The following is a 72089-nucleotide window of genomic DNA, read 5'->3' as shown; positions in this document are numbered from 1 at the left end:
GTGTTTGATTTATTATAGTAATTAAAATATATTAAGTAATTCACTTAATCATTCACTTTATATGAAGCTGCAGCCCCAAGTTTAAAAGTTTATTTAGTCCCAGAACTCTTAATATATTTTATGTAAAGTTCAAAAACTGTATTATACTCGTATACAGCTGAAGATTTAAGTAGGTTAAGAAATCAGGAATTTACTTGATTATTATTACAGTGAGAGAATGGACAGAAAATCATGAATACTTTCAAGAGGTGTATAACAACCCCTTAGGTTTACAAAAAGATGCAAAACTAACTCTCCATCAAACAATTTGCGTTACTTTCAAAGTGTCAACTCAGATCTACCAATAAGATCTGAAGTTATTGAAGTTATTAACATTACTTAAAACCAACAAGACACCAGACAGTGACAACCTCAATCCCAAACTATTAAAGTGCATCTATATCAATCCTGAATTATCAGCATCTATATGACTCGTTATTCTGCAGAAAATCTGGGGAAACGAAGCGCTACCACTTTCTTGTAATGAAGGTGAGCTCGTTAAGATTTCGAAGAAAAATGATAGCTCCAATTGTAACGACTACCGAGCTACCACGCTGCTTCTCATGCCCAGCATAATATTCACTTCGATTTTAATGTCTCGTATCTCAACGCCCACCGAAGAACTCCTCCGAGAAAATGAATATGGTTTTAGGCGAAATCGATCTTGTGTCGACCTAATCAATACTGCCCACATCGTGTTCGAACAATGTAACGAATTTAGGTCACCTGATTATGCACCATTTATAGACTTAAAAAGCGTTTTACCGTCTGAACAGCCGTTTCATGTGGGCTGCTTTACATCAAAAGGGCATGCCACCAAAAATACTTAACATCATTAAATCTATGTACATTGAGTTTTAATGCAGAATTTCGCACGACGGAGTACTGTCTGACGCGTTTGACGTGAGTACAAGAGTTCGTCAAAGTTGCCTCCTTTCACCGATGCTTTTCATTCTAGTTCTGGATGAAATATTAAGAAAAAGACACCTCTTAGTAGAAAATATTGAATATACGAACGATGTGTGTCTGCTGAATCACAGAATCAGAGATCTCCAACATAACGTAGACAACCTAAATCGTAACGCTCTGGTAGTAGGCTTAGAAATAAACACGTCCAAAAAGGTTGTAATGCCTGTGAATACTGTGCTGTAACAGATCCTTTGATTGCTGTTGAGGCAAATATAAATGTTGTACGCTTCTGCATATATTTGGGCACCGTAATCACTAACGTTAGGGGAGCAGAAGAAGACGTACTGGCTTGTATAAATAAGGCAAAGTCTGCATTTGGTCAATTACAAAACATTTGGAGGTCAATTCAATGAAGCGTCAAAACAGTACTTCGAATATACAAATCAAATGTCGTATCCGTATTTTTGTTTATCTGCGAAATATGGAAGCTTACTAGATCCATCAATTCGCGAATACAAGTTTACGCAAACATATGTCTACGACGCATCTTTAAAATATGGTGGCCAGAATACCATATTGTGAAAAATATGGAATTGTGTAAAAAAGCAAACATTCAAAGCATCGAAAGTGAAATCAAAAATTAAACTGGCAATGGATTGGACGTATGTTACAGAAGCCGAATTCGTACATTGTTAAGCAAGCCCTAAAGTGGAACCCGCAAGGCAGTCGCAGGCCTGGATCTCCTTCAAGAACATGGCAAAGGACGATTGATGCAGAACTAACATCAGTGCGCTACTCATGAAATGTCATCTGCACAGCAGTTCCAAATAGATTACGGTTCAGGGGAACTGTTCAGGCCCTATGCTCCACTGGGAGTTAATGGAACAAAGAAGAAGAACTTTTCGTTAGTTGAACGGTTGGACAAAAATTAAATGATTATAATTTTTGGCAAACGTTATTCGTTTTTATTCCTAATTCCTATTCTATCATAAAATAAATATCTGCTAATGCAATAGACGTTGGGATATATTTAAATGTGGTTGTATATTTTTATGTACCTTATATTAAAAACTTGTACAAATGTAGGTATAAAATATATTTCGTAAGAAAAATATTAGTTATCATTGAATATATGTATTTAGAATTTATTAAGAAAAACATCTGCTTAAGATTTTTTCAAAGAAATATTCTTTTCTTAAATCCTAATAATTATTTAAATTTGAGACATTTTTTTGGCCACAACTATAATATGGTAACTTTGTTGTTGTGAGACTACGAAGCAGAAGAAGACAAGATTAAACACCGTTTTGAAGCAGATCACATCAGTTAAAGACACATTAAAATATCACAGCTTTATTCCAAATTCCAAAAAAGTATTAATGGCAAAAAATTTTCTTCTTCAGACATTACAGATTATGTATCAATAATGAAATGAGTATTAATAAAATCAATGTTAAAACCATTAAAAAATATTTTGTTTCTAGTTCTCTAAAGATTATTTCCTATAATATGTCTTACCTGTGAGGGGTATTTACCCAACTGTAGTAGAATAACACTTCACCAAAGACAGTAGATGAAGTTAATGTGGTACTAATTAATTTTTTAGTTCTTCAATATAAGAAAAAAATTCATAAAATGGTTTAACTATGTCAACATTCGTAATTTTTGATGCGGAACTAATTTAAAATGTTTAAAGTTTATGTAGCATTTAATATACATTTAATTTAGAAATAAAATGTAATCATTTTTGTGCAGTTTTTCTTCGAAAATTGATTTAATGGTATTATGGTGCGTATGAGTAACATGAAGGACACCTGGAAGTGCTTCTAAAAGCTTACCACGCTGGATATATTTATTTTTCAAGCAGAATTTATTGCTTAATCAGAATTAAAACTAAAAGCTAAAAATTTGTGTGCCATATTGCTCTTTTTTTTTTTATTGAAAAATCGTGTGTTGTGATGTGATTTGTTTGTTGTGATGTGAAGGATAAATTAATTTTTTAGAAGTAGTTCCAAGGATAATATCGTCCTGAAATTCTTGGATTATATGTAGAATTTTATGACTAATCGGTATAAAAAATATTATATAAGAATATTGTTAGTATATTCTTTGAAAATTCATTCAATGGAAATGTAGTACGCATGTGCTTGATGTGTTTTCCGGGAAAAAACAAAATATTAAAAAATTTCAAAAAATAATGCCATTCTGAAAATTTTGATTTCTCAATAGAATCTAAAATTGAATCTAAATAAAATATAAAAAAAGAAAATTCTTGGGGTACATTTGGAAAGATTTTTTTTGAAATATTTATTAGTACTTAAATATACACAATCTTAATTGTCAATTTACTGAATGTTCAATCAATTATCTTTAAAACGCAACATATTTCAAGTTTCTATCATTTATTTATCCTGATATAGGATTGCTTGAAAATATATCTACAATGCCAATTCTCAAAACCCCATGCATCCATTTCTCTTAGGAAAAAATTCTTCTCAAGATACGGATATTTTTATTTTATGAAATGAGCCCGTAAATTTGAGGTGATGAGGTCATTTTTTGCCAAAATCCGACCAGTTTGTAAAAGAATGACCCATATATATATCACATTTCGAAAGCCTCTAATTTATTCATTGCGGTTGTTTTAAGAGTCCACGTTTTAGCCAATAGAGTAAGACTGACCATACGTAACATTTCATATATCTCATTCTAAGTAGTAGACTAAATTGTAGATTTTTCAATATATTTTTGTACCGCATGAAGCTACTTCTGGCCATTTTAATTCTACGTTTGATTTCTTGATCTGGGTCCCAAATTTCATTCCAGGAACATCCCAGATACTTTAATGTTGAAACACGCTCAATATTCTGATTATCAATTACAATTCTCACAGGGGGGTCATAGTTTTGCTTCCTCCTGACTACCATAAATTTTGTCTTTTTTGTGTTTATATTTAAGCCATACATTTTGCTTTTTTCACTTAAAGCTGGCCGTGTATCTTAATACCTTTGTCGTTACAGTTTTGAAAGCCTCGTCAAATACTCTTTCTGCATATATATTAAATAGAATTGGTGATAGTATACACCCCTGTCTCACGCATCTTATCTACACCCCTGTGATTTGCTTATCTTTGGTCCAGACATACTCGTTAAATTTCTTATATTATGTATTGGTTCTCTTGTGCTATCACAAAACAGCTGTTCAAAGTATAGGCGCTGTGCTTATTATTCTGTTCTGCTTGTCTATCATGTATGAAGCATGATATTTGCGATATACGCCACTTGGTTCTTTGAGTTTTTTATGAACATTAAAATCGTCATGAGCTCTTTGGAGTTTTTCTATCTCACAACATTTGTTATTCAACCATAATATTTTAGTCTGCCGTATTTTAGTTTTTATAATACTATGTAAGCGATTGTAGTCTTGTCGGTTTTTATTCCTAAACGTTCTTCTTTGATTCATTAGATCAAATGTTTCTTCAATCATCAACGGGTTTTAGGATTTATATTTCTGTAGACCCAATTTTTCTTTGGTAACCTCTTTTATCGTCATGACTGCTTGATTCCAACTAGTGTTTGTGAATTGGACATCAGATTCATTACCTTGTATAATTTGTACACATCTATTAACTTCCGATGACAATTCGTTTCGTATGTGAAAGATGAAAATTTTTAAGATTTTCTAGATTCAATCTATTAAATACGTTATTTCTTCTGATTTTTGCCAGCTTTATTCTTATATGAGCAAGTAGTAAATTATGGTCAGTATTTACACCCGCTCCAGGATATGTACTTATCTTTGTAACGAATGTATTAAAACGCTGATTGATTAATATGTATGTTAATCTATCTGATTTCTAATTATCTGAGCCGAGTTGTCTTGGGGAGACTTCCAAGTATACAATCTTCGTGCAGGTAGACATTACCATGCGTTCATAATTTTACACCTTGTTTCTTGTCAAAATTGAACCAGGCGGTCTCCGCAATCATTTCTAATACCAAGACCATATGACCCTATTATATTTTCTGTTTTCTGATTGTCAACTTTTGATTTCACTAAGTTGGTGACTTGCAGCAATTCATTATAAAAATCTTCCATTTCTTCATCTCATTTATCAGCGGTTGGTGCGTAAACTTGAATTACATTTAAATTGATTGGTTTAATTTTAAATTTAAGTAACATTATTCTGTCAGAGTAAGGTACAAACTCAGTAGCTGAGTTAATCATTCTTTTCAAAATTATTACTCTCACGCCTTTTCTATGCAGTGGGGTGTTATTTCCCGAATAAAAAATCTTATTATATTGGATAGAATCAGGCCACCAAGTTTCGCTTATTCCTAAAATGTCTATTTCCATACGTTTCATTTCGTTAATGGTATTGGCCAGTTAACCTGCTTCGTATAAACTGCGCACATTCCTTGTTCTAATCTTAAGTTTATGGTTTGTTTTACCTCCGGGGACTCTTAGCACCCTCGTATTGCCGGAGACTGAGGGTCGTCGTTCTATGTTGTCTCTCATATTGCTCATATTATTTTTGAAATGCGATATTTCTAGGAATATACACATCGGTGGTTTCCCGTTGCCTTCCGAAGGGTTTACGTTTTCCATTCGTGTTTCAGCCGCCCTTAACATAGGGATCAAACGCTGTTTGTAGTCGCTCATTCTGAGGTCAGATGCGACTAATGATTGATTTGTCAAAGAGGTTTTCCTTCCTATACCCGTGTGGTGCGCGAGAGGTATTTCATTTCCCTCTTACCACCCATTTCTGGGAGGCATTCCGCCACCTGGGAACCTAGGAACTTCAGGCTCCCCCGAGGGAGCAACTGTGACACATATCGTCTGTGGACTTATAGTATAATAGTAGTATTATAAATAGTTGTATATCAGTAAGTATAAGAATAAACTAGTATATACACGTTATAAATAATAGATGAGCTATAAAATATATATTTATTATTATGTTCTGATATTAAATAAGACTGATATGCTATACAATTTTTTACATATTCTGCTACTTTTGCCCATTCTACCTCAGAACCGTTAAAAATATTTATAATATTTTCATAAGATAAAATATCTTTACTGAAGTAAGCTAAACGAAACTCTTGTAGAATAGGACAACGGCCAAGAAAATGTACGATATCTTCAGTCTCATCTAAATTACACATACTATAGAGCGCAGATCTACCCAGCGGCACCATTATGCCAGCGCTGAAAAAGTAAGCGAGGAGGTAATAGCTCTTCGTTTTTATTTTTCTTTGTTTTCGCCATTTGTGTTCGACATAGGCAATTTCGGGGTTGAAATTATAAAAGAATGAAGAAGAAAAGCAAAGGAGTATTAAGAATTTCTTGTTTTGCCTACATTGTATACATTTAGTCTGCTTTTGATTTTAGTGAAGTGCGTGCAGTGAACAATTTTTAATTTTTAAAATCAATGTAAAATCTAAAAATATAAATAATATATAATTTGTGAATTTATCATAAACTCACTGTAAGTATATGCAAAATTAAGTAAATATATTTAAAATGATAATTGAAATTTTTGTTTTGTATTATGTAGATGCTACTGTGTCAAGAACGATTAATTGACCAATGTGCTGCGAATGCAGTCATTCTAAAGCAAGGGGTAAAATGTAGTCAGCTGTTTCAATTGGAACAGTTTTCAATTTAATCTGAGGAGGATTTAATTCAGTTTAACGAAGAAAGCACTGCCGTTGAAGTAGTTGTAAGTTAAATTATATATGTTTCTTACTTTCAATTTCAACTTATTAATATTTTCACATGTAACAATTTTCTAACTCATACATTTCTTTTCATCTATTACGTTATTTATAGGCTGCATCAATAAGACGCGTTATGTTATTGACAAACAACTAATTACCCAAAAAATTGCATGGAATTTTGGAGAAAGTATACTCATAACTAATGGTATGGTATATTGTACATAATTTACTTTAGTGTATACAATAACATACTTTTGTATTTACAGTTGCTTTAAGGACAAATGGTAAGCCGGAACAAGTGATCGAGTCGAGTCTGGAAATCTCTTCAAGGTTCTAATAACAATTTCACAGAAAAATATTCTTTTATATAAATATGTAAATATGTTATATTTTTTATGTAAATATTAATATTTTAATTTTATAAAACATAAATATAAAATATAATTTATCCAAAAAAAATTTATAGTATTTTATTTAAAAATCAATAGCATAGGTAAAATTTAAAAGGTAAGCGAACATGTCAGCGCTGATATGTTGCATTACAAATTTGAAAAAGTAAGCTAACATGTCAGCGCTGATATGTTGTATTACAAATACGAAAAGGTAATCGAACGATTCAGCGCTTGCCCGCAATGACATGCACGTGTTAAAGTAATTAGGAGTTTCCTTTGAATAATCAGCGCTAGGCATTACCATGAGGGAATCGATTCCCTCAGCGCTGAAAGTCCCGCTGGGTATATACATCAAATCTGTTTCCGTTTAGCTGTATTGTGCTACTTCTTGCTTTGAGTATGCAGGTGATATTTGTAATATGTATTATGTCAGCTATATCTATATTCCTTTCCTAGTGATGGTGTTAAGCCTTTATAAATTCGATTTGTTTGTTGAGATTTTCTTATATATTTGTCTCTCAAATCAGTTTTCAGAAATGTCAACAGTAGTTCATTATTTGCCTTCCGAAGACTTCGCGAAGCTGTTTGTTGATTCCAATTTATACCGCAATTATTTTCCAGCTCATTTAGAACCTGCACCTAAGAAAGGTTAAGATTTAACAATTTTTTGGTCAATTGATTGGGTAATCTTTCGGCATCATATATAAACATGCTTCTGAAAATGTAATTGAGGTGTAGTTTTAACGTATATAAATGTCCATCTTCCGCACCAGTCTCCAACATTAAAATATATATTGGCGTAAATTGTGGTATTCTCAATATTTTCTTTAAGAAGTGTAATTGGAGTTTATCCACCTCTTCGAACAGAGTGCAACCCCATACTTGAGCACAATATGTTTGTATTGCTCTACTTATTGCTAGAAATAGATTCCATTTTGCTTTTATAGGTATGTTGATTTTATTAAGAAAGTTGTTCCACGTGAGATTTATACTATTTTAAGCTGCAATAGTTCTCTTCTCTACATGCTTCCTAAAGTTCATTGATGAAGTCATTGTCACGCCTAGATAGCAGTATTCATTCACTACTCTTATTTCTTCTCCACCGAGAAACCATTTTCTTTATTTCCCAATCTACCTCCTTTTCGAAAGACCATAATTGCTGATTTACTTAGATTGACTTCTAAATTCCAACTGTAGCAGTATGCTTCCAACTTATAAATCATTTTTTGCAGCGTCGTTATATCGTCAGCCAGTATGATAATGTCGTCGGCATACATTAAAGTTCGAATGTTTAGTTCTTCTACCCGTATGCATCCTTCCAAAAAATCATGTAAATCATTGAGATAAAGAAGAAACAAGTGTGGTGATAATATACAACCTTGTTTTACTCCGCTAACAGCTGGAAAATCATTAGATAGGTCTCTCTCAGTCCATACTGCGTATTTAGTGTTCGAGTACACATTTTCTATAAAACGGACTATTTTAGTTAGTCTAGTTGCGTGAAGCTTATTTATTGACGCCTTTCGAGTGACCTTATCAAAGGCTGCTTTAAAATCTACAGAAACGGCATACAAGCTGACAAGTTGTAAATATTATCCACAATTCGTTTATTATTCTATTACTTTCGGTCCAATTTGTTAGCCTGTCTGTTACTACACCCATCATGATTTTTGCAATACAATTCATAAACGATACTCCGCGATAGTTACACGGTAATCCTACATCACCTTTCTTATGTATGGGGTATAGTATGCTTTTCACAAACGATTCATCAACTATACCGCTGTTAAATACGTCATTACAAGCTATTGTTATCTCTGATAGGAGGTCATCAGGTGCATATTTAATGAATTCGTATGGTATTCTGTCTTTTCCCGGAGCTTTGTTATTTTTTGTTCGCCCAATAAACTCTTTCACTTCTCTTAGTATTATAGTTTTGTCTAACTCATAAATTTCCATATAACCGTGAGCAAATTGTATATCTAACGATGTCTGTGAAGGGTTTAGTACACTAGTTAAATATAATTTCAGCACTTCTGCCTCAGTTGTAATCGTTGGACTTGTGTTTCCATTTATTTCTCTCTCTCTGTCTCTCTCTCTTACTTCTCTCGTATCTTAGCATCCAATTGTTGATAGAATCTCTGTTTGGCTTCTGCACATATAACTTTATAGTGCTTATTATCTTTTAAGTAAATCTCTTTGTTCTGGCTGCTACTTACTTGTCTAAATTTTTCTAGGCTTTTGAATGTTTCCTGTTTTGCTTTATGACATCTCCAGTTAAACCATTTTTGCTTTTTCTCGAACAAGTGTTCCCTAATTTGTATTTTTTTATGCGCCGATTTGATTACATTATTTATATCCGCCAGAGTTAACAGATCTTTATTCTGCTTTACATTTAATAAGGTTTCACTTATTCGCTGTTTATATGCTTTTACTTGCGGTTTATCCCATATTAATATTGGAAGTAAATTTGTATTGGTTCTTACCCTTTCTATATCGGTCAATCTAAACGTTGAGACTTTAGGAAAATGGTCCGACCAGTGTGTGTTTCCGACTTCAAGTTTATCGATAAATTTAAGTATTTCTAGGGGGACTGCACAGATATCATTTTCTGACATTCCAACTTCACTACAGAATGTAATTTCTCTTTCCTCATCACCTTTTGTCATTCTATTCGCTATTACAAGTCCGTTGTCACAGCATAATTGTATAAATCTATATCCACATGAAATTTTCACTTCGTCTTTAGATTTTCTTTCTTCGAATTCAGCCGTAAAGTTCGATATATATTCCTCTTCCAAGTAGTTTTGCATTTTACCAATTCTGACATTCAGGTCTCCAATCACAATAGGATTTTTAATTTCACTTTCCATGAATATTGTCTCCAATTTACTTAATTCGTCTGACCAGATTGCGCTTCTTATGTATAAGGGTATTATATTTATTTTTTATTGCGTTCGAATTTTATATATATTATGTCGCATTCTTGAACTATTTTAGTATAATAATTAGTTCTTAGGTTTGCCAATTCCTTTTTTGATGTTAGCAGTATACCTCCACTATATCTGCCATATTTATTAATTCTTGTTGCATATTTCCATGTTAGATTGAAACCGCCAAAATATTTACTCAGACTTTCTGCTTTATTTTCATTCACATGGGTTTCTAACAAGAAGAATATATCAAAACGCTTAATGTAGTTTAAAAAAATCTGGAAACATTAATTTATTTTCTAATCCGTTGATACGATACTATACTTAAATTATGCTTATCTATTTCTTTTATTTGTTTACTTATTTTATTTTCTACTTTTTTGATTTTCTAATAAGTTCTTGAAGTCTAAAGTAATTTTCTTAATATTATTACCATACTTATGCTTTAGGATGTCTTCGGCCGTTTGTACCCCACACATTAAGATGAACTCCTTAAATGTGCACCAGTTTTCGCCTATCTTGATTGCATCATTTTTAACATTCACTTTATACTTACGGTCTACGTTCAGGATATCCGCTTTTAATTAAAGTAGCGCTTTCTTCCATTCCAATTTTTTCTTGTCTAAGTCCCTCTCTATTTTCATTTTATGTCCTGCTAAATTTTTGACACTTTTGAAAACTTGTGTTGCCATGTCTTTAGAGCCCATTTCGGCCACTACGTTTATTCTTTCATTAGTTGTGTAAATAATCCGTGCTAACGTGATTTTTACCTCTGATAGTTTTAACAACTGATTGAACCAGTTCAACTGCTTTTTTTTTGGACTGTTAGCTTTTTTTAAGCCTTTATATATTACATTTTTTTCTTTTACTTTGGCTTTTTCTTTTACTTTGTTGTATTTCCTTTTCGAGTTAGCTATTCTCCTTACCTAGGTTTTCAAATTTAAGGTTATATTACCCATCTTTGTTTTTATGTCTTCCAGGTCTACTTTTGTGGCCACATTTTGTAATTATTTATTTTTATTTATATTATTTTATTCTTTTGTAATTAAAATCCAATGTTTCCTTACTTTTCTTTCACTAGTATGATATTTGTGCACATAATTGAACATTTTCTGGAAACCGATTTTTAATGTCAAAAAACCAAAAGAAACAACAAAATTTTTCAGAAAGAGCTCTTATTTTAGCAAACATCGTGGTGAGTATGGTGAGTATGTAGTTAATTGCACGCTTTTGTAAGCATATCACAAAAGAACAACTGCTTATTTTAAAAATAACATATAAAATAACACCACCGCTGGCTTATTTAATCTAGCATTATTGAAACCGCTTAACTAATAAGCAGCTTAAATCTCATGGTTGCCAACACTTAAAATTCATCTATTGTAAACGACTTTTGGAAGTATCTACGAAATTTCAAGGAACCATCAACGAATGATTTAGTTCATTATTCGTTTTTCGTGTCGTCATTGTTCGTAATAAATGCAGTACTTTTTATATTTATTATTTTACAGTTAAAAGGCACGAGAAAGCATATTTTACTCACAATTATGTAAAAAAATATTCGTACCAATAATTGCAAAAACGTATTATTCATTTTCGAAACTTAAACCTCAAATTTTATTGGCTGTTTTGTGTATATAAGCCTTACAAAATTTCCATTTTATCCAGAGCTGCCATTTTTTTCATATTTATTGAATCAGTTAAAAAGTCTAACAATAATTATTTAAATCTTAAATATATACCAAAAATATTCATTCAAAGTTTATGTCACTATCTAAACTAAAAACTAAACTAAACTAAACTAAACTAACTTAAAAGGTAAAGATTCTTAATTTTTGATTTTAAAAAGTTTTAACTTTATGTGGTAATACATTTAATATGCATTAAGGTATGCCGGTAAATCTGATCTTTTGAGACAGGATATATTTCTTGTTCTGGTACGCGCTGGCTTTACCCCAGGGTTGGGTACCGTAAATACATATGGGCTTAATTACAGTTTTACATAACAGGAATTTATGAACAAGCAGTAATTTTGAATTTTTATTTAGTCTCCATATCAATCGTCGGTCTGAATGAATGTCAAGATATGTAATGCTTTGGGATTCTGGTATAATAATGTTATTGAGAGTTACGGGTAGACAAGTCTATTTTCTAAGTGTAAAGGTTATATTTGTACTCTTTTGCTTATTTACTCGAGTCCGCCAGTTGGTTAGCCAGTTGGATGTCCTTGCTCACAACGTAGATGTTGTAATTTTTAGACTAGTCGGCAAATCCCATGTAAATGTAAGGTATAAGATACTTTATGAAAAGGAGTTGGTAAAATTTGGCTAATCTTAAAGATTAGACCATCGTGTCATATTTTGTCAATGGCCAGTGCGATGTCAAGAAATAGGGCTGAGCAGTATTTTCCTTCTTCTAAGGCCTTTCTAATTTCGTTTGCCACTCGGTGAACTTGCTCTTAGCGAACGCTAAACTACGTTGGAAAGAGCATGTGTAAAAAAAAAACAAGAACTTGAGCTAAAGTATAATCAGATAAAATGGTTAATTGGTAGGCAATCAGTGTTACCGACACAAAATAAACTCCTGATTCACAATTACATTTTTAAGCCTGTATGGACTTACGGTATACAGTTATGGATATGCACCAGTAAGAGCAATGTTATGATATTACAGTGTTTCCAAAACAAAGTACTTAGAAATATTGTAAATGCGCTTTGGTACATTCGTAGAGCAAATTTACATCGTGATCTGGCAATCAAACCCGTTGAAGACGTCATAAAAACGTAGGCTGTTGCTCACGCAACGAAAATTACACAACATAAAAATGCAGAAGTTTTAGAATTAGTCAACGCAACTGACTCAGCATGGAGATTAAAACGTATAAAACCCTCTGACCTCACCAAGGAATAAATTCAAATATTTATAATTTAAATATATTTATAATTTAAATATATTTATAAATAAATATTTTTAATTTATTAAAGTAAAAATGCTTGTTAGCCTTAAGGCTTTCGGTCAGATTTGGGATTAATAAACCGTGAGCCCAAGTAAGTGTGTTTAGCGTTATAGTCGCCTGCAGCTATAAATATTTTGCCGTGTTTTGAAAAATTCGATAAATTGCGTGTAAGTTACATTAAACCTGGGTGGGCAGTAAACTGACGATATCACTATATCTTCGTTCCAGTATTTTAAGACAAATGGACGTGGCTTGTAAATAATCCTTAGCGTATTTTTCAATTGCGTAATATTTTAGTTGAGTTTTGATTAAAAATGCTGTACCTTCCCGAGCTTTGTCGTCCGGGTGATTAGTATGATAGAATTTATATTCAGGTATAGAGAAGCGATTTTTATTTGTTAAATGAATCTCGGATAAGAGTAAAACGTCTATTTCATTTGTGTTTGGAAACAATTGAATATCATGCTTTCTTTGGCTTACGCGATTGCAGTTCCATTGACATATTTTCATGGAGTTCATTTTGAAAGGATAGAGTTTAGTAGTTGCTGCTGAGTTTTAAGTAGTTCATGGAACATCCATTGTATTCAAATCATAAGCTTATTCATTTGTGAAACAGAGTTTGCTGATGGAACAATCACCGTCTCTAGAGAAGCGTTTTCTGATTGAGTGATATTGCTTGGTATGTTAGAAGAATTTTTCATAACGCTTGCATAAGTTAATTCATTAGTGTTAGTTGTTATAATAGAAGCGGCTTGATTTATCTGGGGAAATTGTTCATTGGTAGGCGAACGTGGCGAGGTCTTAGGTCTATTGGTAATTTTATTTTTCAAGTGTTTGTAGGCGGGGTATCCTCAATAGTTTGTTGTGTGAGTGCCTTGGTAGTTGTTGCATTTAATAAAAACATTATTTTCATTTTTAGCTGGGCAATTGGACGAAGCATGCAACTCACCACAAATCAAATAGACCGAGCGTAGGGAGCAATAGCTTTTGGTGTGTTCGTATTCAAGGCAGTTATTACATTGAACTATGTGTGCACGTTTGTGAAGACCTTCAATGGTTACTTTTCTGTGCAAAAAATAGTAAAGTTCATATACTAGGTGAATTTTACTTTTTCCACATTTGTTGCTTTCTCGTCCTAGTTCAATTTTAAAGAGAGGCTGTGGTGAATTTTGTTTTTGTTTATTATATTGTAAATGTTTTTGACTGTAAAACCGGCTAAATGTAAAGCTTCTTTGATTTCTTCTGTTCTTACATTAGATTTGACGCCTTTTAAAACAACAACAACCCCTTCACTGCTTTTAAGGTGGTATGTGCAAAAGTGTTTCTTATTCTTTTTGAGTAGAGCTGTTGCGATACGAAAATCATTTTCGGCATACACTTGTATTTTTGTGTCATCTATGTTGGCTTTCTTGAGGGGGACTTCGTGGAAATTTTTATTTTCAATAGCACATACGAGAAGGAAGCAACCGAGTTGCTATTTTTTTCGCGCAGATATATTGAAGGTGTTTTTGGACTTTTTGGCTTCACTGGTTCCGGTATTAGAGGTTTCTTCACCATTATTAAGTAGGGAAAATCGGTTTTGGGTGACGGATATGGTCAAGTTATTAAACTTTTTTGGTTTATTCAACTGTTGAGATTTTGGAGACCCAGCTTTCGCGTTTTATTAACAACTATAATGTATGCCGGTCTATCCCGGTCTATCCCGGTCTTTATGAACGAACCAGCAAACTTTTCTTCGTTTGCTGCCTTTTTTATTCTTTTCGGCACTTAGATCAGTGGGTTCGTAAGTTTGTTGTGATAACGCATTCGTTGTTCTTGTCGTTGTTGATGGCGTAGCAGTGATTGGATTTTGTTTTGCCGATAAGATATTAATTAATGTTGTTAGTATCGTCTGATAGACTACAGTGGTTGGAGTAAACGGTGCAGTCAACAATGTTTGTGAGCCTATTTTTTATTTTTTTTTTTTTATAATTACTTCGTAATTTTTAATTTTTATCATCACTTACTGATTTGCTACGTATACGGGGATGAAATCGGTGTAGACTCATGTACTAATTTATGTACAAGCGTATGTACAATCAACACTAATAATTATTGTTTAGCGTCTCTTTCGCTTATATTATATTTGCTTTGCTTTGAAATAAAACACAGCACAATCGCACGCAATTTACTTGAATGTCCGATCGGTTTGAAAGTTGAACTTCAACTAAACTGAAACAAACAAGCGCCGTCGGATTATTCTCCATCTACATCAAGATAATACTAGTGCTTACACATGTCGTCTAACAGCCGACGAATTTGAATATTCAAAAAATCGAATTGATGAGTCATCCGCCTGAGATGCGTGTAGTTCTGGTTTGACACCCAATGACTTCTTCTTGTTCCTGAACGTCACAAAAAAATTGCGTGGACAACGATTTTTATCGGCGGAAACAACAACCAAGCCGTTGTTACATTTAAAAAGCATGTTTTGGAGGTGTCTGAAGAACATTAGAAGACATGTTTTGACAAATGGTTCGAACACATGCAAAAATGTGTTTATCATAAAGCATTATTAGGTTAAAAATATAAAGCATGTTTTATGTTTTATTCTACAAATCGTAATACCTATTTAAACCAAACCTATTTAGAAACTTTTATTTGTTGTACTGAACTTGTTTCCTTAGTATTAAAAACGATTAAGGATACACATATGTTATATATATTGAAAAGATTAGTAATGAAAATATGTGAATCATACAAATAACAATGAAGGATTTAGAAATAACACTTACAATTAATGAATTTCTGTTTGATAGAAATAGACTTAATTAATAAATAATTAATAAGTCAAAAATAATAAATCAAAAGTCTCCGATCCAATATAATAGCATTGATCCTACCACATTCATACATTTTTCTTAATTTGATTGTACTTTAACACTCCAAATAACAAGTAGAATCGCCATATTTTAAGAGTCGAAGTTACCCAGAATTTTTTTTTCTCTTTATGAAATCAACATATATGTACATATATTATACATAATAATAAATAAGTTCTAAGTGGGTAGGGAGATTTTGGCACAAATTTATAGATGAGAGGTCATAATTAAATTAAACGCTAACAAATGAAAAAACTTATTTTTACTAGCAATGTAAATATTATAGAATTTAAAAAATAAATGAAAATGAAAATGTAAATAAATAAAATATTGAAAACACAATCAATTTAAAACATTTTAAATTTAGAATGGAGACGCCATTGTTCTATCACAATGAAAAGTAGAGAAAGTGTTGTCTATCCAGCCGACACCAAAAAATAATTTTTCGTCTATGTATGCATTTGCCCTAATATTAGAGTTTTCTTCTATATAGTTTGAAAAATAAAAGTGGTGCTGAAGCTAGTCAGCATGAGCCAGATCTTGACAATATAAAGATCAGACATGAAGAAAGAAATCAAAATGAAAGGAATTTCCTGGAAATGCTATCAATACTGAAATTCCGAATTGCAAAAGTAGTCTCTTATGTTATAATAAATCTGATGCGAACAACTGTGCTCAGATCTATAGAAATATTATAAACAAATAACGCAGGATTTTGTTTATGTATTTTATAATTCGTATTCTTTTTTTGTTTTTGTTGTTTTTTGTTGTTATTATTATTATTGTATTTATTATTTTTCTTTGTTGCTTCGTTTTTTGTGATACATACTAAAATTTAGTTATATTAGGTATATTAATATTCTATAGTACCCTGATATTATATTGGCGAAATATCGGTTTAAATAAAATTGTTTAAAAACAAAAACAATTTTTTATAAAGGTGTATTATTTACACCGGGCTAATTAACCAATTAGCCCGGTCATTGAATAATTGAATAATAAGTTTGACTGTTTATGTGTTTGATAGACATGTTTTTCCCATTGAGGGCAGACTTTCAGAGTTCATGATTCTTCAACAGAAACAAAATCCATGTCTTTTTTTTCTACGTTTTTGTCTTTATATTGATTATCACGATATATTGCAGTTTTAAATTGTTGTGTTGTCTCTCTCTCGCTTTAGAACAATTTGAATCAAAAATGGGGAATAAAACTAAGTCAGATGCAAATTTTTCATTTTTCACGTTTTTTAAGAATTTAATTGAAACTAGTTTCTCTTTTGAATCACTTTTTGTATCAAAATAGTATTTTCAAAGACACTGGTAAGTTTTTGCTTCAAAATTGTAAATATGAAAACATATACACTATCTAAAAAATACGGAAGAGTTTAGAGTATGCTAAATTTTAGCTACTGAGGTTATTTTCATTCTTAAAGTGGAAAGGGTACATATTTCAATGAGATATGAGTGCGTTCACCGGTAAATTTGAAATGAAAACCGGGTTATAGGGACATTTCTGGTAACTGTATGGCAGACAAATTGCTCAGACCATCGGTACAGAACTAAAGATAACATGAATTCCAAGAGATGTGGACGTTTCTTTAGTTTCAGTTAAATTGACTGCGTTCACAGAATATTTCAATATAAATATTCAAAGATGGCTTGAGGAGTATAAATTTTAAGTCCCACGTGGGCATAGTGAGGTCCCACTGAAAGGCATGGTGAGGCCCCATAAAAAAATGTCAATTTTTTAAAAAGGGCTTACTTATAATAAGTGCTAATCATATCCGAATATCATTGCGAATCGAACTCCAAAGTCCAACCGAATTACACTTTAGATTGAAATTCCGACATATCAATATATCTGTCAACTTCCTATTAACACAACTCAGCTTCTGGCTCATCTACAGAAATAAACCCTCATCATTTTCGAAAGCAAACAGCACAAAACAAAACCTTAGATCCACTAGTTCCGTGGGATTCGCAAGAAAGTTCCGCTTGAAAAGTTCTGCAATTTACTCTATTTGTTAAAAAAATAACAGAAATATGCAGGAGAATAGAAATGAAGTGTCTCAGTTCTCAGGTCTCAGTACGTTATTAGAAGATGCAGTCCCAGAAGCGGATATGAAAACATGAGAAGTGAAGGCGAAAACATGATGCGGCGCAAATGTAATGCTACGAAAACCCTTGTGATATTATTCCACTAACCATGTGTACTGTCACTTGATGTAGCCCATCAAACAGAACTATAAGGATTAAATTTGTTGCTGTTGGAATCTATTTATTTTATTTTAATACATTTAAATACATGTATACACTGTTTTTAAATCAGTTGTTTCTCAGTTCATACTAGTTATGCATGTGTTATGCATATTATAAAGGCTTTAATATGCTCTAGTGATTGTTATTCGAATATCACCGGATTTGTTTGAAATTTTTTTTACAGCGTTACAAACACCAATATGTGAAACTACAGGACTTGTTTAATGCTGCAAAAGGACAGATTGTGCATCCGTTTTTATCGCACAGCTTTAAATTTATTTTGACCCTTAATAAAATTAACATAAACACATTTTTTCTCTCAAATCTGAAAGCAGCATATATTAAAACATCCTTTCCTCTATAATCCTTTACCTTGCATTGAAATTCACCAGGTGCTGCTGAATGCAAGCGAGGACGAACTTGGGCGCTAAAGGACACGTTAAATCTATCGTTAAAAGTATTTAAATAAAAGAGCTTCATAAAACTAAACTGATTGAAAATAAATTAAATGGAAGTACGTGAAATAAGTCGTATTTCTGCTCAATTTTAAAGGGCTAAGCATCATTTTGCTATAAATATTGCGGCATTGAAAAGGGTTTTTTCTTATTTTAAGAAAAGGAAGAGAAGTCTCATATACAAAATGTTCCAGTTCATAGTGCTAAACCTGAAATAATATTAAGAAAGTTGATCCTTTTCCGCACCAAAAGGATTGAATAAAGCCTTTAGGAATTGTTTTTTGTCCCAAAAAAATTCATTGAATTTATTTTAACTTTAAACAATCTGTATCCAGAGGACGCTTATATTATTTACTCCAACATACAAGTAAATGTATGTAATATATATTGTATATTTATTATTATAAATAGTTATTCAGTTCATGTTCCTGATTTGGCAAAACTACTTCAATGACATATATCAAATAGAACTGCTATCCAAGTTATGTGTTTTGATTTAATTTTGGTATAATAATTTTACAACACGGATCGGTAAAAACCGCTGAAAAAGCTAAAATTGTGAAACCTACTCCATAGGTGTGATTATGTAACAGAGATGAGGCACATTTTGCACTTGACGAATATATTTGCAAACAAAATTGTCACAAAAACACAACCCATCAATTCTGATCACTATAGTCGTATGACTAGAGCCTAAGATGTGGTCTTGGAAGATAAGTAATATTTACAGAACGTCCTCTTTCGATTTTTTTACGCGTGTGAGTTTCTAAACTTATGCATTTTATGACTGCTAAAGTCTAATTCGCAACACTTTTAACATTTTGAAAACGAACATCCCTAAAGATTTGGCCCGAAAATTATTAATAATCACTTCTAAACCATATAGTACTGTACGATGTTCCATGGAGAATATTTGAGAAATGTGTTTCACATCTAACGCCAGGGTTCAAAAAATATATTTATTATTTGAAACTGATCGAAATTCCAATCATGTTTGCTTTCGGAACTGCAAAATGCATGGCCCAATGCATGCAGTTCATATTATACGTATTTGTTATATAAATTTATATATGTTTATCTTCATGATAAGTTTGATATATATTTGGGAACAAATGTAATATTTTGACCTTTTTTAATACCATCCGAACTCCTAACAATAACATTGTAAATGACTTAAAAGATTTTTAGCAGATGTATGAACCTTTGACAACGGTGTAATTACATAATTTGTATTTTTATATCCACTTTCTTCAAAATTGAACATATTTTCGAATTCATTTGTTGACCCAGTTCCCCTTGCAATAACAGCTTTTACTAAGGAGTATTTTTGTATTGCGAAATAAATTCATTTTTTAATTAAGAGTTATTTTTGGATACAATGGTAACAATACGGGGGACTGCACTGTTTTATATTCTAAACAAATCTCGTACTCATCACTGCATACAACCGGGAGCATTTTCTCAAGTAATAAAGGATTGTTTCTGATAACTAAACCTATAATTTAAACTTGCACTATTATATATTTAAAAAAAAATTACATTTCGTTTGGTGCTTTGAATGACATTTGGTAGATTGAATGACACAAAAAGTTATTGGTAGGATTATATATTGGATATGAATTTATATAATTCATATCCAATACACGAAGAAAGCGGCGCATTGATCATATATTTCAAATTTTTATAGCTCCAGTTCTTCAGAAGAATCTGGTCCAAAAAACCATAAAAATGTGTTGACTTTGAGTTAACAATTGAAAACGACTTGAGTGAGTTGAACTTCAACTGAATACAATTTCAGGTTATTGTGAGGAATGGTCAATCACATTATATGTGCGCATACGAAGAACTGAAATGAATTAAATAATTATTTAATACTATTTTCGGTAAGATTTGCACAGTCTGAATATTTTCCAATTCAAATATATGATGGAAAGCAGTTTATATGTATATTTGGAATGTATGCAATACCATAACTTATAGTCAATTGGCAAATCTCTTTGGAGTATCTGGATCAGTGGAATGATCCTCAGTCCGGCGTGTAACTGCGTTCCTAATTTTAGTAAGTCATGAATACATTATGCATTAGATGTAATAAAGAAACTTTGGGAAAAGCAAAATATACCAGGGATAATTGGAGCAATAGATTGCACGCATATCTCAATCAAAGAATCAAAACATCATGCAGAAGATTATTACAATTGCAAGCAATGCCTCAACATAATTCTTCCAGCTGTTGATGAAAACAAAAAGTTCTTAAATATCTGTTGCAGTGAGCCTGGTTCTTTGCATGACTAGCGAGTTCTAAGGCGATCTGATTTGTACACCAGGGTAATGTCAAATGAAGATGAATTATTTCCCAATTCTTCTTTTTTAATTAGAGATTCGGCCTGTCCTATACGAACTGGCTTGTGCCACCTTATAAGGACTACGAAAAATTTGGATAACAATCAAAAAAAATTTAATGAGAAGCATTCGTTTACTCGGATTGATTATAGCAGAGAATGTGTTTGAGAATAGCAAAGTTTACCGAACAAAGCAATTTTGGTGCAATTACAAATGTAATCGTCAGTCTATGCGTTTTGCACAACATTTGTTTAAATATAAAAGATTTGATGAAGAAATATGGTACATATTTTGAAGTACTAACAATACACACTATAGCCCCATTAATCCCATCTAATAATTACAGATACATTTTGACACTTCAATGTGAATTAACCAAATTCGTAGAAGCGATCCCTTTAGAAACCAAAGACGCCGTCAACGTTGCGGAAGCAATTGTAGAGAAATTCATACTGAAGTACGGTTGTTTTAGAAAAATGAAATCTGACAGGGGTGCAGAATTCACAAATGAACTTCTCAAAAACATTTGTTAATTGTTAAAGATAGAAAAAGTAACATCAACACCATTTCACCATGAGACATTAGGGACAGTTGAAAGAAACCACAGAGTTCTGAATGACTACTTAATGACCATGAAAGCAATAAACAATTGGATCAAAATTAATAATAAAATTAAAATTGGTTCAAGAAAAAGCAAAAAGAAAAATTAATAAATGCCAAACATTTAATGAAAGAAAAATAAAAAAACACGAGTAAAGCTGATTTTAGAATAAATGATATTGCATATATACATATATGTCAAAAAAGGCAACAGAAAGAAATTAGATAACCCATATAAAGGCCCATATAAAGTTGTATCACAACAAGGTACAAACAGTACATTATTAACGAATGAAAAACTTGTTGAACTGCACAACAATAATAATTTAATAAAATACAGAAGTAGCAAAAAATAAATTTTGTAATAAAAATATCATATTAACCCATTGCCTGACAATGTTGCGAAAACGCAACAATTTTAACGCTATGTTTGGATATTTGTTAAAATTTATTTAAAAGGTTTTTGTGGATATAGTTATTTTTGTACAATAGGACTATGATTTACCTACAATATATACAATACAATGGAAGATTTTGCAGAGCCGTCTTTGTGTTATTTTAAATTTATTCGACTTTTGCTTATTTTTATGCCTGTGTTGTATAAATGGAGAAAATTTGTTTTAATTTTTTACCTAAATCTTAACTACAATAGTGTATTCTAGCGAATCTATATAAATTGTAAGCTATTTGGTGATATATGTACTAGTGCTGTTCATATTCGAATTTACGAAGTATTCGAAGACTTCGAATATTCGAATAGTAAACGAAGTCTTCGAAGTTGGAAAAAACTTCGAAGTTTTTGTGAATTTTTGTTCTCGATAAACCCGACAAACGTTGTTTTGCCTTATAAATTATTTCTAGTTTCTAGATAAATTCTAGTGTAGACAAAAAGTAACTTACTTATTATAAGTGTGTAAGTATGTGGTATATGCATGAAATAGGCATGGAGCGCTATGAACGAAAAGAAAAATAAAAATAACAAACGCCTAACAATATTATTTTTAAGTTATTATAGTTTATTTAAAGAGGTTTTCGAACAGAAGTGAAACAACAACAAAAATTTATTTTTTAAATTATTTTAATTAATTGAATTTTTGGCTGACCATACAGCTGTTTCGAGTATTGCCAAATACTCACCATCAGTGGTCTTGGAAATAATTCTTGTATTTAATTATTCGTAAATAATTATTTTTGAGACTGCAAGTACCAGGAATCGAACTCGGGTCCTGCCAAATGTGAAGCTCAGAATCAGCGCACCTTAACCAACTGATCCAAAGCCGTACTTGACTTTTTTTGTTCGCATATTTTTCTGGAGTTTTGTTACTATTACTATGAAAGTTTTTATTAACAATTTTACTTGCTGTGTTTATATTAGAACGAAATCATAAACCAGCTGTAGAATAATTGAATTAATTAATTAATTATATTTTTTATTTTTAATTGTTAAATTTCAATACTATTCTTTTCGTAGAGGCATTATTTGTTGCATGATTTGTTCTTTCTTATGTATAGAACCTAATCTAGGAACGTAATGCTGAGAAAGTCATGCTAATGTTACTCCACTAGTCGCACGGGCGAGACCAATATTTTGTGAATATAAGTTGTAATTTAACGTCAAATTTTCCAGACGAAAGTGACTATTATATTTTAATAGAAACTTATTATATTTCATAAAGAGGTTTTTCGAACAGTAGTGGAATACAACAACAAAAATTTTATTTTTTATATTATTTTAATTAATTGAATTTATGGCTCACCATACAGCTGTTTCGAGTATTGCCAAATACCCATCTTCATTGGTCTTGGAAATAATTCTATTTACTTATTCGTAAATAATTATTTTTGAAACTGCAAGTACCAGGAATCGAACTCGGTCCTGCCAAATGTGAAGCTCAGAATCAGCGCCACCTTAACCACCTTATGTGTTAGCTCACCTTAGTTTATTTATTAAATTATTAATTTAAAATCAATAGATTTGTATGATACCAAGTTCCCTGGCAACAACTGTTGTATCTTCAAATTTAAATTGTCTTGGATTGACTGTAAATAATAATAATGATAATGGGCCAGTAACATTAACCAACAACAGTCGAAGATAAAAGCACTCAGTGTGTCTTGGATTAACTGTAAATAAGCGTTCGATTTAAATAAATTGAGACATGCTACAACTGGTGAAACTTGCTTGCGGGGCATCCATTTTTTTGTTTGAGCCCATGTGAAATAGCGTGGTACTTGTGAATAGAGTAATGTTCTTGCAAAGGCACCAAAATCATCCGTACTATTACACAATTCAAAAAATGCAGTGAGTGTAGATTTAGGTGGATTTGTACCACGATTAATCACTGTCTCGTTCGTGAAAAATACACACTGACCGTTTTCAAGATGGATGGCTAACTGAACAGCTGCTGGATCCCGTTCATGAATTAGAAAACCGAAGATACGCCAAGCAGCTTCATTGGAGCTGATATACCGACCAGTTTGGTAGAGCGTAATTTCCCCGTTTTTGTTCATTGGAGGAGCATTTACATTAGTATTTTCTACTCTAAACACAGCCATATCACTGCCTTTCTGGACATACTTATATATTTGATGCTCTTCACAGAACTGCAAAGCTCAACATTTATATGAGCATTGTATGTCTTGCTTAGCAGAGGCGAATACGGCACCACCCGCCATTGTCCCCAAGTAACGGGATTTCTTCGACGATATATTAGATATCCGTCGGTATTTGTTATATTTGTTGTATTTGTTAGTGAAATCTTTAGAAAAATTTTTAGTACATTTTCCATCTGCCATGCAAGGCGAAGACGAAGAAACGAAGTGGATGTAAATGCTCGATGTACTTGTTGGCGTAGTTACATAAAATATTAAGAAAAAAATTTTTCTTTTTCAAAAATTTAAACAAAATTTATGTGGTGGGTTCAAATTCCGAAGTAAAATAATCGGTGATTCAGTCGTAAAATGTGTGGTGGCATGCCTGGCAAATCCAGTGAGTTTAAAAACTCTGCTGGATAGTTTACAACTTCGTTGGTATCACAAACTGTATCGATCGATTTGTATGATATTAAGTCGCCTGGCAATGTCTGTTTTATCTTGAAGTTTAATTCATCAACGTCCACGTTTTTTTGCTGCTAATTTCTCTTTCTGCCAGCCACCCATGATTTATGTATTGTATGTGTACATCTGGAAATACGCGGTCAATGAGAGCATTTTGGGAATCAACGATAGTGCGGAAATTAGGGGGCAGTTTTATGAATTCGGTATTTTCATAGACATTCATAGATTTTCATAGACTTTTCATATCATAGCAAGTTTTCTTATTCAAAAATGTAAAAAAATGTATGTCAAAAAAATAAAAAAATTTTTGTTAAAGCAATAAAGATATTTTTGCTGGATAGGGACACCCTAATCACTTTAGCGGTATGAAAAATAGATAGTAGCCGATTCCAGACCTCTGAATACGGATTAAATTTGGTAAAAATTGGTAAAGCCGTTTCGGAGGAGTACGGTATAACATTTTGACGACGTTAATTTTATATATTATAATACATATTTAATAATAAAATAAATTTTATGTAATAAAATAAAACAAAAAAAACATGTTTTTAAATTTCTGCATAGAATACCAAAAAAAAAAAACATAAAACCGTACAAACGAAGCAAATGCTTTCATCCCTCAAATAATTTGTGTGATGCACGTTTGTTTGCATTTTGCGCTCTCACTTCACCTTTTGCTTACGAAGTCTTCGAAGTTTTTCACTACATTTAAACTTCGAAGACTTCGAGAACAAAAATTCACAAAAACTTCGAAGTTTTTTCCAACTTCGAAGACTTCGTTGAAATGCGAATATTCGAATAATCGAAGAACTTCGAATTTTTAAAAACTTCGAATAATGTGAACAGCACTAATATGTACGTTACACAAACTCTCAAAGTCAGGTGTTGCGAAAACGCAACAATGTCAAGAAACGAGTACTAAAGTTTTTTCCCGGTAAGAAAACTATTGCTTGCAACAGGTAGTCTCAATTGATTTTTTAGCGTAATAGCAATTAAATAATAAGCTTGCTCCAACTTATCACAAAAAATATTCCCATGTTTGAAAATATTTAATGTTATCTTATGAATTTTTATGGTATTTCAGTATAATTTTATAATTTTTCTTAGAAACTATACAATGTTGGTGTATAAATATAAATTATTGAATAAATACACTAAGACTTCTAATACAATCATAAGATTCAAATTAACATTTCTAGTGTCAATTTAATATGTGTGATATTAAAGATATTTTAATGGGACCTAATGATATTGATTCCCCTGATAGTACACGCATTACTATCTTGCCTCCGCCCAATGTCGATAACCAGAGTGATGCGAAGGAATTAGATGACATGTTGATGGAGGATGGAGAACAACTACCAAATGAAGTAACAGGTGAATTAAAAATGGTTTTCAATTATACAGCCGATTAAGTTGAAACTAAGATATCAAAAAAAAAAACAAAGAAGAAAAACTAACGTGGTCCAAAATTTGTAAATATAAATGTAAATATAAAGGACATATCTAAGCAGCTACGAGGAACAAGTGATGATCGATGGAATGACAATTCTGTAGTTACAGTAGCATCAAACCACATCGCAACTCTTCCTATGCAAACTACCAGACACTTTATTAGAAAAGAGAAGAAATTGGCTAATATCAGCATGCCAAACATTATAAACCATTATAATAAAACAACGGGTGGCGTTGATCTCCTTGACAATGCTATAAACAATTATCGAATACGGATTTGAGGGAAAAATGGTACTGGCCTCTTATAACTAATGGACTTGATGCAGCGATGGTTAAAGCATGGAAACTCCATTGCATTTTTCAAAAAAATGTTAAAAAAGGCAATTATATCACGTGTAGAAGTAACAGAGTATTTGCTACTAACTGAGGATCAAACACCCAAAAATTCCAACATCATCAAGATACGACAATGTTGATCATACAGTATCCCAAACACCTGACAGACAGAGGTGTAAATTCTGTCGCAGGCAAATCATATATATCTGTACCAAATAAAATGTGGCTTTGCATCCTAAGTGTTTTAAAAATTATCATAACAAATAAATTAAATGTTCAAAAAATACAAAAAAATAAAAAATTAATAAAATTAAAAACACAAAAACTTTTTGGTAAGTGAACCTTTATTCTGACAATATTGCGAAAACTCAACAGTGGGTGCAGCCTAAACTGAGCGGGTTAGCCAAAAAAAAAATTTTTTTTCTTGATTAGGAGTACATAAGTGCACAAGTAAAACGGGTTCAAGAAATGCCGCCTCCTTCTAGTAGCGTCAGATAATGGGTTAAGTAAGAATTATACAAATACTACATATTCAAAATATTAAATATTAATATCATATTTTACTAGATAAGAATACAAAAATTAAATAATAATTACATTCATAGCAAAACTGTATTAGTGTGAAAAATAAGTTCAAGTAATATAAAAAAAAATATATATATATATAAAATGATTAATTTTAGGACTACAAAATATGAAAAATTAAACCAATACTATAAATCACTTGTAATTACATAAAATCTTTGTAGTGCAAATTACTTACATATTTATTTCAACTAATTTACACTTCTCTTGAGGGATAGGGTGTAGTACCTATGACCTACGTCAATGCCAAATGTGACAAGCCACTGTTCATTCAGACAAAATAAATGTGTCATAAATTATAAGATGCACTTTTGTCGGTTTGACACTTTGACTTTGATGCATTTGTAACATAAGACATGATAAGCATGTGTGGTCATTGCACTATTCCAACCCAAATTCCAAAAAGTACATTTAACTTTTAGAAAATAGTACATGACGTATAATTGTAATAAGTTAGAAGAGTATCCATTTATGAAATATATGTAATTGTGAAATTAATATAATTTATGGGAGTAACCAATGCATTGATTGATTACTCAACTTAAATAGAAGTAAATAATAATTGTTTAGTAAATACGTTAGAATAAGTATAAAAACTCAAGATTATTAACAATTAAAGCAGATTCATTCAAAAATCGATTCAAAAATCGTCTTTTAATTGTGAATCGTTTTCTATGCGGCATTTCGATGCTAAAAAGGAAAAATCGGCTGAAGAGCTCAGAAATACTTATAATCTCAAAGTTACGTCGATTTCTCGATTTGGTTGGATAGGCTATCTTCATATCCTTTTTAGAAACAAAACTCATAGCAAGTCAATCTTACTACAAACACAACATGGCGATCCTACCACCCTAACATAACAAAATTCACGAAGTAAACAATAGTACAAAAGAACATGAAGAGGAATCGGATCATTTGACAGATTACGAAATAAATCAATTAATAGATAGACGACAAAATGTTTTTAATTATTTAATGAGGGTAAGTATTATATAATTTGTTAATGATGAAATTGGTGGTGGTGAAGATAGTTGTTGCGGTATAGATGGTGACGACTCAGCAACAGTCATAGGCGGTAGTAAGGAAGATGAAGATATAGAAATTGGTTTAGAAATTGCATCCACTTGTATAAGTGCTTGAAGTCGAGTACCATGTTTACTCTTTCAAATCCAACATTTAGGATGTGAGCGTTTCTCATTTTTGGGGAGTCTCCAAAAATCTCATCCTCCATGTATGGTGGAAAACATGGGCTAGTGCCAGTTCTTTTATTGTTGTCAATATATACTTTTGGAAAAGTCCGCATTTTGCCCTCTAGGCATAGACGCGTTCATTCTTGATCCTAAAAAAGGAAAAACATAAGTTTTGTTTCGTGATTATATATTGCATATTTAACTTGCAGTAATATTTAGAGAGAGCATGTCTTCTAAAACATTGCCGTATAGAGCGCATTCGATATATGTATGTGGTGAATGATGCGTATTATTAGTTCACATAGATTTCTAAATGATCAGTAGCGAAAATTCCGTTTATGGGGATGAGTGCATGCGCATTTGTTGTGTAGAAATTTTATATAAATAATTTTATAATAAGTCTTATTTTAAATTAAAAATTTTCCCTGCATAAATAACATTTTTTTTTGAAAAGGAGTTTTCCGGAAAAGTGCCGTGTGGTTAACCACACGCTGGGACCCATAGCACATTTTTCTCTCTTCGATTGTACAAACATTTTTATGTGTTTTGTTCTCAAATATGGTATTTAGTTACTTTTATGGTGAAGTAAGTATAATTGCAAGTTGTATAAAGTAAAAGTTAGTATAAAAATCAATGTTTCATTATTTTCAAATATTCATTAATCAAAAAATATATTTGAATTAATACATATGTATTCTATTATGTGAAAAGAAATAAGCTTACTTGCGTCATTGCCTACGATCAATGTAATATTGTATATTTTCATGAAAAATTTTGGTGTACAACCAAACTTTTTTTTCTCTGCTATAACGTTGCACATTTACTATGGGTTCAACGGAATGATACAGTATGTTGCAATGGATATTCACAATGGACTTGATGCAGCGATGGTTAACGCTTGGAAACTCCATTGCATTTTTCGAAAAAATATTGAAAAAAAGGCAATTATATTACAAGCTGACTTCCGTGTAGAAGTAACAGAGTATTTGCTACTAACTGAGGATCGGAAGCATTTTCGACACCCAAACATGCCAACAACTTTTGTTACTTTTTTGATCTATAAAAGTAACAAATATAGGTAATTAAAAATTTAATTAATTTTAAGTTTATTTACTTTCTATCTGATTATGTATGTTGTTTAATCAGATCTTTTAAGAATTTGTGATTTTCGTTTATTTTCCTCTCCATCTCTCTTAACCGATGATCGGTAGATGATACTGCAAGCTTGTCTTTAATAAAAAAAAAAAAATTAATTTATGCGCTATTGTTATATTAACTGAATTTGTTACTTACATGAAGTTTGGAAACCTTCATTTGGTTCCATCGCAGCGCGTTTTAAATTCTTTTCCATTTCCATATTTACTCTGTTCTATTATTTATTAAATTAATTCTATATTATTATAGAATTAATTGCAACAATGTAGCAGGGATGTTTCATCGAAAGTAAAGCAAACATATTTAAAATTAATATCTGCTAACATTAATTGATATTCTTCTGTCTCAGGTTCATAGTCCACCAAGCATATTCCTAATGTGGTTGACTCGATCGGTTCCTCATACATGTTTCTGATATTGGAAGACTTCCTACATAGAACAAAGTTCTCACCAGTTTGATTCCATGTTCTTTCGATTCATCAAAATATATATCCTCCCTTATTCAATTACTAATTTGCTGCAGAATTTGAGTTGGTTTTGTTACATATTTTTTTAATTTCTGCAAATAGTTTTCAAATGCGTACGATGAGTTGTTCGATGGAACACCCAACACTTCTACACTTTCTTGAATATGAAGTAAGTTATGTACATTGTATGAGACACTATTTTCACCAAATAAAATTGGAAAATTTTCAGCGAATAATTTCATCATGTTCTGCGCATTCCCCAAATTTTTGAGTACTGCTATGAGTAGCACGAAAACCTGTATGCGCAATGGAGCAGCAAAAATTCGTAGAATAAGTCGTCATGAATCTTATTTTTTAAAACGCAAATGCCAGTATATAACAGAAACTCTCTGAACTCAGTTGCTTTCCAATTTGTAATTTCATCAAGGGATCTTGGCTTACGAACAAAGTCTTTTGGGATACACTTGCTTAGAGAAATTAATTTCTCTGACATTACGATCAAGAAACTTTCGCATTACTCCTAAATAATGCATTTAATAAATGCATACAATCTAAAGGTTGATGTGATATCATTTTAATATCAAGTTTTTCAAGTGGGGACTCTTTGTTCAAATAACTTTCGACGTGATGTTCTGGAAATTTTCTAAAGAAAAAGTCTCCATCAGATATCATATTTCCACATTTAGTGCTATAACTTAAAATTTTATCAATTTTTTTGCCAATTTAAGTACATTTAGAGCAGCCGTACCGTGATGTATGACCGGGAGTATTTGCAATTTCAACACCAGTTTTTAAAATTGTACTCATCTCGAATACAAAATTATCCAAACAACATTCAATATTTGATGGTTTTTATTGCCCTAAATAAATCCTAACTGGAAGCACTGGCATGCATTTCCTATTGACAACTCGAATCAATATTGGCCATAGTTGTGTTTTCGAACTTTGAAACAGAAGAAGACCATCAATATTTACGTCTATTAGCAATTTATTTTCAAATTTTATCGCTTTATACAGTTCTTTAAGTTGTTTTTCTACTCCGAAAATTTTCAAATCAAAAAGATTTTCACAAATTATGCGGAACATTTAACTTTTCATCACGCAAAATACTGAATAAGTCAGAAACGCATGCATGGCCTATGCTTAAAGTACCATTTTTTAATTTTTCTGATAATGGCATTGGAGCAACATCATCAAAATTTGGACATGGGCATTCTATTTCTTCATCAACTACCACCGGTGTCTCAATTTCCGTATCAACAACACTTTCACTGCAACCCGTTCTTTCAGAATGCGAAATTTTATTTAAATAAATCTGGTGAAGCATTACCAGGGGTCAGAATATGCACTAGTTCCAAAAAAAATTACTCTAATATGTGATTGAATTTCTTTGTTTCTCATTTGTTTTGGTTTTCTCTTGTTCAAAAATAATAGAATGCAATATCAAATTTTGTGCAAAAAAGATATTGAGAAATTTATATGTTTTAAGTGGCGATTTAACTCATCCCCACGTTCCAGTCATTTCACTAGTTCTATTGGACTACTTCGTGTACTAGTGCCTAGCGACAATTGTCTCCTAAGGAACTGCTGGGCTCTTACAAAAAGAAATGTCCATGAAACGAAAATTCAAGCTGACACCGAAGCAAACTATCGTCACGTTGTCAGAGATTTACAAGCTAATAATAGAGACTTCTACACATATCAACTTAAAAGCAGTGAGGGAGTTTCCGTGGTAATAAAAGAAATCAATTCCAACATAAATACTGATGAGGTAAAAGAAGCTCATGAAGAGCTAAGACTTGGGTCATGAAGAGCCAAGTCAGTTATTAATACAATTAACATGGACAAAGCCCCACAGCCAATGTATAAGGTAGAACTGCTGCCAAATCCCACAAAATTAACACTGGAAGGTCATCGTTATTTTTATAACACAAAGATCACCCTTCGTCGATTCGACGACGAAATTATTTAAGATCATGTTGAAATAACCCTATGTATCAAAACTCACAAAAGTTTTTACTTTTATATTATTTTATTTATATATTATCAAAATAAATCAATATCAAGGCGTTCTTTTACAGTCTATTAAATATAATAAGGTTTCACAGTTCCCTTTTGTTTGACTTTTTTGTACAAAATACTAATAGAAAAATATAAAAAATAAATAAATAAGACACATATTTTTCATTGAATGTCTTGTTTTCTTAAAAGTAATACTACAAACTAAAAATGAACATGTTTTCAGGAACTTCAGTCTTCATTTTGAGCAAGAGGCACAAAGCTCTATTTTATGCTCCCCACAGAGATTTTTCTGGCATTTTGCGCAGCATGATTTTGTCATTCGTCGCTTAGCAGGTGGACAAATTGCGTTTTTTAATATTTTTTTCACAAATTTTATCGTTCTTCTCAATAGCAATTAAATTTTCAATATTTGATCGCAGCGTCGATCTGTTAAATGAGTATCGACAAGGGTAGAATACAATTTTTTCATGAAAATTGAGCGACTGAGAGGTTTTTGATTTATGTGAAACATATTAAGGGAGTAGGTAACATAGCTGTTTATAAATGCCATATTTATCATCCCAAAAAAATAACACATTGATCATTTTGTTTGTTTTTCGTGAACAGCTCATGACACTACACATTTGGTCAAAAGTGTCAACGCCACCTTTGGTTTTGTTATAGAATTCGATCATATAAGGTTTGTTGAATTTACGATTGACAGCGCCTTCTTCATTACAAGTTGATAATAAATATATTTCTTTGCTTGGCTTCGGTTTATAACAGAGAAGTGTCAGTTCATTGTCATAGCAAAACACTGATGTATTACATTTGCGACCCTTTATGTTTCTCATTTTATTTGGAATTTCTTTCTTATTGGAACGAAGGGTTCCAACAATTGTCAGTTTATACGGTTCACATAACAGTGGTTTAGCCAGAGGAACCGATGTAAACGAGTTGTCCATGGTCAAACTTCTATTTAAGCCATGTACAGTTTTTGTAATTTCTTTGACATAGTACTCACCAAGAGGAAGGTTTGTTCTGTTTGTGCCTTTTCCCAAATGCGGCAAAGGGTCAACTATGTATTTTGTGCCACTATCGCACATCATAACCATTTTGAGCCCATATTTTGCTGGCTTGTTGGGAATGTACATTCGAAAACTGTACATTTGTCTCTGAACGCCATTACTTGTTCGTCAATTGTAAGGGATTCCCCAGGTGTATAATTCTTGCGGCATTTTTGAATAAACATCTGCCAAATTTTTCTAATGGGAGCAAACTTATCTCCAACTGATTGAATGCGTATTGATTTATCGTCGAATCGAATACAAGACATAAGGAACTTGAACCTTGCTTTCGGCACAATTGAAATATATAGCATTCCACCGTATGATTTGTCAAACATTTCGTCTGTAGAAATATGCTGGTCCTTTTTAACTCCTGTCAATACTAAAATTCCAATTAGTTCTGTTATTTCCTTCGAAGAAGTTTTTTTTCTTTGGGCTTCATCTGTAGCTTGAAGAAAAGGTGACTGACGATTAGCAATTTCAACGTTTGTCCATTGAACAATTTCCTCTCCGATCTTTAGCGTAATAAACATTTGGAAACATGCCAGTGGATCCGTTATATTATTGCATTGGTGCGTTGTTCCTCGTACTTCATGTACAATATGTACAACTAGATGTCGCATCAACCGGACATCCTATATATTGGCCATCACTGCAACAAAATCCCAGATTTTATTGGTTTCGCTGTAACAAAAGGGTATTTCGGTATTTCGTGACTTTATTTCGGTCTACACAAGTTATGGCGTTCTAGGTATTTATTTTGAAAAACTTTTAAGTAGAACGAATAACATAATTCGTTTCAGCTACGCAAAACCACTTATTCAAATCAACAAAATAGACAAAAAAATCGAAGGAGTTGAACCAACAGAGGTTTTAGAGCGTTGCAAACAAAATAAAGTGCCTGGTAAAGATAGAATTCTAGCAGAATTTTTAAAATTTGCATCAGGTAAAGATATCACAAGGATTACAAAAATTTTTGATAATACGATAACTCAGAAGTATCGAAATGTCTTAAAAATTCAATAGTGTTGCCACTATTTAAAGGAGATGATCTGCATGACGTGAAAAATTAGAGAGGAATACCCATTTTAAATTCGATAGCAAAAGTATTTACAGGCACTAAGTGAACACCAAAAAGGTTTCAAGCGAGGATATTCAACAGTGGACAATGTTTTCATTCTGACAATTATTGCAAAATTATACGTGAAAAATGGCAAAAAATTGTACATGTTTTTTGTAGACTTTAAAGCTGCAGAAGAATTTCTAATATTAAATACATCTTGCAATTTACAAACTATTATTACTTTTTACATTATTGTTTAATTTCACATTATGACTTTATTTTAATTCAATACGGTTTTTGTACTTGGAGTTGACAGGTAAGGTGGCGGGTTGGCTCTCGTTGGTGTTCAGGCTACATTATACACAGGTAGTTCGGTCAACTGGTTGTTTGTTTTTTGAAATGTATTTAAAAAGCCATGATGATATGTTGCGGAATAATAGACCTGCCATCCTGCTTTACTAAAGATCATCCTGTTCGATTCAACTTAGGCGCCGTTATATCTGGTAAATTAGCCCGGCTACTTATTCAGAGGCTCCTTAAAACAATTTACAAATGATTATATAATTTATTATTGTATGTTTTTACAAAATAGTTTGTAATGTAATGTTGTCAGTATTTAAGATTCTAAAACTTATTGTTAGGCTTTAATTAAAAACGATTAAGTAAAGACATATTGTTGAATAAAAAAAATAGTAAAAGTATTTACTACATGTGGAAATTCTTTGATTATTAATTATTTTTTTAGATGAATAGAAAAATGTTCCTATATAAAAAATGGTTAAATCCAAAATATATTCACTTATATCGATCCATTGTTATCATACAAAATATCCATTACACATATCCATTACACATCCCTAAATAGATCCAACAATATGTAACATGTATAGTAAACCATGTATGGTAATAGGTTGGATCTTTATCAAAATTCCAAGTCAAAGCTAAAGAGTATAATCTCTTAATCTTGAAGAAAATGTCACATAAAAAACTCATTCAGCTGTTGTTTCTAAATACACAATATTATTAGAAAGTGAGGTGTTCAACATTGCTACAATAAGGCAGTAAGACTATATGTAAGCTTTATGTAATGTATATGTTATGTAACAAGTTACATGCTTACTACTACTTATGCATAATTTATTTATACTGTTCGATTAATAACGAAAGCTAATTTAAATTTTGTCTGATAATAAAGTTTTGTATAAAATCGTTTTTATAGTAAGCATTAAAACTCTACATCTAATCTTTGCAGTGCTTGATTGCCAGGTCAGTGATTGGAGCCCTTGGAGTGAATGTGACAAAAGTTGCGGCACCGGCATTATGTCCCGCATACGAAAAGTCATACTGCCAGCACAGAATGGTGGAAAGCACTGTCCATCGCTGGTACAAAAAAGAGGCTGTCAAGTCTTCAATTGCTATGGACATCACGATAAAAAAACACTGCACGGTAAATGAGTTACTTTTTTATTTTTCATTTCTGTTTTTATTATCTCAACTTTTTTATGTTTATGTTAACAAATTGCTTACAGAGCAGCATTTTTCCAATCATTTTAATCATTGAAGTTACTGTAAAGATATCTTTATCTTTAAAGTAAAGAATTGTAAATAAATTTCCAATAGCTACACTTAAATGAAAATTAGAACAAATGCATGCTATATGCAAAGAAGTTAGTAAGGGCCATGTTATGTAGAGCATCTCGGGCACGGCAAAATTAGCTTTTTCGGGCTATGCTGAAAATGCATGTTTGGTTGTGCCCAAATTTTAAATCAAATATATTCATGCTTACTTGTTTGGTTTTAACTTACAATTACTTATAAGCAATTTTAAAAATGAGTGCAACTAAGAAAATTGAATATGAAAAAATGAATTAAAAAATTATTTAAGGGTTTAACGAATGGACCGCATAGCCTTTTGGAAGGAAGACGATACCCTTCTACAATGCCTACATTTCGTTAAAATGTTGCAGCAGAAACAGCCCCGGAAAAGGTTGTGCGCGGAATGATAGGAGAATTCGCGATTCGTATGCATTTATGTCTAATGAACTGCGCCTGTTAGACACAAATACATACAACAACTTCTACAGGATGTCCGGGAATGCTTTTAAATTGTTATAACAGATTGTAGAAATAGATCTACAAAAGTTGAATACAAACGTCCGAAATGCTATTTCTCCAGAAGAACAATTGTCTGTAACACTACGATTTTTGGCAACTGGAAAAAGTTATAAAAGTTTAGGATATCAAACAAGACTATCCTACTCTTGTTCGGTATATTGTATACCGAACGTATGTCGCACAATTTGGAAAAATATTTTATTTTGTATATAATAAACTAAAACTTACCAAAACCCTAATTAAAGCTTACCACATCTCGTACTCGCCAATGCTTACTAAACGTAGATCTCAACCACCTTGGTGGAATAAGGAATTAGAATCAAAAAGACGTTACGTTCGCAAAATCTTCAACCTGGCTCAGCTGGCAGAATGTGAAGTTATTTGGGAGGAGTATAGGGATATTCATAAGCAATACAAGAAAGTTATTCATAACGCGAAGAAAAACTCCTGAAAGGATTTCTGCGTAGAAAGCTACTGTCCAAATACCCAACTATACCTACCCTTGTCAAGAAGAAAAACGACGAATGAACTAAAACCAAGACCGAGACGCTTGTAGACTTCACTAACTTTCACTTTTCTAACTGAGCAACAAGCAGTCAAAAATACAGTTGGTATGGGCAATCAATTTATTCGCCTCACATAAATCTCATGGGCTCGATGGTATTTATCCAGTTATGATGAAAAAGATCTCGGATCTAATTAAACCATAACTAATAAATAGAGGATGCTTGAGATATAATTAAGTACCTGTGAACCGGATAGTGGCAAGGGTCACCTCTACTGTAAAGATTATAGACCAATTAGTCTTACTTTTTCCATTCTCAAAATAATCGAAAAAATACTGGCAACACATATAGAGGATCAATCAGATTCCGAAGTCTTGTCAAAAGCACAACACGCTTACATAAAATGCATATCCACAGAGACTGCTCTCCACACACTTGTCTCTAATATTGGAAAAACCTTAGAATACAAAAAACACGCTCTAAGAGTTTTTCTGGATATTGCAGGTGCTTTGAATAATGTATCAAGGCAAGCTATTTTAAATAGCTTAGGTGATGTTGGTATTGACTCTGCCATATGTTCAATGGATTGCAAGTCTTTTAAGCTGCAGACAGATAAGGGCAGAATAGAATGACACAATTTTATCTAGGGAAACATGTAGAGGAAATTCTTATAAAATTCTTATAATATTCAATAAAATTCTTATTTAATTTGATGGTAAAGCTCCGAAAATAATTGCATATGCAGACGACATTGCTGTAGTTATGACGGGGAGATGCCTATCAATTTTAAGTGCGCTAATGAGTGACGCTTTCAAATCAATTAACAACTGGGCGACACCCGCTGGCTTGAGCGTAAATGCAGAAAAACGGACACAATACTTTTCACAAGAAATTACAATTTTGCAGCATGGACGTCAGCTAACTTAAACAGCCCTCTTCTGCCACTGAAAACTCAAACGAAATACCTTGGATCAAACTGACCTGTAAACCCAATGTAGAGGAATGGGTAAAGTAGGCAACAAATGTTTTATACGCATGTGAAAGGATGTTTAGAAGTACATGGGGCCTCTCACTCGCTCTTATGTATTGTTGCTACACGGCTATAGTAGTAGACCTATACTTATATACGGTATATTGGTTTGGTGGACAGTTGTTAAGAAGAAAATGTATATAAAACCTCTGAAAGAGGTCCAAACACATGCGGCGATTTGTATCGCCACAACACCATAAATGTTTTCACAGACGATTTAAATATGGAAGCGGGAGTAGGAGCCAAGGAGAGCAAAGGAAAAGTGGCGATACTTAACCACCTGTAGAATTGCTAGGATCATGTGTAGACACATATGCGAGGAAAAGTGCACCAAAGATGATATGTCGTCTAGCCGAAGGAACTGCAGAACATTAATTGGTGTATTGACAGGTCACTATCTGGTCGCATCACATGCGCACAAACTAAACTTAATTTACAGTAATGCTTGTAGGAAATGCAACGAACCGGATGCAAAGGAAACTCTAGCTCTCTCAAGAACTCGACAAAAATACTTGTATGCTGTCAGTTTCAGTTTCTGTTGCAATTCCAATAAAATGAAACGCACATCCTAATGAAACGCGCATCCTAAGTGATGCACACATTGACAAAAGAAGACTCTGATCTGGTATCGCAATGGACCTAAATGGTCTTCGCGTGGCCGTTTTGGTCTACCAGCATAATCTAACAACCTAATAAACTAGTGAAATATATACAGTATATACAATTGTTTAATCTAAATTACTGATATGTACAATATTTTTAATTGTTTAGACTTAACTACTAATATATACAATATTTACTTAAAATTTGAAATTATATATTTATAATATGTTATATGTTTTATATTAGGCGTTTTCTTTTGTAAGCATATCACAAAAGAACTAAGAAAATAAGCACTGCTTTCTATGGCAACTCTCGACAAAATTGAGATTTTGATCAGTTTATATGTGCAAAACATGCAATATTACTTAATGTTGTAATTAAATAATAATGAATAATAATTACTTGGAACTAATGATGGGAATTTTTTTTTACATGATTGCAAATAAAACATGGATTTTCATGCCTTTTAACAGTAAAATAATATACAGAAAAAATAACGTATTTGTTACGAACAAAGACGACACGAAATACGAATAATTTACGAAATCATTCGTTGACAGTTAACCGGAAATTTCATAAATACTTTCAAAAGTCGTTCACAATAGATAAATTTTTAGTGTTGGCAATCATGAGATTTGAACTGCTTATTAGTTAAGCGGTTTCAAAAAGATTGGACTAAATAAGCCAACAGTGTTGTTGTTTGATATATTATTTTTAAAACAAGCAATTGTTCTTTTGTGACATGCCTACAAAAGAAAACGCCTATTACTACTTATTGATTTTTTTTGTTAAAATTCATAACAATTCATAACGTAATCTTTTGCATAATTATTCAGTAATTTCTAAGATCTGAAATATATATGTTACAAAACATAGAGTGGGAAAAACAAATTATAGCGAACCTTTAACATTTGGCTATTAGTAGAAAAATGGAAAAACTTGGATAAATTTTTTGGGTATCGCAGACAGAAGTGACAAAGGCCAGAAAAATAAGGGGAATTTCTGCAAATTTTCACTTCTAAAATTTTACCGTTAATACAAATTAAACATGTTTTTCGATACAAATAATAACAATATACCAAGCTTTAAAATATATAAAAAAGTTAAAAAATGATCAAGTTTTATAATTCGCAAGCTTCTCTAATTCATAAAATTGCAAAAAAATTACAATAACTTACAAAATAGTGCAAAGAAGAAATTTGGGTTTCAAAAAAAATTCTGAAATGAATGAAATCAAATGCATTGAAAACCAGCCAAAAACCATTTGGCAGACATTCACTGTTTTGATATCTTTATGAGTTGCTCTTCCTGATTTCACTCTTGTTAAACACATCCTTGTACATAAAATACCAACAACTGTAGTTCAGAGAGCACAAAATGACGCTAAAACAATAAAAATTTCTTTGCACTCGTGAATAATGAAATGGTTTAACCATTGGGTAAAAATATTATAGAGTCACAATGACTCAATTATTAAATTTTCAGGCACAGGCAACAGGCACGAGAGGGCGGAATGAAGATATTCTTTCTTTCTGCGCTGCTGCTAGATCGGCAGCACTTATGTTTGTTTTTTCTAAAAAATTTTCTGTTAATGAATGGAAAACAAGCAGGCCGTACAAGAAAAGAATCAAATTAGTTTTTGGTGTAATTATTTGTTTTTGCAATCAATGCTTGGTAGCAGCTGGTAAAAGCTGCATGCATTTAAATGCACTTCATAATGCAAATAAAAGAAACGTCCCTACTTCTTTAGAAGTTTACTCACCTACATAAATAACTTAACATATTTACATACAAAAGATAGAACTTAACATATTTGTATATAAGAGGTAGAGTCCACTTAATATGGATTCCAGGGCACAGCGGATTTGAGGGAAACGAAAAAGCGGATGAACTAGCGAGAAAAGGGGCGGCCTCATATTGTATTGGGCCACAACCATTCTGCGGTCCTTCGTGGAGCTTTTTCAAACTTAAAAATAATGAGTGGCTGGAAAGAGCAGCTCAAACTGATTAAGATAATACAATTGCCTGCAGACAAGCCAAAGAATCCATGCCGTTTCGAACAAAAGCCAGAACTAGGGAGCTATTTATGCTAAACAGAAGTGGTATCCGACTTTTCACAGGATTCCTCACTGGGCACTGCGGAGTTAAAAAGCATCTATCGAATTTAGGTATTACTAGAGACGATAGTTGCAGACTTTGTTGCGAAGAAGAGGAAACAGCAGAACACATTTTGTGTCACTGTAATAGTCTTGCCAGACTCAGACTTCGCTACTTATCCACTGCCTATCCGGAAATAACAGAATTAGGCAACGTCTCTCCAAAGGACATATTGGCATTCTTAAGTGCTACTCGTCTATGGAACTGAAGTGTGTATGTCACAATAATCCTCAAAGGATGCAGTGCCGCGGAGACAAGTTCCCAACCCATTTTAAAAATCAAATCGTATAAGAGGTACATAAACCTTGCCTACAAAAAAGAATAGTTGAAAGCATTAAATAAATAAAGGAAATGGTTGTAAACAAAAACAATCAAAATAACAATATAAACATAAACAGCATATTATCTAACACCATGGTCCGGAAATTCCACAAACGTCAACTCATCATGTGACACTTAGGGTCAGAAATATTTGAGAGAACCAACGGCAAGCAATAACTACCAAAATACGAGTAGTATTTTAATTGCAAATATAATATTATGAATTTTCAATCCAAAGCAGAGTCTGTAGTTAACCACCTACCCATTCCCAAAATAAATACAACTTCGGCTGATAAAAAATTTAAAAAAGGTTTGGTGAATTGAAAACAAATGCTTTATTTGACACAGGGAGCAAATTCAACCTAGTAACGGACAAAATTTTTAAGTGTTTAAAAAACTGTCAACTTCGGATTCGATCGGATTCGGTAATAATAAAGAAGTAAATAAAATAAAATCGATCGGTCGTGTTGTATTAAGCTTTGATATCGATAATAAGAATTTGATGTGCCATTTGAAGTCGTTCCATTTTACTGTTTAGATATTCTAGTCGTTATTGGCTCTGAAATTTGTTCACAAGCTGAAATAAAAATAAATCCAACGGTAGTAACTATTAAAAAACTGACCAGTAGCGAAGATAAAGAATGCAAAAGATTATGAAGATAAATGTGGAAAAACAATTTGAGATGCAATTTGATATTAACACTTCGATAACCGTAAACACAAAAGAAAAAATTATAGACATAGTTAAGAATTATATGAAATGAATATTGTTCTAAAAGATGACGAACGAATTTCATCGAGACCACGAAGATTGCCGATTACAGAAAGGGGTGTGATTGAAAAACAAATAGAAGATTGGTTGAAAGATGATGTAATTGAAGAAGAATCCATAAGGTTATTTTAAGAGATCGGTTCCCTTTACCCTTGATTGAAGATCAATTGGACAGGTTGCAGAATGCAAAAATATTTAGCACCATCGATCTTAAATATGGTTTCTTTCACGTCAATCTAGCTGAAGATAGTAGAAAATACACGTCTTTTGTAACACACAACGATGAGTATCAGTTCAGGAAGGTTCCATTTGGTCTATCCAACTCACCTGGTGTATTTCAGAAGTATGTGAATTCAATTTTTCGTGAACTGACACGAAGAGGTGTAGTTTTGCCGTATATTGATGACGTAATTATACCAGCTGATAATGAGGACGAAGCACTCAAACACTTAAAAGAAGTATTATCTTTATGCAGAGATTATAGCCTGGAAATAAATTTCAGAATGTGCCAATTTCTGAAAAAATGTGTCGAGTTTTTAGCGCATATAATAGAGTTTTTCAGCAATCGCTAAGCCGCTAACTGATTTAAGAAAGAAAGACCGAAAATTTGATATGCAGACTGAGCAATTAGCTGCTTTTAACACAATCAAAGACGTTCTGTGTAACGAACCGACATTGAGAATATTTAATCAACAGTTAGAGACAGAAGTACATACAGACGCCTCGATGCATGGTTATGGAGCGGTGCTGTTACAGCGAGCACCAGACGACGTTCACTTGTTTCCGGTTTCCTATATGAGTAAGAAGACGATAGACGCTGAAAAGAAGTATTCAAGCTATGAACTAGAGATTTTAGCTATCGTAGAGGCCTTAAAGAAGTTTCGAGTATATCTTCTTAGTCTACATATTAAAATTATAACAGACTGTAATGTGTTAACAAAAATTTTAGAGAAGAAAGACCTATGCACACGAGTAGCACGCTGGGTTCTGCTACTTAAGGAGTATGATTATGAGGTGCAACATCGTTCAGGCTCACAGATGAGACATGTCGATGCGTTAAGCCGATTATAATGATAGAAGAATCAGGTACTCTCACACAAATTCGGAATGCTAAAATCAAAGACGACGGTTTAAATGCCATTATAGAAATTGTGCGCGATAAACAATTACGACGGATATTTTTTGAAGGGCGGTGTTCTTTATAAACTGAAAGGTGAACGCGAACTTATTGTGCTTCCCGAGAACATGCAAACGAATATAATTCGACAAACTCATGAAAGAAGTCATTTGGCAACAAAGAAAACTAAAGAAATCATAAGAGATTATTATATTCCGAAGTTAGACGCGAAAATTCAGATGACTATTGATTGCTGTATTCATTGCATTTTATTTAATCGTAAAGACGACAAAATGGAAGATGAGCTGCATCCTATCAACAAAGGCGAAGTTCCGTTACAAACTTTCCATGTTGATTTCCTTAGATCACTTCAATCGGCGAACAAATTCTACGACCATATTCTTGCAGTTATCGACGCTTTTACGAAGTTTATTTGGTTGTACCCCACGAAGAAGACGTCAGCGAAAGATATGATCCAAAAGTTTCAACAACAAAGCCGAATATTTGGTAATCCTATCAATATAATATCAGATCGTGGTTCGGCATTTAGGAGTGAAAACTTTGCGCAGTACTGCAAAGACTAAGATATTAATAATTTTCTGATAACGACGGGTCTATCGCGAGTCAATGGTCAGGTCGAAAGAGTGAACACAGTGATAACCAACGTTTTAGCAAAACTCAGTACAGATGAGCCAACAAACTGGTACAAGCACGTCGATGCCGTGAAGCAGCTTATGAATTCAACGTATACCAGAAGTACGCACACGACGCCTTTCGACCTAATGGTGGGTATCAAGATGCGGACAAAAGAAGATCTTATATCAAAGAGTTGATCGAGAATGAAATTGTCAAACAATTCAACAACCAACGTGATGAAATACGGCAGTAAAATGAAGAAAAATACACTTCAAATACAAGCCGAAAACAAAAAATTTTACGATCGAAGACGTAAACCAGCGTGTATGTACATAGTTGGCAACTAAGTAGCCATAAAGGCGACCCAATTAGGTGGAGGCTTAAAACTGAAACCTAAATATCTGGGGCCCTACGAGTTGACTTGAGTAAAGTTAAACAATGCTTATAGCGTCATTAAGGTGGGCACAGGCAAAGGTCTAATGAGAACTTCCAGTTGTGTAGAATACATGAAGTCATGACTAAGGAGTACCGATGAGCCATTTCAATCGAACAGCCCGCAGAATGGCCGAGTTGTGGGAGCGAAAGAGCGCACGACAAAACAATATTATCGAACTCATCGACGCACCACTGAGAGTTGCACCAAAAGCAACACAACAAAGTGAGTCAGTTCGTTTGCGTTCAACCAACAAATTTTCATGTATTTTTGTGTAAATTTTATTTGTGTTTTACTTGAATTTTATTACGAGCAGCTCGTTGAACAGACCTATAATTATATACTAAAAATTATTGCACATCGACCTAAAAACTAAACAAATTGAAACTTACTACTACGTGTTTAATCCTGTACTTTAATAACGTATTTATAATAAATTTTTGCAAAATAATTAAATTAAATAAATACAATTAAAAACAACAAGCATTTCAAGACGGAAAATGGAAAATGCAATTAAAAAGCTCTACTGGAGCGAACAATGTTACAAAAATTAATGGGTAGGTACAATGACTTGAAAATAGTAGCATAGAATGCAAACGGTATTAGTAGACATGTCAATAAATTGAAAACATTTCTCTGTTCAAATTCGATCGGTATATTAATAACATTTTAACCTTCAAAGCTACGTTAAAATAGACAATTATACAATTTTTTCAAACCAACCATTCCGATGGAAAAGCACACGGTCGAACTGCCAGCTTGATAAAAAACTATTCAGTCAGTTCAGAATTAGTAAATAGTACCAAAGTGAGTAAGACCAGATACCTTCAAGAAAGTAGTCTTGTATCCCTTTTGATGCGAAGACTGTTAGCACTTTTTTTCTACTTCTTGCCAAGCTTTTGTACGCTGAGTGGTGATTTGTGGAAACTAAATACAGAAATCAAGTAAAATCTGAAAGTGGGTTCATATAAGAATTTCATTTCATATTTTCAAATTTACTTTACTAACCAGTTCGGGATCCAAAAAGTAGAATGGAAATATATTTCTTATATTGACTTTTTGCTCTAATAACTTCTTTCTATGCTGTGTGCTGCTGCTTCTAACACACAGTTCTTCTGAATCTTCTATTTCATACTTCTTTCTTTTGAAGCTACGATTTTTAAGTTGACTCTAAGGGTAACCTGTATTATTATCAGGATCGAAAAAAAATTCCTAATGGGAAAAAAATGAAGTGAGTTGAAATAAAAGGAAGTTTTCAAAAAGCAAATTTCTTTTGCATTATTTTGTATACTTACTGCTCCACAATACTTTGAATTGGTTCGCAAAAATGGGATAAGCTCCGTTGTAATCGTTGCAATGCGCAATTTAACTATTATTCTGCTCGAATAATCGCCAAATTTACTTATAATGAAATCTGCCAAAGCTCTGATAATATATTTAAATATATTTTCTTTAACGAAAAACACTTTAAGATATCTCCCGCACGGCTCTATACTACATGCGCACTTACCAAACGATCACGAACAATTCATGCATTTTGCATTTGCGCATTTCTTCTGAGCAAAAAAGTGGAAAAACCAAGAACTAGTGTAAACACAACTATAAAACTGTGGCGACAATATGGCGCCGCAATAAGAATTCGGGGAAAAAAACCTTTCAGTTTTAATTTAAATTTGAATAGGTTTATAATCACAACTTTTGGGTTGAAAACTGAAACTTTTCGGGTTTAAATATTTTATATACGTATATTTTTGCTGACTTTAAACTCTGGGGTCTGAAAACTCAACCTTGATGGTTTCAAAATAAAACTTGCGGTTTGAGTTGATAACAAACTCACGCAGTTTATTTTCTGCGATTTAAACTTTAAAGTTGAAGCATTCAACTTCTAGAGTTTATTTTCTTATATATTACCAATTATAAACTTCAGTAGGTTTAAAAAGCCAACCTCAGAGTTTGAAAATATTGATGTAAACCCTAAAAAAGTTTACAGGGTTGAGAATTTAAACTAAAATTTTCGACCGTGTATACATATCGTGAGCTGATAAAAGAACAATTAGTTATAAATATACCTCTAAGAACAGAAGAGGAAATTAATAATGCAATAATCAATTTCAATACACTACTATTATCTGCAGCATCTGCATCTACACCAATAACTACCACCAAAAATGTAATACTTGTGCCGAATCACATCAAATATAAAATAGAACAAAAAGAAAGTTGAGAAAGAATTGGCAAGTAACCAGAGCTCCTCAAATGAAGACAAAGTTAAACAAATTAACAAAAGAGCTGAAAGAATTATTAGATGTCGAAAAACAAGAAAATGTATCAAATTTTATCTCAAGATTGAATGGTACAAAGCTTACAAATTACTCCTTAAAAAAAAACTTATTGCCAAGTCACCAATTTGGATTTCATAAAAAGCATTCTACAATTCAGCAAATTCTTCGGGTGACTAACAAAATTGCAATGAATATAGACTCTAACAAGATCACTGTGGGTGTGTTTTAGACGTAGCCGAAGAATTTGAAAGCGTCTGGGGTGAAGGATTGATTTACAAACTATCAAGAATATTGCCGGCCGATTTTTATTTTCAACTGAAGAACTATCTCAAATATAGGTACTTTTTGTGCAATATTAAAACGACATATCCCACACGATAAAAACAGAAGGCGGTGTCCCGGAAGTGTATTAAGCCCGATTCTGTATCTACTATATACTGCAGACATTTCTAAGTCAAAAAGTGGAGAAATACTAACCGTAACCCTTGCTGACGACACTGCACTTTTATCAACAAACCAAGACATCACAAAAGCAACTGCATACCTTCAAAATCATCTGAACGAATTGATGCATTGGTCTGACACCTGGGGGATAAAGATAAACGCCGAAAAAACTGTCCAAGTAATTTTCACCAACAGGAAATTTAAAGAACAGAAACTGAAAATTGTTAACATTGATATACCAATTTGCAAGAGAGCCAAATACTTGGGCATTCTATTAGACCAAAAGCTGACTTGGAAAGAGCACATAATACAGAAGAAAAGGAAGCTCATCGAAGATTTGCAGATCTATATTGGCTTCTTGGTAAGAATTCCAGTCTGTCAATTGATAACAATTGATTGATTTGGAAATATGGAATTGAAATATGGGGAACCACATGTAAGACAAATATAAATACTATCCAAAGGCTATAATCAAAAATTCTGCGACCAATAGTAGATTCTAAATGGTACATCACAAACGACGATATTCACAAAGAACTGAAAATCCTTTCTATTCATGAAACAATTCAAAAAAGCAGTGCTAAATTACTGCAAACTTGGAAATGAGAATATTGATGTATTGAAATTGTACGAAATATATTGAAAATATCTTTAACATGTTATCTTAAATGATGATTTAAGATAACTTAAACTTCCAAACTTCATTTGTTAAAAGTATTACTAGATATCTATGATAGTTGTAATATTATTAGAATAATAAAAAAAACAAAATTAAAATTCCTATAAGTATACTAAAACCATTCATACTGGCGATTACTTCTACCTTTACTCACAGTAGTGGTCAAACTAATATCATGTTTATCACTTAAACTTCAGAAATAGAAAGCCGTACTAGTGGTAAAAAAAATGTCATGCTTTCTAAAAAAAATGTCAGAGCTAGGCAATATACACTTAGCAGAAAAACTCTCCGTACAGAAAGTAAATTTTGTTTCAACATATAAAAAGTTACTAAATAAATAGATTTTTTAAATTAATTTTATTTTTTATTTTTACTTTAATTCGTTATCTTCATTTTAAGCTAAAACTTATTTCTAACAGATTAGTAGAAAAATTATAATAATTAAAAATGTAAAAAATCAGCGCTATCGGTGGCAGAAAAAGTCTGCGTACAAAACATATAAAGGGGAGTTCCCGAAGTTTTAACAGTAGAACTTTGGCGTGCTTTATGTTTTACTGTACCAGTATATCATTATACACAATCCCACGCACTTATTTTATAATTTAATAATTAAAAAGTAATTAAATTTATAATGAAAAATAAAGGAAAAGAAATTATTATCAGTTAGAGCAGTATTGTTATTGATCTATGGAAAAAAAGGAAAATGTATCGCGAAATTGGTCAAATCGTTAAGCGGTCACATTCTTCTATCCAAAGAGTAGTGAACAACTACAGCTAAACAGGATTATTGACCTCGAAGGTGCGATTTGGGCGTCCATCCACGCTGTCAACAAGAGAAATCCGCAGCATTATTAATTCAGAGAAAAATAATCCTCGTCTAACTGGACTTTTGTTATATAAATATATTGACCAGACATTCTAGAAGAAAATTCACTTGGATATTGTACACAAGATATTAAAAAAATACCACTACTATGGCCAAAGCTATTAGAATGAAGCGTTTAGCATTCGCAAGGGAGTATTTAAATAAGTCTCCAGAATTTTGGAAACGCATAATTTTTTCAAACGAATGTAAATTTTGTCTCTTTAGCTAAAGGTCGAACGATTATATGGCGAAACTCGGGTACTGTCTTTAATAATGAAGATTTGTATTCAACAATAAAACAAGGTAGTGGAGGAGTAATAGGGCGGGGGTGTATGGCGAGTAATGGAGTGGGAAAAATGAAATTTATTGAGTCGATAATGAATAAAGTTGATTATTTAAATGTTTTGAAATGCAATTTAAAGAGCAGTGCCGAGAAGTTGGTGTTACAGAACAATTACTTACTTCAACAAGATAACGACCCAAAGCACACGGCAGAAGTTGTAAATTTTTGGTTGCTTTACAATGTGCCCAAGCAAATCAAAACGCCACCATAATCGCCATATTTGAATCCTATAGAAAATTTGCAGGATTTACTGGAGCGTTGGGTATGTGAATACAATATAACCTCCAAAGAAATGCTGAAGAACGTAAGAGACACGGAATGGGGCAAAATAAGCAACGATGAAACTGCTAAGGTGGTCAATTCGATACCAAAACGACTTATGGAGGTCATAAAAAAGAAAGGTTATCCAACAAGTTACTAAAAACGTAAAATCTTTGAAAAAATAATATATTTTGACGCTTTTTAAACTCTTGTACGCAGACTTTTTCTGCCACCGAAGCGCTGATTTTTTACATTTTTAATTATTTTAATTTTTCTACTAATCTGTTAGAAATAAGTTTTAGCTTAAAATGAAGATAACGAATTGAAGTACAAATAAAAAATAAAACTGATTTAAAAAATCTATTTATTTAATAATTTTTTTCTTGTTAAAACAAAATTTACTTTCTGTACGCAGAGTTTTTCTGCTAAGTGTATGTCGTAAACTTCAAGAACTCGCAAAACAAATTAAATTAATAAGAGACATAAGAAGGGAAAAGCAGAGTCTTCACCAGAAGTAGAATTTAATGAAGAGTCGTCAGTAATAGCCAACTCTCAAACAGATCAAAATATACAAAAACTTAAGGAAAAATCTGTTATAAACAGAAAGCCACCACCCATAATGATTTTAGGTCTCACAAACTATAATGTACTACAACAAACTGTTCAAAATCATGCTAAAAACGAATATAAAATTAAATGGCTTAATAAGGAAGTATATAAAATGAATACTGCAGATAGTTCAGATTAGAGAAGTCTCACTACGTTATTTTTAGCAAATCAAGCTTCATGATATACTTACTAAGTCAAACAGCCTCGTCCACTCAGGGTTATGGTCAAAAATCTTCACCATTCGTGTCGTCCGGTTGACATTATAAATGATCTTAAGTCTAAAGGATTTAAAATTATGAATGCTGTCAATAAACTACAGCAGAGAACGAAAAGCCCCCTCAATATCTTTATGCTGACTTTTGAACAAAATACACGGAATACTGTTCTGTAAATTTTACAAGGAACGAATATATCAATCTGGCAACATCATTCATTTGCCAATGCATTTTATGCTTATTTATTTTATGGTATTTTTAGTTTAGTCTTAACAAAATATTTATTTTAACAGGTTATGGGCCGCAAGTCACGCTAAAAGGTGTATTGTTTTATATTAGCAAATACTTAGTGAAATTGTTAAATAACATATTGTTTAAATAAACAATTTCTTAGTGAAATTTTAATATAATATACTGTGTAAAATTAACAATTTCTTGGTGAAAAATGTTTCCAACACATAATAGCTCACTTCACTTCGAAAAATGTTGACGTTTGGAAAAGATAAGCAAAGTCGGTGCTTATAATCAAAGGTTGTTGCGGGGTGTATGGACATTTCGCTAAAAACTGTTCTAAGCAAAATCGTTTTAATAACAAAAATGTTCGCGAATATGGAAAAAATAAAAACGACAAAAACAATTTTGCTATGAGTACAGTGAGTAAAAATATTTGAGTATGCACAAAAGCTATGGTTAAAAAATATGAGAATAACAGCAGTACAAGCAAGCATTGGTACATAGATTCCGGAGCAACAAATCATTTAACAAATGACAAAAACATTTTAAATAACTTACTAGAAGTAAAAAATCATGTAATAGTTTTTGCTAACCAAACGGAAATGACAGTAGAAGTGTTGGTGATGTGAAACTTTCTTTATCGGAAAAAGGGAATATAAATGGTACTCCCACAAATGTGGAATATGTTCCAAACTTATATGCAAGTGTTATCTCTGTCAGTGAGATGGTTAAAAAAGCGACATCATTTTTGAAAACAAAACGTGCAACATCTTTGATAAAGAACGAAATTTAATAGCTATAGCAAACCTATATAATAATCCTTTCAAATTGAATTGCAAACCACTTACAATTAGAAACAAACACAAAAATAAAGTGTTTTCAGTTGCTGTTAAAAATGATCATTAATTATTGCATCGTAGAATGGGACTTGTGTGTGATAAAAATCTCAATGACATTAGAATCTCGTGTATCGGCGTTAATTTCAACAATAACAGAAGTGATCAATGTGTAGTATTTATCAAAGCAAAACATATACGGCTTACAAATAAAAAAGAAGGGACACGTGCTAAGGAATTATTGGAGTTAATTCACTCAGATGTGCTAGGTCCACTTTAAACTGCATCGTATGGCGATGCACGATATTTGGCAAGGTTATACAAGAAAATCATTCGTGTATCTCATAAAGCAAAAGTCCAATGTATTAAGCAAGTTTATTGAATTTAAAAAATTGGATGAAACCCAGTGTTTAGAGCAAATTAAAATATTACAAACAGATAACGGCACAGAGTATGTAAACACAAATTTTAATAATTTCATCACGAAAAATGGCATTCTTCATCACAAAACCACAGCTTATACTCCAGAATAGAACGCGTCGCTAAAAGGTTTAATCATAGAATAGTCGAACGTATGCGTTGTATGCTAATTGATAACCGTCTCAACGAAAAATATTGGGCAGAAACTTTACCCTTGCAGGGGAAGTCCCGCAGTCCTGAAGAAATTTGGACAGGTGAAAAGCCAACCTTAAAATTTTTACGAGTGTTTGGGTGCACCGCTATGGTCTACATTCCGAAAGAAAAGCGCAAAAACAAGATTCAAAATCAACAGAATGCATTATGGTTGGATACAGCGATACTAAAAAAGCATACCGGTTATGCAATCCCCATACCAAGAAAATAATTATTAGCAGAGATGTTATTTTCGTAGGGAATAAAGAAAATTCAATTTTGAATAATAATAAGGAATATCACTCTCTAGATATTTTGGAATAGAAAAGTATCAATTCAGGGGAGAATGAAGATAGTAATGAATTGACACTTAAAAATGCAAGCAGTGATATTTCGACCGAATTTGAAGATGTTATTGCTATGGATGATAATGCTGAAGATGCTCTACTACATGATTCTAAGTCCAATTGCGAACTTGAAGACATCCATATCAATCGTCGATCAGAAAGAATAGCAAACAAGATCCTAATGAAGTACAATATGTATGCATCAGAGTTTGCTTCTAGTGACCCTTTAACGCTTGAAGAGGCAACAACCAACCAACGCAGATGAATGGCATGCAGCTATACAAAGTGAAATGAATGCATTATCACTAAATATAACATGGGAGTTAGTAGATTTACCACCTGGTAAAAAGATAATAAAATCAAAATGGGTATATAAGACAAAGTGCAATACTGAAGGTATTCCGATTCGAATAAAGGCTAGGGTCTTAGCCAAAGGATTCGGACAAGCTGAAGGAATCAAGATATATATCGATATTATTATTATTAGCATTAACCGTAAAGTACGATATGAAAATTCATCAAATGGACGCAGTATCTACATATTTAAATGGTAAACTTAAAGAAGAAATTTATATGAAGCAGCAAGAAGGCTTTAACGATGGTTTAAGCAAGGTCTGTAGACTGAAACAATGATTATATAGTCTACGGATTTTGCAATATATGTCGATGATGTTTTTATATTTTCGAACAATGAAAAAGATATAAAATATGTGAAAAAACAGCTTGCTAGTAAATTTGAGATGAAAAAGTTAGGTATACAATCATCAGTGCGTGGAGTAAGAATTACCCAAAATAAAGATTTAATAAAAATTGACCAATCTCAATATATTTCGAGTATTTTAAAAAGATTTGGAATGCAGGACTGCAATGCCGTATCAACTCCTATAAGCGATAATAAGCTAAGCATTTGTGCTTATTCATTTTATTGTATTTTTGGTTTAGTCTTAATAAAAGATTTATTATTTATAATAAAAGATTTATTATTTATAATTATTATTTATAAATATTTTATTTATATTATATTTATATTTTATTTATATTTTATTATTTATTATTTATAAATACAAAATATACTTAATGGCGTAGTTGAGATTGAACCTGTTAAAAAGAGCAATCTAATTATACAAAAAATGTCAGTTTTTCGGGCATACTAAAAACTACTGCTCTCAACAAGCAAGATGTGTACAGTATTCAGGCCGTCATGGAACTGATAAATTCGAAACCAAATGCTAAGGAGTTGCAAAAAATTTGAGAACAAAGTAGAAAGTAGCGCATTCCTAAAGTGCAATAACGTCAAAATGAGCGCCCTTAACCGACCTCAACCCACGCCTGAGAATCTGAAACCTCGAGCAAAACGCACCTCACAGTCAGCAGCCGCTACCCTGACTTCACAGAAAAAATGCACCTATGCTGAAGTTATTAGATAATCTTGAAAATCTTGTGCAATTACAAATAATGGCGTTTTACAGCTAACCGATGCAATATAGAACTTTCAAAAAATAACTATACTACAGCCGTAAGCAAAACTAAGAAACGTGCTGAATACAAAAATTTTGAATACCCAAATTCAGAAAAGGCAGGCACACTAGATACGCTAGCTTTAATGCAATCCTTTTTCTTAAAGTAAGAAGCTTTCAAAAAACAGCTTGAAAATCGACTTGAACAAGTAGAAAGATCGTTAAACATTTTATGATAAGTAAACTTCGAATTATGACATGGAACGCAAACAACTTAACGGCTTAATCAAAAATAAAAATGAACTTGAAGCTACACTAGAAACTGGGATACTAGACATCTATTTAATATATGAAACCCACTTCACCAACAATCCCATCCAGGAATAATGCGAGGGACGGAAGTGCAATTATTATCAGAAGAAACATTCAGCATCATGAAGAAGAGCACATATGCACTTGTTAATATCAGGTCACCACTATACGCATTAAAGCGCAGCAGCAATTTCTCATAGCTGGCGCATTGTACAGTCCACCGAGGCGCATAATAACAACTAAAGAATACAAGCAACTTCTAGAACATTATCAATACAAATGTATTTTTGGTGGAGACTTTAATGCTAAACATACCGCTTGGGGTTCGAGGCTTATTACCACCAAAGGCCGACCGCTATCAAATGCACTACAAGAAAAAAATTGTGAGGTCATATCAACAGCGAATACTTTAAAAGTATTTAAAAATGACTTCATTAATTCGTACGTTTCCAGTGTAGTGGCATATTAACCATGACCACACACAATATGCTAAGCACGGCCCAGAATTCCGAAACCTCTCTATGGAAATGCATAAAGTGACTATCCAGCATATTTCGCCAGTTAAAATTCCCGATGGTAAATGAGCAAGAAATGCAACTGAGAAAGCGAACGTGTTTGCTGAAAATCTAATGAGAACTTTTTCCACAGATAACGCTTTCCCTTTGATAATATTACGAAACATGAAAGCAAAAAAAAATATCAGCACCGTTAAGCGTTTTAAGTAATTAAAATAAGTTCATCCATATTTAACCATGTCCATATGAAAAACTATACCATATTACTAACAGGTGGATACAGTGTCTTTCATGTCAGTGGTTTGTGACGTTGGTGCACTAGTTACGAAACCAGGAAAGTGTATTTTTCGGAGAAGTTCAAGGGTGTCTACTCGATCTATTGTCAAGTAACTATCGAGTTTTTGCAGAAGACATACATAATGTGTTTTGACTTAGCTTAAAGTCTTGCGGAGTCTATTTGCTTCAGGTATCTTCTCAATACTCTTACAGTGGTTCCGCCAGCTAGTCCTTTTGGACTGCCTGATTAATTTGTTGCCTTCAGTGACAGTGGTCCTATATTTATAACATCTATTGGATAGATGAGGATATCGCTTTGCTGTACATTAATATTATCAAAAACAAAAGCTTGTGGCTAGCATTTCGCATTAGTAGTATGCAGTCAAATATCGTTGGAATATTTTGCGGTTTCTTCTTTAAAATTATTGTGCTGTAACAGAAAACAGAACAACATAACATGATGTTTATCATGTTATCAAAACTTGTCTAATTATATTTTCAGCAGATAACATAGAAGTACTGAAGTCATTTTTTCATTTTTACAATCCATATTCATAGATGTGTTTACACAAGTCATTAACAGTATTTATAAATAGAAAGTGTGCTGCTATAATATGTAGTAAGATAGATGTCAGAAACTGAGTCTGGAGCAAATTCAACAGAAAGATAGTAGGCATATAGTGGGGAAAATTATTATTATAATTATTATGTTGAGGCTAGTTGAGTCAGTGGACTTGAACACTTTTACTCTCTATTCACTGTGAGGTTTCTTCATTACCCCTCTCTACGCCTTGACTGCATTATTGTTTATCACTTTATCACTTTAGATTAAGCAATAATTGACCTAAGATCTGCATACCTTTCCGAGGAGACTGTAACCATTCTAAGATTCGAAAACGCGGTGCTGGTAAGCCTGTCAGTTTTCGTAAATAATTTCAGGGCTCTATCCTTTACATATTTTTTGATCGGATCAGTCTTGAGGTCCCTAAGGCTGTCATTCGTCTTTATGTACCATGGTACCTTGAAAAGTCTTTTCAAAGCCTGGCTTTGTGCAATTTCTAGCAGGCAAATAGTAGTGTTTTAGGCTTTGGTAAACGTTACGCATCCTGTTCTTAGTATTGAGATTTTCATTTTTGAATAGTGGTTGAAGGCGATGAAGGATTTTGGCACAGCTAATTCTTTTCAGTTGAATATGTTTAAGCCATGTGAATCGTTTCTCCACCGTGATGCCTAGATATTTAATGATAATCTTCCAGTTTATAATCATATCTCCCACTCTCGACGGGTTCTGTCTGAACTTACGCGTAATAAACAGAGCCTTTGTTTTTTCATTTTGCATTTGAAAGCAAAGCATATTTACTGCTTACAGTAACAATCTGTAAGGATGGAAATTTTTTACCAATTCCCAACCTATGTGTAACTTGTGTCGCGTTGTTATCTGAAATAAAAATTGGTTAATTTTTATTTAATATATTAAATGCAAGTAACTTACCAAAAGCAACCCCTGCATGGACGCCACTGCATCACAATGAATTAATCTAAAACTGCATAGAAAATTCATGCACAAGGAATACAAAATATATTTAAATAAATTTTATACATAAATATTATATATAAATATTACACCTACCTTATTTATTTATTATTTGTATTTATATTTTTTGATATTTTAATATACATATATTGTAAAGTTATAAGCGTTTTTATAATTTGTTATTGAATTTTATTGACTTTATACAATTTACAATAAGTGCGTCCCACCTCCTTTGTTTCTGTCCGGCACATGCGCGGCGTCGCCTTAATTTTTTGGGGACTTTCTTTTTTGAGGATCTTGGCGAACTTCGAAATCTCCCTCGAAATAGCATTACAAGCTTTATCAAAGGTTCTAGGTGGTTTTAGTTCTTGGCTTTTCAATAATACGGTAGCACAATACGCCTGTGGGCCTAAATGGATCCTCCTGGGATCGCCGGTATAACCTAACCTAACCTACAATTTATTTTGTTTAGTCATTAGCTGATCATTTTTTGTGTGCACCCGCGTATTGACACTTAGAGTTCTTTTTTACAAGAGAAAGAATCAAACCAACGAAGTTTGATTGAAGCCAAAAAAATATGACAAAAACAAAAAGCAATAAAAAGCAAGTTTTGTAGAACTGTTGGTTTGATTACATATTGTACAGGGGGTTATTTGATTAATAAATTAAACATATCTTAATCATATAATATATAAAAGATTAATTATATAATATACTAGGTGACCCCGCGAACTTCGTACCGCGTAACAGTCAATGAATGTTATATTAAATTAATTAAATGTTATACTAATCACTTGATGTATGTCCAGGAAGCAGCATTTGAACAATTTCTTTCCATTTTGGATTACATAAACTAATTTTTTGATAGTTTCCTAACCTGATTTAAAAACAATCGGTATCTTAGAAGTAAGACTCACGTCTGTATTCTGAATTGAAAACTATGATGTTGATATCCACCATTCAATGGGTTTATCATTTTTATATTGAAGTGATATCCATTATCTTCTTGCCCAAACATCAGTGGGTATTGCAACGTGTCATATGAACGGCGTGTTTCAATACTTGTTGCAGTTGCCCAGTATCGCGATGTGTAAGCACAATATCGCGTGTGTTCAAGTTTTCTCCAACGATCAGGATTGCAACTTCATCTATTGTTGGAGCGTTCATGTTCATGTGTTCATGTGTTTCTGCTGGTCGTTTATCCGCTCTGATCACAAATTTGTAGTTATCATGTGGCATGCGCTTTAACGCATTCTTGAACAGCCTGACGAAGATGTTCATGAAGTAGTTGCTACAGATCTTGAAGAATTGCTATTTTCATTGCTTCATTTTCTCTTAACGACGTTCAAGTTGTTCCATCATATTGCCCATGAAGTATATTTGGAAGAATTTATGTTGTGCACCTTCAACAGGTTGCAATGATTCAATATAATGGTGAATCTGGCACTCGCACAAAACAAACATATCAATACTTTCAGCTCATATTTATTTATTATATTTGAATTTATTACATTTGAAATTTGAAATATTTAAACTATTTGAAAAAAAAAAATTTAAAATGAAATCAATATCACTCAAACTGTCGAACTGTCAACAGTTTAAAACAGAATTTTCAAATTTATTATTTTTGCTAAAATTAGTGGATTTTTCCAATATTTTGTAATATATTCTGCTATTCGGAGCGGAGACGATTCCAACAAATCAAAGATAATTAAAATCGTTCCAGCCGTTCTTGAGTTATAAGTGGTCTAACTAACACGTCTTTCTTATATGTATATAGATTTAAACAATAAAATAAATAAATAAGATAAAAATTCTCTATTATTTACTTATAAAGTACACATTATATTAATTTGTGATCATTTGTGCAGCAGACAAATAATGCGATTTTTACATTTAAATCAACATATCATACACAATTATTTTCTTTGTTTTACTCATTTTCGTTCTTTTCGTCATTATAAAGTGCCATGGTTGCCAAAATTCTTGGGAATAGCGTGGGAATAGGAAGACTTGTTCCCTGGGAGTATTCTGAATTGTTATGATTACATAAATTAATATATTTTTTTATATATATAAACACAGCAAGTAAAATTGTTCATAAAAACTTACGACTTTGGATCAGTTGGTTAAGGTGCGCTGATTCTGAGCTTCACATTTGGCAGGACCCGAGTTCGATTCCTGGTACTTGCAGTCTCAAAAATAATTATTTACGAATAATTAAATACAAGAATTATTTCCAAGACCACTGATGATGGGTATTTGGCAATACTTGAAACAGCTGTATGGTCACCCAAAAATTCAAATAATTAAAATAATATAAAAAATAAAATTTTTGTTGTTGTTAATATATTCCTAATTAAACCCATCATAGGCATGAATACGTTATATGTAACACATAATAAGCGTGAATACGTTTATATATTCCAAGTTAAACACATTATAGGCGTGCACAGGTTTATATACTCCTAAATTAACCCATTATAAGCGTGAATACGTTTATAGGCCACAATTAAATCCCCTATAAGCGTGTATGCGTTTATATCCCAGCGAGCAAATCCCATATAATATTAAGTACGATATCTTAGACATATCTTATTAACTTTAGCATTGTTAGCTTTAAGAAACCAAGTCTAATAAACACACATTTGAAAATTAATACGTCATTAATACCTGTGTACTCATTCTTTGAAAATTTATTGCAACGACCCAGGACCAATCACTGAGTTTACTCCAGCAAATAGGAACGAACAAAACGTGTCGTTACAAACCAATACTCAGCATGCACATTTCTACTTAATAAATGCAGTACAGGCAGTACTTAATAAATGCAGTCAGTGGTCTCTGCACTAGGGTCGCCAGTGGTCGAAAATCGACTAATAGAAAATACAATTTATTAACAATAGAGGGGTTTATGGAATAGCAAAGAAAGAAATAAAGGACAAACACAAAAATTTATTTTTAATTTTATTGAAGTTTGGCTGACCATACAACGCTGTTTCGAGTATTGCCAAGTACTCTACCTGATGAAGAGTACTTGGCAATACTCGAAACAGCGTTGTATGGTCAGCCAAACTTCAATAAAATTAAAAATATATTTTTGTGTTTGTCCTTTATTTCTTTCTTTGCTATTCAAAAAACCCCTCTAAATTTTAATAAAGCTTCTTTGTCCCTATAAAAAGAAAGTCTAGCTTTACAGCAGCACAAATACTTTATTTATTAACAATGTTAAAATAATTATATATTTTATATTTCAAAGTTCTCAAAACTTTAGTGTAAACAATATTTTCCGTAAACACCCTTTCATCATTAGCCAAATGTTCACCTTCATTACTGACATAAAATTTAAGCTCGTCAAATGATCTAATTCTAATGGCTGCAACGTAAAGTTGACCATGCGAAAAAACAAGTCTTCTCAACAATATTTCAACTCTATCAAATGTCTGTCCTTGGGATTTGTTAATTGTCATAGCAAATGCGGTGATGACTGGAAACTGAGTTCTTTAAAATTAAATGGCAATGCAGTCCCTGAATACGCCAAGTGTGTGCGTGGAATCAAAATACGTTTTCCGCGAGCAACTCCAGTAAGTACTTCACAATCCATTGTGTTATCATGCATTGTTTTGACTCGCATTCTCGTCCCATTCACTAATACTTGCTTCGTATTTAAATTTCGAATTAACAAAACTATTGCATTAATTTTGAGCTCCAACTTATATGGTGGCAAACCACTTACAATCAAAGTATTCAAAAACTCTACTGGATAGTTGCCCACCTCGCTGTTATTCTCTCAAATTATTGTGTCAAAACTGTGATAAACCTTTTTTTCACCAGCGATCCATACATCGTTATGAATAAGTCCACAATCTTCATTAGTTGGAGCTATCACAACTGACTTTAACATTCCATCTGATGAAATGGTTTCATTCATACCTCCAAAAATGTCTTGTACTATGTTATATTCAACACCTATCAAATTTGCTGGAATTTCAACTAAATCTTCACTAAACTGTCTGAAATTAGATTCACCATTGCCAATTCTCTTTAGAAATTGAACGAATTCTAGCTCTTTGAGGAGCTCTGCCCAACTCGTAATACAACTTGCAATCATTACTGATCGCGATGCATAAGGAACAAAGGGCAATTTTTGTAAAATCTCCACAAAATAATAAAGTTTTTCCAGCAAAAGTCTTTTGTTTTATTTTGTGAATCATCGCATAAGTCTTTCAACAAAGTATCAGTACATTTCATCACTTGTAACTGATAGTGAATAATGCTGCCGAATTAATAAATCTGTCATATCTACTATTTTTTTTTTATATTCGGTACTGTATTTTCCATTAGATTTATGGGCAGTTTAAAAACATTATGGAGTGTCTTTCCACCAATCAATAATGTGGAATCAATTTAATCAAATGCACACGAAATACATCGAAGATTAAGGGAATTTAATTTACGAATGACATCCGTTTGATCCTGTATCGTGACTCTGAACTTCACGAATAACTTTATCAATAACATAACGCTGTTCATTATTTGCGCTGTCATAAAGCTCATTAAATAAATATTCTTCTTCAAAAAGATCAAAAATATCGAGACCAGCAAATTTTGGCATTATTGTAGGTGTAGGCAAACCAAGTGACATACATGTAACATTATGTGTGAACAAAACATCCTCGATTTTCAATAATGCTCTATTGAAAGAAACACCTACACTACAACCATCTCTAACGAAATCTTCGCTTCAATTATCTCTAAATTCCACCCAAAGCGCTAATGCATTTGCTGAAATATTTAAGGCACAAATAATCGCAAACAAATTACGCATTTGGTTTGCTGAATTAAATGTCTTAGCTTCATTGAGACAAACTCTACACTCATTATCGTTGGACGCAATTCCACTAGCATGACATGCTTCGATAAATGTGCTATAAACAATTCCATTGTAAGTACGAACATCTTCGAATGATTTTGGCCCTTTTACATGCAACAAAAGCAATCGATGGAATAGCTCGATTTCTTTGGGAGTCGCCATATACATGCGAGTAATAACTTTATCTCTTTCTCGTTGACTTTTATGTCAAGATTTTCTACCATCAATCCAAATATAATCCAATGGAATTTCTGTATACGTAACATATATTGTTTAGCAGGTGGATCACTTTGATTCAATTGAAAGAAAGCTAATAGCTTCGTAAGCTTAGGATTTTCTACTGCTTGCCATTCTTGGACTTCGTGAAATATAAAATTTTGTATTTATGGCAAATGAGTGTAAAGACGAAAAATGATATGAGACTGAAAATGCATTGAAAATTCATATATCCGTCACATTGCTTCAGTTGATCCCACATATCGACCATTCAAGAAATTTCTAAATTTATCTACTTCAACTTGTACTTGCTGTACATTTTCCTTTGTATTTTCACTTTGAATTAAAAGAATTGTACTATCAAAACCCTTATATATACTTATATATATACCTATGTAATACTTTTGACGGAAGTGCACACCTCGACATTAATATGACAATTATATTTTGCAAGCAAATATGGATTGAATGGAACGACTTTAGCGATTATCTAAAGACTTTCCTCTAACATCAACGGAAACATTATTATCGCGTCGTCTATACAATGGATAATCATTAACTGATTCTTTTGTTGATTGTACGAAATCCTTTGGAAATTGTTTTGAATATTTTCCATCTTGCATACATACAGAGCTTGGATTCAAAACACCGCATGGACCGTTCATCATGTGTCTGACAAAACATTCATGTAATTTTGGCTGTAAATTTTTATTCGGAATCTCTGCACAAACAATTTTATCAACATCAGCTGGCCCGACGATTTTGTCATTTTCACATTAAGTTATGAAAATGCGAGCATGAAGCAAACCTCTTTTTTGAAATTCGATTGAATATATAAGAGCTTCAACTTTGCCAAAAACATCTTTATTCCAAATGTCAGATATGAGTTCTTTTAACTTCGATTTAAATACACGCACAACTATGTCAGACCTAAAATGAGATGATTCATTAACATCAATTTAATTTATTTACAATCTCCGGCCAATTCGGATTGCAAGTCATTGTAACAAACCACGATGGCTTGCCGAAGTGCTGAACAATTGGAATTGCATCTAAGTAATTTTGATACATGTTTCTCGGAGATCCAATGAAGGATGAAGGCAAAATCACTTTTCGACCTAAGCTAACAACTCCTACTTGATTCGTTTGCAAATAATCAGTAATATTTTTGTATACATCTGCCATCAAATTCACTTGATTCTGTCTTATAAAATGTAGTCGACATCCTTCTATTCTTACATACATATCAACAATGTACTGCAAAAATAGTTTTTGCGATTTATGCAAAAAGCTAAATTGATCTCTTATTGCAAAACATTCAAATTGTAACATGGTAACTTTATTTCGAATCTGTCTACCATTAGAATTATGTTGCACGTTATGCGACCAATTATCGTGCCAACCCAAGTTTCCATTTGAGAATAGTAAAGGATATGCCAATTGATCCAAAGCAGAATCTAATACTGATACATTTTTAACCACACCATTTGTTTTTGAAAAAGATATAATATTTCTCTGAAATGGTGCTTCACCATCTACAGTCGTAAATATAACCGCAACATCAGTCCGAATTGCACCATTATATCATCGTATATCTGTATCCCGATTCACGGTAATTGCCATACAAATCTCTTTCTGTACATTGCAAACTCTATGCCAATGTTTCTTCATTGCACGAAATGAATTTTATTTTATTGATTGCTTTCGCATTCTATATTGAACAGCCGTATCGACATCGTAAAAATACAACTGGGCATAATTTGGCGTACGACCATATACTGTGACCATGGGTCCTGCTCTATGATAAAATATGTCGCGAATTTTGAAATGATACATTCCTCTTAAAACTGCGTCAGAAATATTAGCTTCCGAACTGACCATAGCATAAGCCGAATTGTAGGTTCGAATATTGTCAAAATAATTTTCGGACCTTTTCTTTATATTTTTATCATTTGATGTAAGATCGTCATACAATGAATTAAAAAATCTTTTCGTGTTAGTAGTGGAAGATGTACTTTACCCTTATGAAGACACATTGTGAAATAATTTCTTTTATGCATTGTAGACTCTGAAGCAAAATGCTTAGCTAACCAATGCCTACAAACAAAGTTCATAGAACCAATATGAAAGGAATCAAAATTAGGCGGTATTTCGTCCAATGCACATTTGAATAAACTTCGCAAAGGAATTGAATTACTATAAACACTATCATCAACTTCAATTAAATTTAAATTTGTAGTATTAATTACATTTGTGTGTTCTTTTTAATTGCACATTTTCTCTATTTCTTTGTCTCTGTACTCTCTCTGTAAGCGATTTACGTTTGTATAGTTTGAGTCTGAGGTACATTATAAGGAGTTTGAGGTCATGAGAATGGCGTTGAGAATTATGCATACGAAGCAAATAATTAATATATTTCAATGACTATTTAATATATGCTAACGATATGCTAATAAAATTCAATATTTGCAGAAATGGCTCTCTTGCTTCCAGCAACCCTGTCACATAATCAGTCCGCAAACTATAGCAGCGATATATATCAAAGTTTGCGTCTACGCTACCGAAACTCGTACAAAGCAGATCGTGAACTCGAGTAAGTATAAAAGCAAAATATATTATATAAATTAATATAATGAATCCTGTCTAATAGTGTTTACACAAAGTAATTGAAAATATCTTTAAACGTAGTACTACACAACTACTAAAAGTAGCAACGCTCGTGCCAAATAATCACACATATAATAGAATCACACATATATTATGCAAACAGAAATTGATTAGCAAAATTTGCAAGGAGTAAAGAAATCATAAACTTGTTTTTCGAAAGAAAAGGATAAAGACTGAATATTATCATGTTTTTTTTGTTTTATTCATCAATATCATGCACTATTACATATTATTAAAAATGTTTGTTTATATTTTAAAGAACGCTTCAAGACTCTTATTTCAAATTCTTTTTAAAAAGATTTCTGGTAAGAATGATTCAGTACAAATTTTTGCATAATGCTTCAATGTGCTAGTGTTGCTTCTTTCTAGTTGAAAATGGATCTATTCATCATCGAGACCGATCTTTTCAAATATGGGTCAGTCGTCGAAAACATTTTCGAACAAATGATCAGGATGTAATCGAAAGAACTATCTTTCATCTCTGAGGAGGGATTGGTTAACTCGCTCAAATTTATTTACTTTCGTTATTGAAATATATTTCCATGACGATTTCCACTTTTTAGTTGCGATCATAACCAAGCGTTCTTATTCCAATAAAGTAAATCTTTACACTACAACTTATGCCGGCATAACCATCTTTTGTTAAGGCATTTAAAAACTATGTTTTTCTTTTTATAAAATTTCCTTCATTAATGGCTGAATCGGTGTTACGTTCAACATCTTTGAATATGTTGTAAACGGAGTAAAGGTCTGGTCAGAAAAGGGGTGAATTATTAACTCCGCTATAACACTATCGAATCGTAACAAAGAAAAACAATCATACCAGAGTGTATTATTTAACGAAAAAAAAATGCAATAATGGTGATCAAAGTAAATAAAAAGTGAAATAAGAAAAATAAAAATAAAAAAAAAAATGTATCAAAAAACCTATCTAAGAATAAAACTGTGTCTACCAGTGCCACTCCGTACTGTCTCTGTCCATGCCTGTCAGTGTAGACCTACTCACCCTCACTACCCTACCGTAGTTACCATTGAGCTGAAGTAAAAGGTCCTACTAAATTACTTACAGCTCCTTAATTACATCCAACTGTCATCTATATTTCTTGACCTTAAAAAAGAACAACGAAAAAAAACCAATTTATATTATAATGACTCTATATTTAGGCTTTAATCAAAACAAACAAAAAAGAAAAAAAGAAAAAGGTGAATTACAAGTATATAACTATATAACTATAATATATAACTATATAACTAAATTTACGAGTTCAATATTAATTTGTAAAAATTTGGATTGCGCCTTATTGTGTTTGTGGTAATTAATTATAAAACGGCAAAAAATTGTATTCTGCTTAAAATATTTACTACAAACTGGCAATGGTGTCTCACCGGAAAGAATTAAGCGTCGTGGAAAGAAAAATCATCATAAAATTTTGGGAGGAAGGGAAGTCGAACCGGGAAATTGGACATTTGTTTGAAAGATCGAACTGTACGGTAAATACCGTGATCAAAAATTGGAAAACTACCGGAATCCACGTTCTGGTCGCCCACCGACTGCTTTCACACCGTGAAAGCAGCTTAATATTAAATTCGGTAACGAAAAATCCACGTTTGACGGCGAAGGAAATTGTACGTAATATATAGGAAAGCTTTTCAAAAAATATTTCTGTGGTTACTGTACGCAGAATTTTAAGGCGGGGCGGTTTTCATGGTAGAGTAGCACAAAGAAAACCTTACATATCTTTAATTAATCGAAAGAATCGCATTGCTTTTGCCAATAAATATGTAAATATGCCTAAGGAGTATTGGAACAATGTGCTTTTCTCCGATAAATCCAAGTTCTGTATTTTTGGCATTCAAGGACGTAAATTAGTATGGCGTAAGCGAGGTGAAGCATTCACTAAACAAAATCTTTTCCCAACTGTAAAGCATGGAGGTTGTGCAGTGATGCTCTGGGGTTGTATGGCAGCTAATGGTACAGGCAGTCTTGTGTTTGTGAAAACAATAATGGATAGACATATTTATATAAACATGTTGAAGCGTAATATGCGATCAAGTGCTGACAAATTGGGACTAACAGATCGATTTTATTTTCAACAGGACAATAATCCTAAACATACAGCATAAATTGTGCGTCTTTGGTTGCTCCAAAACTGTTGAATATGCCTCCACAATCACCGATTTTAAATCCAATTGAACATTTATGGGAATTTTTTAAAAGATAAATTTCGATCCAACAGCATCTGAAAGACATAATCCTAAAGGAATGGGGCGAAATAACATAACAACTCAGGTGACCAGTAATCTTGTAGTTTCGATGAAAAACCGTTTAGTGCAAGTTCTTAAGCATCACGGTTACCCAACTAGTTACTAAATTGCATAAAAAATCAGGAATTTTACACTAAAACTTTGTCTTATATTAAGTGCTTGTAGACTTTTGATCGCTTGTTTTGCTACTCTTTAGGACAAAAGTACCGTTATCTCGGCTGTTTTTTACAGAAATGCAACGAAACTTCCCAAAAACATTGTGCAAAAAAACAATAAAATATAAATTTATTTTTTTGGAAAATATTTTCAAAGTTTTTTGTAGTGCCTGCTTGTAGACTTATGACTCTGACTGTATGTAATTATGTTATAAATATATGCAATATATATATATGTAGGAAAGTAGGTATGACAGCGGCGCAAAAGTAATTTAAAGTAGTAGAGTTATGTCGCTGTCATAAGAAAAGAGCGCAGGGCAACTCCGTTGCTTTGAGGTGTGAGTGGAAGTAAAAAGAAGTAGTGAGAGTGAGCAGCTCATAGAGGAAAGAAGCATATTCGTGCGTGCGTGTTAAAATTAGTTTAAAAATAACTATTACAATTAGTTTAAAATTAACTATTAAAATTAGTTTAAAATTAACTATTAAAATAAACTTAAGGTCTAGAACCTACAAACTTTGGGGGCTCAACCTAAGAGTCAAATAAAAAAAAAATGGTGTTTATGTAATGCATATGTGTAAATTTAATATATGAACGAGTTTATAAAAAATGCAAAAGGTGTGATTTAAGAAACATCGAAATTTTTAAACTTTGAATGATTGAAAATTGTTATTTACACTGAAGTTATTAAAAACAAATATGTGACATAAATTAATAAATAAAAAATTTGAATAAAGTTAAACTAAAAGCGACAAACATAACAATGAAAAACTAACTAAAATAACTGTGGAGTTAAACAAAATTATGTTTGATCCGTTCTAAGCGAGCTGCATATTGTGAAATACACAAATTAAAAGGAAAAAAAAAGAAGAATTGCTGTTATTAGTTGGCGTCGGCGTGGTGATCGAAGTTGTTAGCAAGCTGTGTGTGAGTACATGTGCTTTGTTAAACGTAGTAGTAAACGCAGTGCATACAGAGGTGAATGTAGTCACTGAGGTGGTAAAACAAACAACGCAAAAGCTGTTCTGACGAAGTTGGCGAGCGACGAAGGTGATGCGTAGCGGGTGCTGGCGGTGCAGTGGAGACTGGCAGAAATTTTTATATTTTGTTTAAGTACACATTTTGTTTTATTTGATTGCGTATTGAAATTGATACGTTTTAATTTTTTTAGCTTGTAATTTATATATTATTTTTTTAAACTTATTTACTTTTTAGTCATAATTTTAATTTTTTTTTGAAAAGATTGTAATAACGCTGGCACCATGAATATTAACAGTATCATTGCGCTGAGTATAGAAGGGTTAAGAGGGGAGCTTAGAAGATTAAATTTAAATACAGAAGGCAAAAAGCAAGAATTGAGAGAAAGATTAATTGATCATTATCAATTAGAAACGCGCGAAAATGTAGAAGACAAAGAAATACAGTTTGACAAAATGGCAACTGTTAAAACGATACAAGAACGTTCACTGTTTACGCTTCGTGATGTGGAAGACTCTCTCACTACATTTGCAGGGGTGGGTCAACCAAGTGTTAAGATTTGGGTAGAACAATTAGAAGAAATGGCTATTAGCGTAAACTGGAACGATCAACAAAAATTTATTTATGCTAAGCAGCTACTCAAGGGCGCAGCCAAATTGTTTGTCAGAAGCCAGTTAGAGGTAAAGGATTGGGTGTCGCTCAAAAAAGCATTAATTGCAGAATTCACAGTAAATTTAACAATGAACGAGGTTCATGCCATGTTAAAGGGACGAAAGAAAAAACCAACTGAATCATTAAGAGAATATTTGTATAGTATTATTGAAATAGCAAATCAAATTCAGTTAGATGAAATGAGCATAATAGACTATTTTATAGAAGGAATTCCAGACAGTAGAGCAAACAAAACCATATTATACCAGGCAACGAGCATGAATGATTTAAAGAGTAAGCTAAGTATTTACGAAAAGATCAGGAGAAACACATACTCGTCATTAAACACTACAGGAGGGAAACTTCAAACAGAACATACTGGGGTACAAGACATAAAAATAGAAAGAGAGGATAGAAAAGATGGAAAGCGTTGTTATAGGTGTGGAGGTAAGGATCATATTGCTAATAGTTGCAAAATCAAAGATTATAAATGCTTTAGATGTCAAGAGGTAGGGCACAAAGCATTCGAATGTAAACGTCCAGAAAAGGTAGTAGGAAATAGAAACAAAAACAATTCTCTCGTTATAGAAACTATTAATGATGTGCGTCGAAATGGAACTAATAGAGTTTTGAAAAATTTAGGAATAAATGGGAAGAAGGTACGTGCTCTAATTGATACGGGTAGCGATGTCTGCATCATCAGACACTCCACTTGTTTGCGGTTAGGAAACATTGTGTTGGAAGCTAGGAGAAAAACATTGACGGGTATAGGAGGAAAAGAGATTAAAACATTAGGTAGCTTCATAACATTAGTCGATTTAGATGGTATCCAAACCAGTTTGAATCTTCATGTGTTAAACGATGATGATGTCCAATATGATGCCATAATAGGAAGCGATATCCTAGAAATAGTTGACATTTTGATCTCCTCAGATGATGTAAAGTTTTTGCGAAAGTCTCAGGAAAAACATATCGACTTTAATAAGGAAAATGTAAGAGAATGTGAAAATGAAGTTAGGAATCTCTATAACATTTGTGTGACAATGGAGCGGGATGAACCGGAGGTAGTGGTTCAAAGCCAGTTGAATCATTTACCAAAGGAAAGAAAAGAGGAGGTAATAAATGTTATAAAGCATTACAAGCCGAACAAGAAGATTAATAACTCCCCAGTAACAATGAAATTGATTTTAACTGATGAAGTGCCGGTATTTCATAGGCCAAGAAGGTTACCACTAGCGGATCAGCAGACTGTAGAATCTCAGATACGTGAATGGCTAGAGGAGGGTATTATTAAAGAAAGCATGTCAGAATATGCCTCGCCGGTGGTTCTAGTAGCGAAAAAAGATGGCTCCAAGAGGTTGTGCTGTGACTATAGAAAGCTAAATTCGAAAATAATTAGAGATAACTTTCCTATGCCACTAATAGATGATATTCTGCAAAAGTTGCAGTCGGCTGTTGTATATAGCACATTGGATTTACGAAATGGATTTTTTCATGTGCCTATTGAAGAAGATAGTCGAAAATTTACGGCATTTGTGACGCATGGCGGACAGTATGAATTTTTATTTGCTCCATTTGGAATTAAAAACTCTCCAGCGGTGTTCACACGATACGTTTACGCGGTGTTGAGAGAATTAATAAAGAAAGGTGTAGCAATGGTATACATGGACGACATCATAATACCATCCCAAAATGAAGAAGAAGGAATGAGACGATTAGTAGAAGTGTTGGAGGTTGCTCAAAATTTCGGGTTAAACATTAAATGGGAGAAGTGTCAGATTTTAAAGAAGAAGGTTAACTTTTTAGGTTTTATCATTGAAAACTCGAGCATAAAACCAAACGAGGAAAAGCTAAAAGCTGTTAGAAATTTTCCAATGCCAAGAGATAACAAAGAAATTCAACGATTTTTGGGATTAACATCATATTTTAGAAAATTTGTGTATAATTATGCTGTAATTGCCAAACCATTAAGTGATTTGTTACGAAAAAACGTAAAATTCGAGATAAAAGACGAGCAAAAATTGGCTGCTCAGCAATTGAAAACAGCTTTAATTTCCGCTCCGATACTTAAGTTATTTGATCCAAAAGCAAAAACAGAAGTACATACGGACGCATGTAGCGATGGATATGGGGCTATTTTGCTGCAGTGGGGTGAAAATGCCCAGTTACATCCTGTTGAATTTCTAAGTCGGAAAACCTCATCAACGGAACGAAGATATCATTCATATGAACTGGAGGTATTAGCAATTATAGAAAGTTTAAAAAAGTGGAGATACTTTCTGCTTGGCATCAAATTTAAAATCGTTACCGATTGTAAGGCCTTCGCGTGTACATTGAAAAAAGATGATGTACCTACTAGAGTAGCAAGATGGGCTCTATTCTTGCAAGATTTTGATTACGAAATAGAGCATAGAATGGGCACTAACATGAAACATGTCGATGCACTAAGCCGTGTTTATTGTCTGTTGCTGGAAGATTCGTTGTGCCATAGAATAAAGAATGCGCAATTAAGCGATGACTGGACGAAAGCTGTGCGAAAAATTTTGGAAACTCAAAATTATGGCGATTTTTACTTAAAACACGATATATTATTCAAAGATAATGTTAAAGAACGGATGGTTATTCCTTCCTCTATGGAAAACGAAATAATTGAGATCGCTCATCGTCAGGGCCACTTTGGGTCAAAGAAAACTCAAGACATTGTTGAAAAAAATTATTACATATCAAATATAAATCCAAAAGTAGACAAAGTAGTAAGAGGGTGTATCGAATGTTTAGTAGTGAACAGTAAATCAGGAAAGAAAGAGGGATTTCTTAATCCTATAGATAAAGGTAATAGACCATTGGAAACGTATCATATCGATCATGTAGGACCGTTGGATCAGACTAAAAAAAAATACAACTATATTTTGACAGTAGTAGACTCATTTTCCAAGTTTGTGTGGTTATACCCCACTAAAAGTGTAGGAGTAGAAGAGGTAATCGAAAGATTAAATAAACAATCGATGGTTTTCGGAAATCCTGCTGTGATTATCAGTGACCGAGGCACTGCGTTCACAGCAAGCAGGTTCAAAGAGTATTGTACGAACGAAGGGATCAAACACCTATTAATAGCCACAGGCGTTCCGCGGGGAAACGGCCAGGTAGAAAGAATACATAGAACAGTTATTACAATGCTCAGTAAATTATGTGTGAACTCGCCAGAAAGTTGGTACAAACACGTAGAAAGGGTACAACAAGCTATCAATAGCACTCCAGCTCGGAGTACTCAGTATTCTCCATTTAAAATTTTGACAGGGGTGGAGATGCGCATAAAAACTAATGTTGCATTAGGGTCGTTAATCACAGAATGTGTAATGGAAGAGTTATTTGAGGGAAGAAATGAAATGCGTGAACAAGCAAAAGAAAATTTACAGAAAATAGCTGAAGAAAACAGGAATACATATAACAAGGGTAGGAAAGAAGAAGTTAATTATGAAATAGACGATTTAGTTGTCATCAAACGTACCCAATACGGAACAGGACTCAAATTAAAACAGAAATATTTAGGACCGTATCGAATAGTAGAAAAGAAAAGACGAGGTAGATATGTAGTTGAGAGAGTCGGAAATGGCGAAGGATCAAAGAAATGTGAAACAGTAGCAGAACATATGAAAGCGTTTAAGGGGTCATCCGGGACGGATGACATGTCAGGATAGCCGAATGTAGGAAAGTAGGTATGACAGCGGCGCAAAAGTAATTAAAAGTAGTAGAGTTACGTCGCTGTCATAAGAAAAGAGCGCAGGGCAACTCCGTTGCTTTGAGGTGTGAGTGGAAGTAAAAAGAAGTAGTGAGAGTGAGCAGCTCGTAGAGGAAAGAAGCATATTCGTGCGTGCGTGTTAAAATTAGTTTAAAAATAACTATTAAAATTAGTTTAAAATTAACTATTAAAATTAGTTTAAAATTAACTATTAAAATTAGTTTAAAATTAACTATTAAAATTAGTTTAAAATTAACTATTAAAATAAACTTAAGGTCTAGAACCTACATATATATATATATATATATACATATATTCTATGAGTAAAAAATATGAGAAAAAAGCAAAAGTAATAAACTTTAATTTTATAAAAATTTGGATAGCCCTTATTAAGAAGTTATGAAACAAAAACAATAATATGTGCATATGCCTATGCCTATAATCATAAAATAGAATAAATTCCTATATTTAAATTTGGTGCTGAAAAGTAATATTTAGTTGCTAGCAAATAAAAACAGGAGAATACAAGGATACAAAATTAAAACAAAAAATGCACATGGAGCACGTCTTCACTATGTTATAGAGCGTTGGAGATTAATGCATTTTCTCTCTATTTATTGTAGCATTGCTACCCGCTCCCCCCTTCATGACTATTTCGCAAATTGAGTTTGTTTCTAGATTTCTACTCTATAATATTTATATTTAATGGTAAATCTCCACATAAAAAGTTACTTCAAATTTACCAATCGAAAACGACGTCAAAGACTATTCAAAACTCGTTACAACTCAATTTTAAATTTTGCATCTTCACGAAGCGGGAGGGGTTGGTGTGTTAAACCATTTCATAGTTAACGAGTACAAGGAAATTTGTATTGTTTTCGCGTCATTTGTGTGCTCTCTGAACTATAGTTGTTGGTATTTTATGTACAAATATGTAGTTAACAAGAGAGAAATCAAGAAGAGCAACTCATAAGAATATCAAAACAATAAATGTTTGCAAAATACCAAAAACTGGGTTTTTCTTTTATTTCGCTTGGTCTTCAATCCATTTCAATCATCTCAGAATTGCTTACGAAACCCAAATTTTTTCTTTATATAGAAGAAAACAGCACTGCATTTTTTTGTAAGTTATTGTAATTTGTGTGAACTTTTATGAAATCTTAGCGAAATTGAGATTAACAAAAAAAAAAA

General features: G+C 32.6%; 1 protein-coding gene and 1 long non-coding RNA gene across 2 annotated transcripts; both read left to right on the top strand.

Moving 5' to 3' along the window:
* Window positions 1-6654: 6654 nt before the first annotated feature.
* LOC119668877 lies at window positions 6655-6974 on the top strand. The gene is made up of 3 exons (XR_005251537.1): window positions 6655-6673; window positions 6784-6876; window positions 6938-6974. It is a non-coding gene; the product is annotated as an uncharacterized LOC119668877 (long non-coding RNA).
* A 21831-nt stretch (window positions 6975-28805) lies between these two features.
* LOC119666184 lies at window positions 28806-63038 on the top strand (the record flags this gene model as incomplete). The annotated part of the gene is given in 3 exon segments (XM_038075467.1): window positions 28806-29170; window positions 35098-35292; window positions 62918-63038. Coding segments are annotated over 2 exon segments (248 nt in total), but the record flags the coding sequence as incomplete, so codon positions are not given.
* Window positions 63039-72089: the final 9051 nt, after the last annotated feature.

This window comes from Teleopsis dalmanni, chromosome 1, assembly GCF_002237135.1.
Source record: "Teleopsis dalmanni isolate 2A chromosome 1, ASM223713v2, whole genome shotgun sequence".
Taxonomy (NCBI): domain Eukaryota; kingdom Metazoa; phylum Arthropoda; class Insecta; order Diptera; family Diopsidae; genus Teleopsis; species Teleopsis dalmanni.
Note: the sequence above shows the minus strand (reverse complement) of the source record. Positions and strands in the feature narration are given on the sequence as shown.